Source organism: Oncorhynchus nerka, linkage group LG14, assembly GCF_034236695.1.
Source record: "Oncorhynchus nerka isolate Pitt River linkage group LG14, Oner_Uvic_2.0, whole genome shotgun sequence".
Classification (NCBI taxonomy): Eukaryota; Metazoa; Chordata; class Actinopteri; order Salmoniformes; family Salmonidae; genus Oncorhynchus; species Oncorhynchus nerka.
The window spans coordinates 59,584,843-59,656,931 of NC_088409.1; the positions used below are offsets into that span (position 1 = coordinate 59,584,843).

Sequence of the window (72,089 nt, forward strand, 5' to 3'; positions counted from 1 at the left end):
TGGTGCTTGGAATCATTGTTCTTCCTCTGGCACCACCAGTACAGAGCTTGCTCAGGAATGGCAGCAGGCAGGTGTGAGTGCATCTGCACGCACAGTGAGGCGAAGACTTTTGGAGGATGGCCTGGTGTCAAGAAGGGCAGCAAAGAAGCCACTTCTCTCCAGGAAAAACATCAGGGACATACTGATATTCTACAAAAGGTACAGGGATTGGACTGCTGAAAGACTGGAGTAAAGTCATTTTCTCTGATGAATCCCCTTTCCGATTGTTTGGGGCATCCGGAAAAAAGCTTGTCCGGAGAAGACAAGGTGAGCACGACCATCAGTCCTGTGTCATGCCAACAGTAAAGCAGCCTGAGACTATTCATGTGTGGGGTTGCTTCTCAGCCAAGGGAGTGGGCTCACTCACAATTTTGCCTAAGAACACAGCAATGAATAAAGAATGGTACCAACACATCCACCGAGAGCAACTTCTCCCAACCATCCAGGACCAGTGTGGTGACGAACAATGCCTTTTCCAGCATGATGGAGCACCTTGCCATAAGGCAAAAAGTGATAACTAAGTGGCTCAGGGAACAAAACATTGATATTTTGGGTCCATGGCCAGGAACCTCCCCAGACCTTAATCAGGATGTGGCCCAGAGGTTAATTGACAGCATGCCAGGGCGGATTGCAGAGGTCTTGAAAAAGAAGGGTCAACACTGCAAATATTGACTCTTTGCATCAACTTCATGTAATTGTCAATGAAAGCCTTTGACACTTATGAAATGCTTGTCATTTTACTTCAGTATTCCATAGTAACATTGACAAAAATATCTAAAGACACTGAAGCAGCAAACTTTGTGGAAATTAATATTTGTGTCATTCTCAAAACTTTTGGCCACAACTGTAAAATAAAGGGTTCACCCATCAACAAATATCCCATATTTTGTATATTTTTGTCTTTCCACTCTTGCTTGGATTGTACAGCAGTAATTAAATTATATACTGTATTTGACAGATATTAAACAAATGGAGCCACATAAAAGCCTCATCATCTCCGAACATTTCTCTGTCTTCTTCTGAGAGACATTCTGAATGATATGGATCAGATTGGAAATGGAATCGTTTGTTTATGTTATCCAATGAAGAGTACATAGCATTAGCACCTGGCTGAGATGAGGCATTCATACAGATGATTTAAAAAATGTCGCTTTGTTGTGAGCCTAAAGAGGTCATACTCCTTCTCATGTAGCCAATCACGATTCATCATAGCACAGCAATGCACTTGAGACTGCAGAGACAGAGCTGTTTAGCATGCTTGTTGAATGGTTTGCTTCTTGGAATAAGTTATTTTTTAATGTTTTCATATTGTATTACTTAGTAATGGAATTGTTGTCAATCTAGAATTGTTATCGTACTAGAATTGTTGCCCAACAAACCATAGTAGATGTATTTGCCTAAGCTGTCACTTATCAAGAACACATGATTTAAGATATCATTCACCAACTACTTTTAACGGGACATTTCTTAGTCTTCACAAACCACTAGTTGACAAAGATTTCACATCCATCCATACGAAGTCTATAGAAATTGGACTATGCTACATACTGTGCCTGGGAGAATTAGCTTGTCAAAACTGGTAGATGTTGATTCGAACATAACACATGCAGTATATTTATCCAGCCATGTCTATCACAGGTCTGCATGCATCTTGTCACAGCTCTGTGTAGCGCTATTGCTCTGTATTTGCACTCTCTTCAGTCAGAATCCTCTTGTGGCCATCTCTTTGGGTTTATATTGGCACAGTGTGTACAAATGTCAATAGTGTGAGTGAGAGTCTATGGTGAACTGTGCCAAGCACCTGTCTCTGAACTCAGTGTCCCTCAATGTTGTGAAATGGTTATCCTCGTGGAAGGTTTCAGACCAAGTGAAACCTTGAAAACTATAGGCTGCCATAAGTCTGCAGGATAACCTCTCCTCTCACAGCCCTAAGTCTAGATTTAAAGCTATGAAACTGGTCTCTGGATTCTCTATGCCTACATTATGCTATTTTGATAGCCCGTGGACACTGTTTTTTCTGCAATCTGAGAATGTGGTACAGGTGTGCTGTATTGACTATGGCCATGTCCGAAATCTGGCTTGCGTACAATTTACTTAAACTGCATACTGTTTACAAATTTTACTACATACTACTTAGAACGTCCTGTTGAATACAAATGTCTGCAGTAAGCAACAAATATCAACATATACTCATCCCCTATTCTGATGATCAGCTGTTGTTGAACACATGTCCCACTGGGCACTGTCATGATGTTGGCCTGGGGGTAGGTTTATGACAGTCATAAATACCTCTTCCCCCCTTTTTCCTCTCTCTACCCTACTGATGTTACATTTGCAAAACCCTTGGTTAACATAGAGATTCTGGAAACATCAGAAGGTGGGGGGAAATTAACTATATTCTGGTAATCCGACCAACTGAACATATACGGTGGTACTTAATGAATATGATGTCAGTTCGGTTGTAATCTGAGACATTCTCATCAATGATAAGATGATATAAACTTTAGAGTGGAAAGTCTACCCATCAGAGTTATCAGATTCACATGGAATTGTTGTTCAATTTAAATGTTTGAATATGAAATTATTTGTGATGGGATGAAATGTGATTTTAGCCTCTAAAATGTGAGATTTGGGTTTTCATAAGATAGGGCTCTTCTCAATCAGTGGCCCGCCCCTGTGAAGGGACATGGGTTATAAACTTTTCAAACACGCCCTCCTCTCCCTTCCTATATAAAGCCTTGACGACAATATAACCTCCTGTTCCGAGGACGTGAGGACGACGGTCCAATGTCAGAATGGTTCAATTAATAACTACAGAACGAAGCCAACATCAGCGTGAGCTTTGGTTGCGAATGGTATGAACTTTGAACTCTTATTCACTACAGAAGTGATAACTCCTAGCCGTTGAGTTAGCAACAGCTGCTGCTAACGAGGGTTAGGAAGGAACAGACAGAGTATTCCGTCTACCACACAACAACGTTACTACAACGTATTCAATTTACCAGCAGAGACATTCTTCAAAGGACTTGGTTGGACAACACGGCCTTCCATCTACCACCAACCTACTGAAGCGCAGCTCAGAGTAAATATTTATTGCATTTTCCTTTTACAAATGGGCAGTAATTTAGACTGCATAAAATACTGTATTTACGATAGCACAGCTTCGCCCTTTGTTCTTCAGTCTTCCCGCTCTTTCACTCAAACCCAGCCCCTTTTCTTTTGTGTAACCAACTGTCATATCTGTTCCGCCCTCTAGGGACATTTTCCTTTATGACGTAAATTGTAATCAAGTTATGATTTAATTATGTGTATGTGTAATTCTGTGTGATTAGTTAGGTATTTAGTAAATAAATAATTAAACCCAATTTTGTATTGCTGATTCAAATTGTTAACCAGGGTTCGTGCAGATAACCAAGAATTTACAACTTTCAGATGAGACTGATTTAAGATGACGATTAATATTGACTGCTATGGATGTAAAATATTACTAGGTCTTTAAGAGTTTATTCGGAAGATAACAGCTCTATAAATATTATTTTGTGGTGCCCGACTCTCTAGATAATTACATTGACATGATTAGCTCAATCAGGTAATATTAATTATGGAGAAATGATTTTACAGAATAGCATGTCATATTACTTAATCCGGCATAGCCAAAGACACGACAGCACAGACGTCAGTTCAACATCTACGTTTGATTTACATTTACTTGAGTTGTCAACTAACGTCAATTCAATTTGAAATCAACAAATACATTTACCATGTCATTTGACTTAGGTTAAAAAGTTAGGGGATGACCTTTTCAAATCCAATCAGTTTTCGACATTGATTCAACATCATCACATTACATTTTTTTGTTAAAATGGCATGGAAAAAACATTGATTCAACCAGTTTTATTCCTGGTGAGGTGGTGTGGAAAGATGATTCTCTTCCTCAATAGTCAAATCAAATGAGAAAAATTGTATTTGTGTCATGCGCTGAATACAACAGGTGTAGACTTTACTGTGAAATGCTTACTTACGAGGCCTTTCCCAACAATGAACAGTTTTTTATTTGTTTTGCTAAATAATGGTAACTCAATAAAATAACAACAGCGAGGCTATATACAAGGAGTACCGGGACCAAGTCAATGTGCAGGGGTATGAGATAGTTGAGGTAATTGAGGTAATATGTACATGTAGGTTGAGGTAAAAGTGACTTGGCAATCAGATTATATAATAAACAGAGTAGCAGCAATGTATGTGAAGAGTGGGAAAGTGTGTCTAGGTGTGAGTGTGTGTGCGTGTGGTGTCAATATGCGTGTGTGTGTGTTTACTTTTTGTGTGAAAATATGCAGTGTGTGTGTGCGTCCGTGTGTTGGAGTGTCAGTGTAGTATGTGTGAGTGTGTGGGTGGAGTTCAGTTAGTGTGCATAATAGAGTCCGTGCAAGAATGTCAGTGAAAAGAAAATGTGTGCAGTGAATTCTACTAGATAAAAAGCCAAAATGAATATGATATTTCAACAGGAGAACAGCAAGATGACAGAAATCTGTCAGTCATTGTGAGAGGACATAATTTCTGTATGTGAATCCATGACAACAATGACGGAAAAATCGGATTATCTCGAGGGACAATGAAGGCGGAACAACATTGTTGTGGACGGAAAGCCCACCACCGGCCCAGGTGACAGGCCCAAGCCAAATGTGGTCAAGTTTCTGAGGTTCAAGGACAAGGTAGCTGTTCTGGAAAGAGCCAAGAACTTGAGAGGAATGTACATAATCCTCAAAGAGGACTATCCTGAAGCTGTGCGCCAGAAGAGGAAATAAACCAACCATGAAAGCTGCCAGAGCGCTTGGGGACATTGCTTACATCAGCTATGACAAGCTCATTGTCCACCCTCCCTCCCAAAAGCCTGGAAGAGATGAGAGAGCCAAGCCTATGGTTTCATAGCTTCAACCCAGCACACACACACAACCACACACTTACACACACCAACTGATTACTGGACTGCAGAAAGTCTGTTTTTTTCTCTTGCTTTGTTTTGTTTTGTCTTTTCATATTATGTCTATCTCTGATAAACTAACCAGGAAAGGGCTAAAAATAGCCCATATGACAATAAGAAGATTGTGGGAGCTGTATAGTTACATTTCAGTGCAGCCTTTGATATTATTGACCATAACCTGTTTTTGAGAAAACGTATGTGTTATGGCTTTTCAACCTCTGCCATATTGTGGATTCAGAGCTATATATCTAATAGAACCCCTTTTCTTTAATTAAAGCTTCTCTAATCTCAAACATGTAAAGTGTGGTGTACCGCAGGGCAGCTCTCTAGGCCCTCTACTCTTTTCTATTTTTACCAATGACCTGCCACTGGCATTAAACATTATTCAATCATACTGTATATACCCATCAGCAACCACAGCTAATGAAGGCACTGAAACCCTTAACAAAGAGTTGCAGTCAGTTTTTGAATGGGGTGGCAAGTTATAACCTGGTCCTTAATAGCTTTAAAAGTAAGATAATTGCATTTTGTACAAATCATTCCATAAGTTCTAGACCTCAGCTGAATCTGGTAATGAGTGGTTTGGCTGTTGAACAAGTTGAAGGGACTAAATTACTTGGTTTTACCTTAGATTGTAAACTGTCATGGTCAACACTTAAGGATTCAATGGTTGTAAAGATGTGGAGAGGTCTGTCCGTCATAAAGAGATGCTCTGCTTTATTGAAACCATACTCCACAAAGCAAGTTCTGCAGGCTCAAGATGTATCTTATCTTGATTATTATCCAGTCATATGGTCAAGTGCTGCAAAGAAAGACCTACAGTAGTTAAGCTGCTGGCCCAGAACAGAGCGGCAAGTATTGCTCTTCATTGTAATCAGAGGGCTAATATTAATACTATGCATGCCAGTCTCTCTTGGCTAGGAGATGAGGAAAGACTTACAGCATCACTTCTTGTTTTTTTTTTTGAAACGTTAATGTGTTGGAAATTCCAAATTGTTTGCATGATCAACTTATACACAGCACTGACACACACACTTACTCAATCAGACATGCCACCAGGGGTCTTTTCACAGTCCTCAGGGCCAGAACAAATTCAAGGATATATACAGTACTATACAGAGCCATGATTGCATGGAAATACCTTATAGCTCATATTGCACAAGTGAACAGCAAACCTGGTTTCAAAAAACAAATAAAGCAACACCTCACGGCACACCGCCTCTCCCCCACGTGACCTACTTGTTGTGTGTATGTACTGACATGTATCTGAAACTGATAGATGGACACACACACACACTACATGTAGCACTGTTTTTAAATGCATTTTTTGTTATTTGTCGGACCTCAGTAAAACTAGCAGTCGCCATTGGTGTCGGCTAATGAGGATCCTAATAAATCAATCAAATCTAAAGTATACTCGATTTTCTAAATTTCATGTACTATAAAACTTTGTTTTTTCACATACTCAAATGGCCTACTATTTAGGATGCAAGTATGCGTATTTGGACACGGGCAATTCCATGAGGGTTTTCATCAGTGCAGTACACTTTAGACTAAATGGATGAATTTCCCATATTTAGTCCTTATGTTTGTTCTTTTTCCATCTGTGTTGGAATGTCACATTGAAATCCCACAGGGAAAAGTATGTTTTATTGTTGACTTAAACACTGCTGTTGGAAAACTCCAAGTTGAAGGACCAATCGATGTGGCCTGTCACTTGAAATTATATCAACAAATTTGACATCCAAATGACATAACACCTTGGGACCACAACTTGTCACATAGTTCATAGAACTGCAGAGTCTAATGTGGTGCATTCCTAATCGACATAGCTACAGCTTCTAACATAAATTCATGGTCATTCGTGTTCCAGGCTGTATCACAACCGGCTGTGATTGGGAGTCCCATAGGGTGGCGCACAATTGGCCCAGCGTCGTCAGGGTTTGGCCAGTATAGGCCATCATTGTAAATGAGAATTTGTTCTTAAACTGACTTGCCTAGTTAAATAAAGGTTACATTTAAAAATGTAAAAATGAAAACTCCATCGACAAAAGAACAACCAACATTTGCATTGTTTTTCAGTCAGAGGTTATTTAACAGTACAATTGCATTTTGACTTGGTAAAACCTGACAATAAATTAATTTAGAATCTTTGTTTCCATTCGCAGGTATTTTATACTGGTGTTTGTTTGCTTTATCCATGGTTTCTTCCAGGGGACGACATGAGAAATGTAAACCGTTCTTTACTGTACAAACACAGCTTAATCACCATGACACTTGAGATTCATGGTCTAGGAAGGTGCTACAGTTCAATTTCTTTGAATATGAGGCATGAAGGGTAGACATGGCTGGGGAGACACACAGCACTGCACTTCATTTGTTTCATGCATTGTTCCCCCCTTACGATTTATCACTGTTTTACTCTGCTCACTGGCTGGTTCCTATAATGGAAACCTCAAGCTCCTCAGTGAGAGGGAAAAGAGAAAGGAAAGGGGATACCTAGTCAGTTGTACAACTGAATGCATTCAAATGAAATGTGTCCGCCGCATTTAACCCAAGAGGGAGATGCTTTAGTAGTTTTATCTCCGTTGTTAAATGCAGTCAATCGTCTGGATTCTGAGGATCCAAACTAGAGAAGTACCGTATGTCTAATTGGAGAAGAAGTGGTTTGTCTTTTTATTTGTCTGAGTTTGACACATGGTTAAGACTTCGAACAAACAGCAGAGAGCAACAGTATGTTCTGATGGGTAATTCATAGGTTGTGCTTCGTCTTACATTAGGTGTCATGTATGCCATCGCAATGGATAAGGGATGCAGTACACTGGATTGCCATTGATGTTGCAATGAGACTCATTGGAAAAATGCCTCCCCTGCTGTGTTCTTACGGTGGGGGGGAGGGGGGGGTGAGACCGACTGTATGCTAATGAGATCATTGTCACCATCTGTTGTGTGTCAGGTAGGATGGGCAGCACTTGAACAAGAGACCCTGAGAGGAGCTTTTCCTGTCCAATTTCCTTGAATGGATCTGAATCTAGAACATCTAGAGTCCATTTGAATGTATGGCACTAAATCTCATTTCAAATGGGGCAGAAACGGGAGCGGCTGCTGCTATGTGCCTTTAAACTTGCCTCGGAGCCCAAACGCTGTGCAGCCAACAGTGTGTTTAATAACCTGCAGCCGACATGCCGTTTTATGGGCGAACAGTGGTCGATTGCCCTATCTTTCCCTTGACTATTAAGCATGAGCACTCCTGTACTTCGTTTTGGGACATTTATGAGACAATATCATTGTAGAACCTTGAATAGAGTCCGTGAGGATAACATACACTTAGTCATGTAGCCATGTCACATAGACAGGATGTCATTTATTCATTAGCTATGATAAATAGATGTTCCCTGGATTTCTCATGGGCCAGTGGAATAATCAAGTGGAACATTTCTCAGAGAAAACACCAGAAGAACCATAACCACACACATAAAAGTTGTGTCAACCCCATGACATGTATGATTATGGAGCTGAATATCCCTCTTTGTGTGGTGCATCTAAAAATAACAGTGACTTAACCCTGGCACTTTAACCTCTTGCTTCTACCTGAGACGCTTGCGTCCCAACTAGAGCTCTGGAAATGCAAATGCGCTACGCTAAATGCTAATAGTATCAGTTAAAACTCAAACGTTCATTAAAATGCACATGCAGGGTATCGAATTAAAGCTACACTCGTTGTGAATCCAGGCAACAAGTCAGATTTTTAAAATGCTTTTCGGCGAAAGCATGAGAAGCTATTATCTGATAGCATGCACCAATACACTACAACACAAATGTAAACACAAAAGCCACGCAGGGGACGTAAACAAAATAATTAGCATTTCGGCGTTACACAAACCTCACAATAAAATAGAAAACAGTCATTACCTTTCACCATCTTCTTTGTTGGCACTCCTAGATGTCCCATAAACACTATTGGGTCTTTATTTCGATTAAATCGGTCCATATAAAGCCAAGATATCGTTATATGTAGACTGTGTGATAAACGAAAAAAACAGCGTTTTCAAAACGTAACGTCATTTTTTAAAATTCAAAAAGTCGACGATAAACTTTCACAAAACACTTTGAAATACGTTTGTAATGCAACTTTAGGTATTAGTAAACGTTAATAAGCGATAAAATTCATCAGGAGGCGATGTAAAGATCATTAGCTGTCCGTCTGGAAAAATGTCCGGCTAGAAACTCAACGAAAATATCCGGTCCTAGACCTGAAGAAATAAGGTGCCTTGCATGTGTTTGACCAAGAAAAAACTTGAAGGGAAATGACAAGACTTTAGACACCGTGTGGAAGCTGTAGGTACTGCAACCTTTATTTCACCTTTAGTCAATTAATTGTGGTTCACCTTTATCAATGGGTTCAAGTAGCGCATGGATATATTTTCCCATTTTCAGTGATCAGTTTTTCCTGTGCTTTTCGATGTAAATGCCGTTCTGGTAAAGCCACAGCAGTGATTTAACCAGTTTTATAAACGTCTGAGTGTTTTCTATCCACACAGACTAAGCAAATGCATATACTATATTCCTGGCACGAGTAGCAGGGCGCTGAAAGGTTGCGCGATTTTTAACAGAATGTTCAAAAAAGTAGAGGGTAGAAGGAAGAGGTTAAATAGTGGTGACCTCAGTTAATCTCATCATAACTCAGTTTAAATACACTTGAATAACAGCTGTATTTATTTTCCCAAGAGGCACTGTTGACGGCATAATCTTAAGCAGTGCAGTTTCCTCATTAAGAAAATACTGAAAAGAAAGCGTGAACAATGTCCATGTTAAAGGTTGTTTTTAAAACCTCTGATCAAAACACAACTATCCTACTGTTTTTTCCTAGAGCAGGGCTGTCCAACCCTGTTCCTGGGGAGCTACCCTCCTGCAGGTTTTCACTCTAACCCCAGTTGTAACTGGCCTGATTCAGCTTTTCAACCAGCTAATTATTAGAATCAGGTGCGCTAGATGAGGGATGAAATGAAAACCTACAGGACGATAGCTCTTCAGGAACAGGGTTGGACAGCCACGTCCTAGAGCATTTATCTCCAGCGGCAGAGGTCAAATGCAGAAAAAGTCTGAGGCATTTTTATTTAAGATTACAATCAATGAGAAATGTCACATTTCCCTGTGACAGTACAGTCCTGGATTTGTGCGAAACATAAACATTTTGGTCTTCACACAGAGGCATGGTTTTTTGTTTAAGTTTTGACCTCCCTACCTGTTCCTCCCTGAAACACTCTCCAAATTATGCTAACTTGGTGATTTCTCCCTCAAATATCAACCAGGCAGTAAATGATGGACCACTCTTTAATGTCAGAGCCCTATTTACGAGATATCTGAAGTATATACTGTGTACATGTACCACGTTGACCTGTGAGTACTGCATTTTCTCACACAGCAATCAATGGTACAAATTTCCATCTCCTGTAGGTTTAAAACCTTCCGGAAAACTGTTTATTATACAAGTACTTTACACTTAAATATTCCAGCCATCCACGGTTCAATATGGTTGGGTTGATTACCATTTCTGATAATACCCGACTGCTTTCCCTGATAAAAGTCGATATAATTTCCCCAACACTGACGTCAGTACATTAGTGGAGTCAATGTATTGACGTAAGGTTATGATTCAAGCTGGTTTAATGCCAGAAAGAGCTTGACAAAAAGGATGGCTATCAGCCAACACATTCATAATCCACCCAACAATCCCCCTGTGGTCAACTCAAGGACAGCCTTCCAATGGTTCCTGGTCTGCTGGACTTTACTGTGCTTCAGTGCCTTATTGATTAAGTTGATAATTTACTGAATGAATGTGGTAAAAAGTCACCCTTTAGGGCGGGGATCATCAACTCGATTCAGCCGCGGGACGATTTTATTCTTGAGGGGATGGTCAGGGAGCCAGAACATAATTACAAATAATTAGTAGACTGCAAATTGAAGTCCAAACAGATATGTTTGACTAAAACATAATCATTTCAAAACATTCCTACATTTTTATAAGATCACGTGTCTCTATATTATGGTTGGGAATACTTGGGAACGGATTTCTTGAAATTAAAATCACGAGCTGATTTCTTGGTGTTTTTACAGTCTTTCATGTCCAACAATTAAAACTTACTCAGAAAACTTGGGGGCCAGAAAACCTGGCACGAGGGCCGCCACTGGATAACCCTGCTTTAGTTATCCAGGAATGGAACAAGTTCATCTCAGTCAGGAGGGTGTGAGTTCCTGGAGACAAGAGAAAAACACATGCCGCAAGCCTCAATTCTTTCATTCCAATCACTCATTTAATCGTTTGTCTCAGGATGGTTGGAGTGGGCCAGATCAGCCTTCTCTCTTGTACTGAGATGGGCAGCAGAGCTCAAACAAAATCTGCTGCTATGAAGCTCATGCATGCAGCAGCTGCCAGACTGCCACTTGACAGTTGGAGGACTTTGGCCTGCAGCCACACATTAACATTCAGCCTGCATCCCTAATGATCCCTGACAAATGATCCCGCCCAGCAATGGGACGTTTCCACTTCTGATGTCTGACATGGTTCTATGTTTCTCATGTGTTTCCCTGCAAATCCTGATCTTGTCATCTTTCCAGCCAGAGGATATGATATCCTTCTATTACTATGTCTCCCAGTTGGTAATACTGGATCACTCTCAAGGCAACATTTATCGAAGCTTAGTGAGTTATTCAGCTGTCTCCTGTGCTAATTTATAACGTGCTCTCTGGACAAACACTATGACTGGTGTCATGTCAGCTGCCAGCAGCACCAGCCTCAGCTGCAGGAGTAACAAGACACATCTTGTGAAATGCTTGAACCTGAGAATTGTGCCAAGAGGGCTTCTGTGGGCTGCCATTGTTACAGTGTGTTCAGGCAGAGACTTAGCCACCAAAGTCTCTCCGACCGCTGTCGCAGGTCTTGTTTCTTAAACATGCATACTCCACTCGATGTCACAGTATCCAACTCTATGTGTACATAATACTGTAATCCTCTCATTATTTCTCTCTTGCTTATTTCTCTCCAGCTACCTGCCGCTATTCCCTTCCTTGCACCCCGCCTTCTCTCCCCCTTCCCTTTCTCCTTAAATCTGCAAAGTAAGAACTTGGCAGCTCTCTTCTGACCTGGGTGAACCCACTAATTTATGATGCACTGGTTCCCTTTGATTGTTGTCCAGACATTTGTGAGGCTCTGTAAATCAGGTCTGACTCCTTTTCCCTTGTACTGCTGCAGGACGTGGTACTGTAGGTTCCTTTTGCCTTGTGATGGTCATGGTGCTGGGAATTGCTAGAATGGTTTGTTTCTGTTCATCCTGCAAAAACAACAGCAGAGACAGCTTATCAGAGAATCACCCAGAGGTGTGCTGAGACAAATAACGAGTGTCAGAGATAATGGTGGTCACACACAAAGCATGTTTCCTGGTAGAGGGCTATAGACAGAATACAGGGCAATAGGTTGAATGGATAGATAATGATCTCATTGATAAAGAGAGGGAGTTACTCATATTACTCAGAATACCTGTTGGTAGCTTTTGCTAGTTGGGAGTGTTATGACAACAATTGTGTGCTGGCAAAACAAGCAAGGTTCATGGATTAATTAGACACTTCTTTACCATGAGGGGTGGAGGGCCAACTTCACAATAAATATCATTCCTTAGCAATACACTGAGGTATCCCTGTATGCCCAAGAATGTGAGGCTGGAAAGTCACCCAACTGGTTGACATTGAACCCTGCCCTTTGTCCATTGTAACCGGGAATGAGTTTGTTGCTGGTATGTTGGCTCTAGTGTGGGCGGTCATGTGGGATTGGAGAGATAGTTTTTGATGTGTAAACAGTCACATTACCTTTGTGTGGTCAAGTGTGCATGAGAACATGGACAAACATCGAAACAAAAGGTTGTGAAACAAACAGTGGGATTCTGGCACAGTTAATATTCACTGAATTATGGTTTGTTTGGTAAGACAGTAATTCAAGTATTCTTGTCTTTTGACCTCTGAATATCCTTAATCCAGGGTCATTCTCTGATCAATTTAGAATATAAACTACTTTACATAAATATTTGGTCTTTAAAGGGACAATCTGCAGTTACTACATCCATTTTTGGAATGTTTAATTCATGATAAAGCTTAAACCCATTGATTCTTGAAGAGTATAATTTAAAAATGCCCCTTGGGTTTAGTTCAACTGTCGTATCCCATCAGAAGCTAACCTAAATGCATGTTTTTCCAATGTTTGTAAAGAAAATATATGTAAACTAACACTGTATCGCCTCAAAACATGGTTAGAACTATCATTTTGATACCATGGCTGGTCAGTCCTTGCATCCATAACTCGGTCTAACTCGGAATTTGAGTGTGGTTACATTTCTCCAGCCAAATCCCTTAACCTTTTGCCAAAACAGTGAATTGTGAAAATGCTTTGTTATGGTTTCAATTGCGTGAGCGACATCATTTTCCAATTGTATAGTGTTTTTCGTGCATTTCTGAGCGCCCAGCGCAGTCGACAGAGAGTGGGCGAGCCGTGTGCTAATTTGTTTCAATTCCTTGCAGAGTGGTTTCACAAGCTTCACAAGTATTTCAGCGCTACGGGTGGAGGCGCCTCTGTCTCACAAACCTTATTGATTCCTCTACATACCTGTAATCTTGAAATAGGCTCTGTATTTGCCGTTTAAAGGCCATTTCACATGCGCACGGGATCTAGAAAAGAAACCTCCACTGAAAAAAAATGATTCCCAGAACGGTAAGATAATGCTTTCATTATGAATTTCAGTGATAGTGTTTATTAATGGTCTAAATTACATTGGCTGGCAACTTTGTAGTCTGCATTGATAGATGCACTTTTGCGCATAAAGGATATAATATATATATATATATTTTTTAAGTGGTTTAGCTCAGTGTGAGTCACATGAGCCACTTGCTGATAATTGTACATCATTTGCCCAATTATGTGTAACATGATTGTCGTTCAGCGACTTCAGGCGTCCAGGATTATGTAATGCTATTTAACATGATCAGAAAGCTGACTTTCGCCTGAAGAAATGTATATTCGGCCTAAATAAAACAATGAATTGATCATTATCACAGTAACAATTGATTAGAAATAGTAGGCTATATTATTAGTTTTATTATTTGTTGTAGTAGTAGCTGTAGTGGTAGTAGTAAGCCGACTGATATTTATATGGTTATTTTCCTATTATGTGGAGTAGACTTTATATTTATATGTTATACTTTATATTTTATGCTGCTGCATGTTATTGGTTTTCCTATTAGGCCCTTTCGTTTCCCTTTCCATTAGGCCTATATTTATCTGATATAGTATGGTTACATGTTTGTTTAATTTTCAAACTGACAAGTTTGCAAACGCCAGTAGGCCTGTTGTCACATCAATATTATGATAAGTGCTAGAAAGTTACTACGTTGGAAATAACAAGTCATGGTTGTGCGTGCAGACTGCGGGTATGCTTCACGTCTGTGCCTTGCGCACAACTAGCGCTCTCTACCCATGACTTTGCTCTTGACAGCTGTAGTGCAGCATGAGGGCGCGCTTCCAGAAACAAATGGAAAGGAAAGGGGGATACCTAGCCAATGGAAGGCGCTAATCTAATGTATTGATAGTTGGGCAAACAGCTGAAATCTTGTTGGTTTGAGGATTAACCTATTTGCTAGGATTAACCTATTTCTGTTTTAGACTGTACAACTATTTGTGTAGCGTGGTAAACACTATTTTAATATGGGGGTCTTTCATCTAATAAAGAACGGAAACCTCCTTTTACGAGAAAGCATATAAAACAATATTGCTCCTTTTTTGAGGTTTGAGGTGAGTTCATGGGTTACTGAACACAGGACCTCATAAAAAAAATAAAAAAGAGTTCATTACAGATGTATTTATGTGATGTGTTCGAAACTGGTTGGTCAAGTTCTCATAGCAAGTAGCTGCAAATAGTCCTATCTACAGGTGAATTATTCTTCAAGGGGCAATGGTGAATTCCTGACAAAAGACAACTGGACACTGACTTGCATCATTTTGATTAGATTAGTTGTTATAAGGCAGCTCCAAAATGCAGGTGTTTCAGCCTAGCTCAGTGCTTTCTGTGGTGGTGCGGCAGCCATCTGAAAATACGGAGCGTAGGGGTTGGTAATGTTTTCTAGTTGTGCTGTGTTTGGCTCAGTGTTCTGTCACTCATAGGGACACTATCACCGCAAAATCTACAAGGAGAGAAAAAAAATCAAGCCCCTTGGGAACTGCCATAGAGTTAAATTAGAAGTGCCCATCCAAGAAGGCTCAAGGTCATTGGCCACAGATAAAATATCAACTCACGTTATATCTACAGTCATTTTGATTGGACTGACTTTCAAAATCTTAGCTAGCAAGCTAGCAGTCATCATCATGAATCAAGTCGACAATCTACTGGCAAATTCTTTTCAACCCGTGAAATTATTGCTAAAACGTATCGGTGCTCATCGGCCTTTGGACATAAACATTGCACAACTAGTTGGAAATCACAAATTTCACAATGGAAGGAGGGAATCAGGAATCAGTGGCTAACTGCAAGCATTGCAAAAGCAATCACTAGCTTGCTATTCAGTGGAGTGGATGTGTGGTCCAAGTCTGGGTCTTTTTTACAAGCTTGGAAGGATAAACATTCAACATTGGCCATGCTGTCAATCCAGCATGAATTCTGTCGTTTTCAAAACAACTGGAAACTCAGAACTGGGAAATCTCAGACCTCAGTGAGTTCAAGACAACTGGGAACTCTGGGGAAAAAAAGTGCTCCGACTGGAAAAATACATTTTGAAAGGTCATCCAACTCAGAATTCCAAGTCGAGAACCCTAGAGCTCCGACCTGAAGGTCACTAACATCATGATTTGACCTTGGTTTTTTTTTCAAGTTCCCAGTTGTCTTGAAAGCACCATAAATCCAGAGAATGCCAGACTTTGACAAAGTTTGATGGCAAAATGTGCCCACAAAGGAATGCAGCGCCAGCTTCCTGTTCAAGTGAGCACAGCACAACAAGGTGAGTCCAAACATGTCTTGTATGCTGCTGCATAAATTATGTAATATGCCAGGGATGTGTGTATACCATAGCTAAGAAAGTAATACTAAGTGTAGCGTGTGTAGTAAGCTGTTAGTAGCCATTTCACCCTCATACTTTAGCCTACTGTTCTGACTTGGTGGTGCACATGTAGCCTATAGCCTGTTCTAGAGAAATGTCATCATTGAATATTGTACGCTTGCTTATATGCCCCCTTTATTTATCCTACGGTTCTGTCTTGGTGTACAAGGAGAATACTGTAAGAATGGCCCATGTTCTACATTTTGTCGCTGTAAATTTCAAAAGTGCTGAACAAATAGTTATATTGACTACGTCCGTCCTAGCTCGCTCATTAATGTCTTTATCGAAATTCCCTCTAATCTGCTCTAATCTGTTTATGCCATAGTTTGTGACCGACCACCTTGATCCGGTCTTACGTAGCAACATTTGAAATTGTTTTTTTATTTTTACAATGGATGAAAGCAGAGACACAGAGCTACAAAATGGTATATCATACACTGCATTTGAGGAACAATAATTCTGCTTTGAAAGTTGATAGACTTTTAACCTCACTTTTGAGAAAATGGCCTCTGAATGTTTTGGTGCCTACTTGAGAGCTCTTCTTTGTCTACACCCATTCAGCATCATTCACACCCTCTTAACCTTTAGTCCCATCCAACTCTTTAAGGGTTGATCCGAGCATTCTGTCCTAACAACAAAAGTCAAACACCCAAGCTAACTGGCTAACATTGGCTAGCTTGCTAGCTATTTCCAGACACAAATGAGAAAACGGCTCACTGACCATTTTACTCCCCCTAGCAGCTGGTTAGGCTGTGTTTATGTTATCCAGAGCGTTGGTGACTGCAACTGTGCTGCTGGCAACAATTAAAACATTTTTGCCAATGTTTACTGACATGACACCGGCCATATTCAACGGATGTCAGGCGTTCATAGATTCATCAGTTATTCTGCGCTCTGGCACACTCAGACGAGATTTCTCTGAAATCGGAGTAGATAGCCAGAGTAAATTTACCAGCTACTGTCTATCAACAGTTGTCGCAGTGACATTCTATTGAAATGGTTACTTGCATAGTGGAGTCTTTTGTTAAGAAGTGTAGCTAGCTAGCTAGGTAAACAATGAACCATAATCCCAACTCATGACGTTACTACCCTGCATGAATCTGCAGTTGGCTAACCAACCAGGTTCAATGTTAGCAAGCTAACATTAGGCTATATCTAGCAAAGCAAATGGCTCTGAGATACAAATAATAAGATCATACACGTAACGTTAGCTAGCGAGCCAGACAGCCAGCTAACCTAGCTAGCTAACAGTACACTTTAACTTGAAATGAAAACGACTTTCTGTCAAAATTAGAAATGAGTAATATCTGAAAATGTAGCTCTGCTGTGAAGTAGTCACCCGCGACATACGCCTAGTTTCCTGAGACAAGTCACATTTGTATAAGCAAGTCAGCCATATCAGCTATGGTTTTTAAAAGGCAGTAAATGTTGCTGAATGAACTGTCATGCTGCCAGACAAGGCTCCGCTGATAGCCAGTTGTAACAGTGGTAAGGTTTTGGAACTGCTGTTGAGACAGCATTATGTAGGCCCTAACAGTTTGTGGGCATCGTTTGTCACTGTTATAGTCCAATGAATGTATTATTCAGTGTTGTGTAGTGGTTTTCCCCACGAAGATTTACATGCTAAAATCACAACTGATGATCACTATGATTTATGTTTAGAGATGTTAGTTCGGAGTAAAGTGTCCGTACAGTACTGAGTGCTGATAGGCACTCAGAGATTTGGCTGAATGATAATACTGATGGACTGTCACATGTGTTTCCCTTCGCCCTCTGCTCTCCACCCTCCTGTTAGTGGTAGGGGCTTATGCAAACAAAAACCTTGGCTCCCATTGTCACGCTGTACAAAATGACAAACAGTACTGTTCATCTTTTCTTTTTTTTTTAGACCAGCGCTGTTTCCTAAACATCATCCCCAAACACAACCACCTCACTACCGTTTTGCCTTCTACTGGTAAAGCATGCAAGCAAGATGAAAGTTCTTTTTGAACATGTGAGAAGAAAGCACTGGGTAACAGTTCAGCGTGGCTTATTGCTTCTTCTTTCGTAGCAGGTGCTGTCAGAAAGTTACATGCAGTGCATATACACATATTTGTACGTCCAGATGTATTCATATTCACAGAGATGCACTACAGGCTACACAGACACACATCAGCTTAGCAACTCACGCACTCACTGACTCTCTCTCTCTCTCTCTCTGTCTCTCTGTCTCCCTGAGAGACGTGATCACGGAGGCCAGCTGTAGTAACGGTCCCATTACGTAAAACGAGAGCTCTTTCTGCCGGGGCGTGTCAGCGTTAATTGGGCTGGCACCTAATGCCTCTGTGTGCTCCTCTGTTAGAGACACAGACAGTTGTGCCGTGTGTCTGTCAATGCACTGGCCCACGCACCTGACATCACTCAGAATGACAGGGTTGTGACATCAGGCACTCCAGGGATATGGTGCTAATGGGTTCAGTAATCACTGTTTAGAGCAAAGGAATTTTATACCAGCAGGGGCGTCTGGTTGCTGGGATATGCCACAGCTCCTACACTTTACAAGGAGTCCAGGAGTGCATTGCTGTAATGCGTTGGTTGGCTTGGTAAACATCCGTGGCTTGCAATTTGTTTAAAGAGAATCCGCCGCAATTACGTGCAGACGGACACAGAATGGATGTCGTGAGCAAGTAAAACGTGTGTGGGCATTGTCCTATGGCACCTGAATGAAATGGATTACTGCCGTATTGACCTATTTGTGCTGACAGTGAGCCGAAGGCCCAATATGTCTTGTTTGATTTTGATGGATTGTATGTATATGTGCACGTACAATCTTGGAAGATTGGTCGATGCTTGATCAAGGTGTTCTACTTTTGACGATTATAAAATGTATCCGTCCTTGAATATTATCAATGATCTTCCAAACATGTTTTTTTTTTGGATTTGTTTGGGATTTTCCGTAATGGATAGTGTTTATGTACCGATATCAAGACGGGGAATTTCCTTTGTACCTGTTTGCCGTCTTGAAAATATAAGTAAACAACACAAACATCTTGTAGGTTGTTAATTGATTACTTTCCTAATTTCAATTACACATGCAGTATAACTTTCCATTCAGTCATACCCATGATCTGATCAAGCACTCAGATTTTAAAAAATCTAATTTGGTCAAAGAGGTCAGCATGAATGGGCAGAAGTCTATGGAGTCCCTAAGTTGTACAGAAAGTTGATCATGGCAGGATAAAGGCCAGTAACACCAATTTTCAGTCAGACAAGCATACATAAAGCATCTATGACCTTCTTATGAGACACCACACTGCATAGACAACAAAAAAACAACCCGACAGCAGACAGCAGACAACAACAAAAAAACAACCCGACAGCAGACGACAACAAAAAAACAACCCGACAGCAGACAGCAGACAACAACAAAAAAACAACCCGACAGCAGACAGCAGACAACAACAAAAAAACAACCCGACAGCAGACAACAACAAAAAACAAAAAAGTTGCTTTAAACATCCCATCCTGTCATTCACTATGGGACGTTCGCGTCTCGATTTGAAGGGAATACCTTAACTGGTATGCTATTGTTGCAGGTTTTTCTGTTGGCACTTCTACAGTACATGGGAACCCCAGTTCTCCCCTCATTTCCTTCACCCTCTAACTTAGGTAGACTTCTAAATTGCCTGAGGGGTTTCATTTGTTTCTAATCCTCCTCTATGGGGATGTGCCAAGGCATAGCTCCGCTGCAGCTGGACTGAAGATAGACAGCGCATAGAGCTTTTCTTATCTGCTTCGTGTAGAGAGGGAATCTATGAGGTATCAGTGCAAATATGATATCCGAATTGGTTGACCATTTTAAGGATGATATTGAGATGTGAATCAACTCGCATAGGTCCAGAAGTCCAACCTTGGGTTGATTCTTATAAGCTACAGAGTTCTCATGAATTTACTGGGTCTTTTACAACAGTTAATTTTCTTGTCGCACCAATTGTTCATGTTAGATTCTTCTTTGATATGAGTCTTTGGTCTTGACAGAGTAGGTGAAGTCCTATTTGTTCTGTTTACAGTAAGTAGGCTATTGCATTTAGAAGGAAACATTTCTTCTCATGTTTACTCAGTCCTCCATATTTCACCTTTGAACTTACTGACCTATGATTTTGACAGGCGAAGTTACTTCCAGGGAATGTCTGCTTAATGATTGATTAACTGTCTTGCCAAGTCAAGGCTGTCATGTCATGTGTTTAATTACTAATTAAAAGGACTAAGGCGCCACTTATGAGGAAATAGGAAAAATGTGCCTATCATCAAGCATTCAAGACAGAGAAAAATAAACTGGGGAATTTAATGACGCCTGCTCTTTTATTTGGCAATTTTGTTGCCTCATGATTTATCAGGGAAAGACCGTAACGTAACCTATCTGTTATGAGATGTCAGACATGGCTATTGTTTGTTTTAGCATTATTGTGTGTGTGCGTGTGTGGGTGCGTGCATAACATTAATAAATTTAATTTGTATAGCGCTTTTAATTACAGTTATCTTAAGTTCTACTGAGGATTTTTTTTTTTTTACAATTATATAATAAAACAACATTTAGAATCAAGGCAAGTTAAATAGCGATAGTGGGCTAGGTGCTAAATACATTTTGGATTGGGACAAGGACTATCAAAAATACATAGGCACGGGAGCAGAAGGATCGGTCCCCCATAGTTCGAAGATGTGTCTTGGGGACTTGAAGCCTTAGGGAGTGGCTGGAGTGGAGAGTGCGAGGTGGCTCACTGATTGAGATGAGGTCGTTGATTTAGGTGGGGCTCAACCCATCAAGGCTTTAAATACAAGCATGAGGATTTTATAGTTGATCCTGTAGTTGACCGGTAGCCAGTGGAGTTGGGCCAGGATTGGGGTGATGTGGTCTGACTAGGGCTGTTTCGGTGACCATATTACCACCACACCGGTGGTCACGAGTCATGAATACAGTCAAATTCCACGTGACCGTTTAGTCACTGTAATTAGGCTTCTCCAAGCTCTGATGGTCCTGGCGGTCATTAGTAGCCGACCAAACGTTTTAATGACCTGGTACTCAGTACTCTATTGTCCCTCTAATCACTCTGACATCAATGCAAATTGAAAATCTAATCAAACACTTCATGAGAGCCCATGAGTTCATGTTGCGCAACATTTCTATAGGCCATGTAATTGCGGGAGAAAACAGAGTGATGGGCTCTATTAAAAAGAGGAGGATCCCATCATCTTTCTATAGGCTAGGCCTACTATATTTATTTCTCAACTTTCCTAATATTGAGCATATTGCTTCTCTTTAAAACAGGAGTATAGCCTACCTAGCTGGTATGAAAATTAACCGAGCCTTGTCACACATATATTATTTAGTATATGTAAAGACAAGATTAAATCAAGAATAGTTTGATGGGGAAAAATATTAGCCTATCACTTGTGAATGATATATTATCACTTGATGCTCAGCATAAGGCAAGAAACAATGTCTTTTTTTTTGCGACTTTTTCTTATCATAGTCACACACCTCATGTAGCCTAGCCCAGCCCATAGGCCTATAGGCTTTGATAAGGTTTGAACCACAGCTAAAGTGGTCAAATAACTTCTTAAAATTAAGCACATTAATCTGCTTTACAAGGGATGTAGAGCCTAACTGGCATACATAAGCCGCGCGTGTGTTTCAAGTTTGGGAAAGATCATTTTCACCATGAAAATGCACCTTTAGCCTCCCGAGTGGCGCAGCAGTCTAAGGCACTGCATCGCAGTGCTTGAGGCATCACTACAGACCCGTGTTTGATCCCAGGCTGTGTTACAGCCGGCCGAAACCGGGAGACTCATGAGGCGGTGCACAATTGGCCCAGTGTCGTCCAGGTTAGGGAAGGGGTTTTCCTTGTCCCATGGCACTCTAGTGACTTCTTGTGGCGGGCCGGGTGCCTGTAAGCTGACCTCGATCACCAGCTGGACGGTGTAGCCTCCACACATTGGTGCGGCTGGCTTCCGGGTTAAGCGAGCAGTGCGGCCGTGTTTTTTTTTCGGGGGATGCATGGCTCTCGACCTTCGCCTCTCCTGAGTCCTTAGGGGAGCTTCAGCGATGGGCCAAGGCTGTAACTACCAATTGGATATCACGAAAAAGGGGTACAAGTTTTTTTTTAAATAATGCAACTTGTGGCAAATTCCTGCATGGAGCCTTCACCGTGCGCTGCCACTTTAAGAGCGCATCAGCAGTCAGAAAGGAGGAAATAAAGATGGCTCTTCCGGCTCTCTGGGAGGTAGCTCTCGGTTGGCGCGGCAGTTTGATTGGGGTGTGCAATGCTGCAGAAGTCTTCTCTATTTTCAGCGTGCTGAGTTTGTGAAGTGTTTTAACTCGATCATCGGTATTGCCTCTCTAGATCGGGGTTGTTATCTTTTGGGAACGCACCAGTTATTGATGGGATGGATTAGTAGCAACATTGTTACGAAACTTTGACATACAAACAAACAAACCATCAGACGGACAGACAGTGCAACTACAAGCCTGAAGTCAACAGCTAAGACCACTCTCTCTCTCTCTCTCTCTCTCTCTCTCTCTCTCTCTCTCTCTCTCTCTCTCTCTCTCTCTCTCTCTCGAGCTTCCCTCTATCGTTCCAGTGCTTTACACTGCAGCAGACCTTCTATTTTTTTCAATGTGCTTCGCTTTGATGTTCAGTGGACTATTATTACCAGAAGTATTTGGGTTTACATTGTAGTTACAAGGGAGGTTGCTTGCAAGTTTATGGTTTATTGCTATTTGAACTGTATTGATGTGGGGTGATACTATTGACATGTGGCCAAGAAGATTTTGGACATTTTAAGGCCTTTGTTTTGTCTATGAACACCCCCATTCATACACTCCCATTCATACCCTCTGCACTCCTCCACTGGGAGGTAAATACAGATTATTGCAAATCCTCTAATGTTGATGACTGGGTTCTTTCTTGTAAAATTGTTTCTATGAAGTTGCCGTTAAATTGCTCTGCCATTCTTATTGTATGAGGTATTATTGGTTGGGTTACCCCTGTGCTGTGATGTGGCTATCTGGTAAAAAGGCTACACTCTAGGCAGTCTCTTCTGCTGATGTGTGTGGGTCTGGTAGTGGTACTCTCTCTATCCTACTCTTTTCCTTTCGGCAGGGTTAATACCTACCCCTCTCTAACAATACCGCTACATCCTTTATAATAAAAGCATTACATGCATAATCGCATGTGCGGTCACTTTTGATAATGGTGTTTTCCCGCTAATGGAAGATTCGCGCTTATAGCCTACTGCCATGTGCACATTGCTGCCCTTATAATGTGAAGAAATAGCCTAATACTTTATCAACATTGAAAGCTAAATGTGTTGATCTGTTGTGTCTGCCACATTGCGTAAAACCTTTTTTTTATGGTAGTGCTTGTATTAATTTGGGATCTATCACATCCCACAACTCTCCCAGACTATGTTTGGAATATTTATTTTTCACACAGAATAGAATAGGTCAACTTTTATACGTCTGGGGATAGTAGATTGACATAGGCTAGTGCTTTTCCTGTTCGTTAGGCCTATTCATCTTGTTGGCTGACGAAGAGTAAATGTGGACAGTTCTTCCAATATCTTCAATACGCACCTTGGAATTGGTTGAAGAAATGCGTAGTTGCGTCCCCAATGTATCTGTCTTTACTTGTAGCCTGGGAGAAAGAACTGATCACGTGATGGAGAGCCATTTGAGTGACAGGTGCTTCGTACCGTGCAGCACTCAGGGAGAACGGCACAACGCAGCTTTCCGGGCCAAGGGCACAACAGCCACACAAAGGGGATGCCGCTGTGAAATTCGAGGGATTATCAAGTGATTGTCAAATTGCGAATGAGAGACTGATGAAGTGTGTACAGCCTGCTCAAGAACCAAAGCAGAGATCATGCCTTTCAAGAGCCTATTTTCAAGTCATCGTTAGAGTCGCATCATGCAGCGTTACAAAGTATTACAAATCAAAACATATAATCCAACGTTTGTAGAACAACTGAAGTTACATTAATAACTCTAAATTAAGCATATAGGAGTACCCATTTCTTTGTTAACCACTCAACAAAGAATAGCCGCATGTGCGCACTTCCCTCAAATCGTTTGGAGAAAATATCCTTTCTATTTTATTCAGCTTTGTTCAATTGTATTCTTCAAACTTTAAAATAAATAATGCTAAGGAATTCTAAGCAAATCTTGCCAGCTAAATTAACTAGTGTAGCCCGCAGTCATATGGCATAGCCAGATCAGGGTATGCTATTTTGTTCTTCGGAAATGGACTATTTAAACCTGTCTAAAATAAATCATGGTTTATTGTGAAGGTGTAGGTTATAATATATGGATTTATTAGACTTTTTTAAATGTAGATGTTTCAAAGGTCTGCATCAGTGGCTTGTAGGCCAGGAGATGCTAAATGTGTTTGTCAATTAACGCAGAGAAGGATAGAGAAGGATCAAACTTGACTCCTAAGCTGGAAGATGACAGAGGACAAGTGGATGGCCTGGCCGCTGATTGTAGGGCAGATGTTTCCAGCACTGGTGACCTGCTTGGGTTTCCCAATAAGCATAGCCTCAGTCTTGCTACTGTTCAACTGGAGGAAGTTCTGACTTATCCCCAGTCGAGGCTGCTGAGGGCTGGACGGCTCATAATAATGTCTGGAACGGGGCAAATGAAATGGCATCAAACACACGGTAACCATGGCAACCACCTGTTTAATGTATTTGATTCCACTCATTCATTTCCAGCCGTTACCACAAGCCCGTCCTCCCCTATTAAGGGGCCACTAACATCCTGTGACCCATACCCATGTGTGCGTGTGCTTTTGTATGTGTGCCCACATCGCCGCCTATGCGCGTGTGCGTCTACACTATGTGCGTGGGTGCTTAGAAGCCTACTGTTTGGGTGTGCACAGGACATACGTGAGATGTAAGGAGAGTTGCATCTTTAGCCATCTTTGTATACATTCTCTTGGAATGTTATCAGCCCTGGTGAACTTTGTGTGGAGACAAGTTTTATGAAAGCAGACAGAGAGGAATCTGTATGTCACAGTCCAGTTCTTTTTTTAGCCTACAAGCTCTGATGTCTTGCCATCCTGTGTAGTCGAAATTGTAATTTAACCACACAGTGCTCTTTGGCATTGGGTCGTTATGATTTATCAGGAGAATCATGTAAAGTAGCCTCAATCTATTATGTATGCACAGACACAATAATGATCACATAATTAGGACCAGGAGTTTTGAGGCACAATGCTTTTACCGGTAATTCCAGCATTGTCCACTAGTGTTGCTGGTTGTGCGTGTACAGCATGTTCGGTAGGGGGGGATTGTCTAAACCAGGGGAGGCATGGCTCTACAAACCTTAATCCCACACAACCGATTATTTGTCAGAGAATACTATTTGTAGATCAGTGATTCTACTTCTCTATTTGCTCAAGCTGATCCTATCCAACAGACTCAGAAGTTGTATCTAAAAAATAGATCAGTTTAAAAATATATATATTATTGTTCTTTATTTAACTACACAAGTCAGTTAAGAACAAGTTCTTATTTTCAATGACAGCCTAGGAACAGTGGGTTAATTACCTTGTTCAGGGGCAGAAGAACAGATTTTTACATTGTCAGCTCAGGGATTCGATCTTGCAAACGTTCAGTTATTAGTCCAATGCTCCAACCACTAGGCTACCTGCCGCCCACAGTTAAAGAGGAGAGTCAATGAAACCAACCATGGAAGTACCATGGAAGTGCGAATTCAGGGGGTTAGCACCGACCGAGACTCGAACCGATGTCCAGTAACTGTCAAGCCAACACCTTAACCATTACAGAACATTTCCTAGGATTTCCTACTAGCAGCAACACCAGTGGACAATGCTGGAAATACCAGTAATAGCACAATGCCTCAAAAGTGCCCCCAAACTTTTTTTATGGATGTCAGACACTGTGTTTTATCATTATTGTGTGCATGTGTGGGTGTGTGCTTACGTGGGTATGCTGGCTTGCGTGCCTGTGCATGTCTTTGCCCATTTCTGTGTACTTTGCCATATAGTATACCGGTATGTGTGCGTAAACATGTGGAAATTACAGCTCTCTCTCTGGAGTAAAAATCACAGTGGTACTATGCGGATCCCCCCATTCCTCCCTCGACCTCCTCCACACAACAACATGATTGAAGATGGATGTCACACAAGGAAAAGGGCCAACGGGTCCACAGCTTCCTGTAACTTTCCTCTGCTCATCAGAGCTCTGATCTGCCTCAGAGACACAACAACAGCAGGAATTCAGCAACAATTCCTCTCCCCTTCCCTTGTTAGCTATAGTGCTGAATCTGACCCCAGCTTCTGAGTTTGAATGTCGGAATTTGAAAAGGCATTCATTATTCTCATCTCTGTAGCTTACGCCATCCATGCACCACACATTTCATTTTCGAAATATGCTGCCTGTGTGCTAAAGTGCTAATGCATGGAGAACGTTTATTTTCTCCCCGCTGACAGTGTCTACAGCAGTGGCGACCCCGTCATTCGGGGCAGGTTTTTGAGCCCCCATCTGTTCAGCTAAAAAGATATATACAGTACCAGTCAAAAGGTTTGGATACACCTACTCATTCCAGGGTTTTTCTTTATTTTGAATATTTTCTACATTGTAGAATAATAGTGAAGACATCACAACTATGAAATAACACATATGGAATCATGTAGTAACCAAAAAAGTGTTAAACAAATCCAAATATATTTTTGATTTTCGATTCTTCAAAGTAGCCACCCTTTGCCTTGATGATAGCGTTGCAAACTCTTGGTTATTCTCTCAACCAGCTTCTCGAGGAATGCTTTTCCAAACGTCTTGAAGGAGCTCCCACGTATGTTAAGCACTTGTTTGCTGCTTTTCCTTCACTCTGCTCACTCTGCGGTTCAACTCATCCCAAACCATCTCATTTCGGATGTGGTCGTGTGATTGTGGAGGCCAGGTCATCTGATCACTCCATCACTCTCCTTCACTCTCCTTCTTGGTCAAATAGCCCATACACAGCCTGGAGGTATGTTTTGGGTCATTGTCCTGTTGAGTAACAAGGGATAGTCCCACTAAGAGCAAACCAGATGGGATGGCGTATTGCTGCAGAATGGTGTGGTAGCCAATCTGGTTAAGTGTGTCTTGAATTCTAAATAAATCACAGACAGCGTCACCAGTAAAGCACCCCCACACCATGCTTCATGGTGGGAACCACACATGCGGAGATCATCCGTTCACCTACTCTGCATCTCAAATTTGGACTCATCAGACCAAAGGACAGATTTCCACCAGTCTAATGTCCATTGCTTGTGTTTCTTGGCCCTAGCAAGTCTCTTCTTATTATTGGTGTCCTTTAATAGTGGTTTCTTTTCAGCAATTCAACCATGAAGGCCTGATTCACGTAGTCTTCTCTGAACAGTTGATGTTGAGATGTGTCTGTTATTTGAACTCTTGAAAGCATTTATTTGGACTGCAATTTCTGAAGCTGGTAACTCTAATGAACTTATCTTCTGCAGCAGAGGTAACTTGAAGAAAGTTCTTGAAATGTTCCGCATTGACTGACCTAGGGGCTATCTTCTATATACCACCTCTATCTTGTCACAACACAACTGATTGGCTCAAACACATTAAGAAGGAAAGAAATTCCACCAATTAACTTTTAACAAGGCACACATGTTAATTTAAATTCATTCCAGGTGAACACCTCATGAAGCTGTATGCGAGAATACCAAGAGTGTGCAAAGCTGTCATCAAGGCAAAGGGTGGCTACTTTGAATAATCTCAAATATAAAATATATTTTGATTTCTCTAACACTTTTTTTGGTTACTATTATGATTCCATATGTGTTATTTCAAAGTTGTGATGTCTTCAATATTATTCGACAATGTAAAAAATGAAGAAGAACCCTTGAATGGTGTCCAAACTTTTGACTGGTACTGTATCTGTCATGCCTGCTCCCGCTCCCCCTCTCTGGCGCTCATTATGCACACCTGTCACCATCGTTTCGCGCATCAACGCTTCATTGGACTCACCTGGACTCCTTCACGTTTTTGATTGCCTCCCCTATATCTGTCTATTCCTCCGTTTCATACCTGTGTCAGCATTAATGTCGTTTTGTTTCCCCTGTTCTGTTTCATGTACGTTGTTTATTAAATGTTCACTCCCGGTACATGCTTCTCGTCTCCCAGTGTCTGTCCTCACAGTATATATATATATTTGTTTTTTTGTGGCTGTTTTGCATGTTATTTTGGCATTAATACGTCACATATAAGTTTGCAAACAATGTAAAAAAATATATATTAAAAAAATCATAGAGTTAATAAAGCCGCATACAAACATGTTCTCTTTTATGCTTTCTTGAGTGAGGCAGCTCCATAATGCAGGTGTTTCAGCCCAGCTCAGTGCTTTCTGTGGTGGTGGGGCAGCCAGCGGTAAATGCAGAGCATAGGGGTTGGTAATGTTCTCTAGTTGGACTGCCTCTTATCCACTCATTGTTCCCTTATGCCATAGCTTGAACAGCTCAACAGTCAGTAGAAACCACATTTGTTATGCAAGTCAGCCATATCAGCTATGTTTTCTAAAAAGGCAGTAAATGAGACTAAATGAACTCTTTTGTTGCCAGACAAGGCTCAGCTGATAGCCAGATGGTGGTTAGGATTCACTCCATGGTGCTGAAAAGAAAGCTCTGCTGTTAGGGCAGCATTATGTAGGCCCTAACAGTTTGTCAGCACCGTTTGTCACAGTTATAATGCAACGAATGTATTGTTTAGTGTTGTGTAGTGGCTTTGCTGGCATGCATCTAAAAAAAAAAGAAAGAGTTTGCCCCACCAAGATTTACATACTAACTTTGCCACTAGTCTACAGCACTATAAAGTGAGCAGTGGGAAGCTGACTTGCCCCAGCTTGCCGTATAGACGGCGTCTATCTGTCTAAAACTGGTCGGGTCAGGTCGCACCCCGTCCATTGCCCTAATTATGCACACAAACTCAAATCCCCAGTTCTAATCTTTCCCCTGTTTGAAGCTGCCGCACTTCCAGGCCTTAGTGTTATTACCTTAGTCACAGATGATGAGTTGGAGGGGTCACCGAGGGCCACTGGACTGACCTGAAATAGCCCGGGTGTTAAGGAGATCCAGTAGCCTAGCTCTGATCCTCTTACACTCTCTGCCGAAACAGTTTCCCGCTTGACCAGGGTGGAGAGGGTCACACATCATCCACCCTGTTTTAAAAGCATGTCTGCCCTTGATGACAGAAAAACTGTGACAGCACTGGTCCGAGACAGTCCCTCTACTGCAAGTTACATGCAACCAGAACCCCTGGCTCATGTGCTTCCTATTACTGTTTGTGATCGGTGAGAGATGCCAGCTTCCACACAAGATTAACTGTGTTGTAGAAGCTTGGGAAATAGGAAAAACACAACCTGAAAAACTGGGGGCGCAGTTTAGATAACACAACTGACGAGATATCCTTAAACCTTGTGTTTGGTTGGTGAATTACTTGCAGTTCTCTCTTGTTTTCATTCTCAAAAGACTGTGACTCTACTCTATATCACCAGGTTGGCATTGACACATGAAGTCATTGACATGGTAAGTAGACCTGAAATACAATAAATAAATAACCGTCTAGATCTGTGCACTATAGACACTATATCAGCCAACTCCAGGCTGTCATTGGTGAACATTACCCCACTTCTTGACAGTCCCATTTTTACGTCTTCTTCATCTGCTTATATTTTTGTCTATTTGATTCCAGATGAAGTGCCATTCTGTCCCGAAGCGATAATCTGTTTTTCATAGTCATTTGGGCTTAAAATGTGGTGTCGTCGAAGCCTTTTATCATTACAGGGTGACAGAGGTTTGCCAAAGACACACGAATAGAATCCAATTTCTCCTTCAAAGCGTATCGTCAGTTAAAACCTGAGCCAAAGTTTTGAAGGAAGTCTAGACGGAGGACATTTCTCACATCATTTCATCTGGTGGATTGAAGCGTGCATGTGTTCCTTCACTGGGCCAAGCTTGTCACTGCCGACACAGTACAGGGATGGATTAAACCTACTTAACCTACACACAAATGTCAAAACATTGCTACCTTTATCACCCCTCATGAAAGGAGGCATGATGAACATACCATTAATAATATACAATACTCTAGATTATATCACTTTTTGGAAAATCACGTGGTACCTTGATGAAGAGTGTCTGTACTGTAGCTTGGTTTTGAAAAGTAATTTCTTTCTTGACATAAGTCATCCGTGCTATGTTGCCTTTCTCCCTATTCCTCACGTCTCACAAACTTTGGCCAAACCTGTTATGGCAGCCCAGGTTGTCTCATGATGCTGCCTCTTACCCGTCTACATTCTGGCGTCAGATTAGGTTCCAGTTTGAGTGGTTTCCTGCCAGGTATGACTGGCAATGAGGCAGGTTATCATCATCATCACTCCCATCTCATGCCAAGAGCGCTCTTTGTATAGATACAGTCTATGTGCATACTGTAGCTGTACATTCCACTGAGACCCTACAGAGAATACCTCTTTTTCAGATAAGTCTGTAATTGTTTGCCTGAAACCCCAGCAGCTTTAACGGTAGGATCCCCTGGATGTTTTGTGAGACGAACTCCAATAATGAGAATTCAACCCTGAATATTCTGGCAGAACGTAAACTCTCGTGAAAAAAAAGGATTGTTTTGTTCACAGTGGTGCACTGGAATTGCCCGAGGCCCAGGGCCACGCTAACGAGGCTGATTTTCATTAGGATTCATTACTGTGCAAATATGACCCACCACATATAATGAGCAGGTTCTCACCCAGACGATGTGCAAATCATTTCCTCATATTGTCTGTTGGATAACATGGAACTTCCTTTTCTGTTTTGCACGGCCATAGTACGTGTAATGGGTGTATTAGGGTTCAGTAGCTTGACTGACATGTTGACTTAAACGAAGATGTGTTTATCAGGATGAGATGACATGGTAATAATGGCCTGTCGGTTCTTGGTTTTAGTCCAAACCCTTCACGGGTCAAGAAAACCCTCACAGTTCGTCTGCTTGTTCAAGAGTTACTGAATAAATTAAACCAGAACCAGAGGCATCTCCAGCTTTGAACCTTAATAGTTCTTTTCAGAGCGTTCTTCTGAAGTGAAGTTGACGCTTTTCGGGGTGTTTCGAAATGGCTGCTCATAGTTTGCGAAGGAATAAAGTACCGACGGTGTACTTTGGATCACAATCTGTGTTTTGAGTAGCTACTCTTGATCTTGTGTGTATGCTACAGTGTTTGTCTGCAGACTTACTGGATTTTCTTTTGTACAGAGGAAAAAAATAGAGACACCTGCTGGGAATTGGCCCCTGAAAAGAAAAACAAGCTAGACGAAGGCAGGATACTGTTCAACTCCCCCTCAACTCTTTTATGCCCTAAAACTCAAACATGTCATGTTCGATGAATGTACACAGTTGGGGTTATTTTTGTAGATGTAGAACGTTTCTCAAATCACAAGAGATGTAATACAGCACAAGAAAAATAGAATTCAGAGGGAAAAAAAGTATTGTCAATGTGATGCGTACAATTTCCAAATTCCTTGTGCAGGAAGAATTCTCGGTCTGAAAAAGGATCCTCTGTGTGCATGAACTCTTTGTAAACAAAAGCACAAACTCTTTGTATAAAATGTTTGATCCCCAACAATGAGGTTAGCACAGTACAGTATGTACATTGAGGGAGTTGCTGTGTAGACCAATGTGTTCCAGCTCTTTAAGTAACATAGCAGGCACAATGGGAACAATATTTTATGTTCAGTGTTTGTATTCTTTTATTTAAAAAAAAATGTTTCCCCACTTTCGTGGTTTCCAATTGGTAGTTACAGTCACATTCAGTTACATTGCATTATACCATGGCATTGTTGGACACTCATTTCTGATTGGCTTGAAGGGCATTCTAAATTGTGCATTATTTCCCCATAACAGTGTATTTGCACGGTAGAATTCAAAGGCTATAGTTCATTCTTACCAGTTTGAGCTGCTTTTGAAAGCAGAAGAAGAATTGAAAACGTTATTGACATTGTTGAATTCAATGTTCTTAATAGCAAGCTAGGACTGATGGTTTGGTTAGCTAAACTAGCAAGTGTGTTTGTTTGGTTACCAAGGCAGTAGCCCCTCGTTGATGATCTGTTTCTTGTTTCAATTTCCCCCATGTAATATTAATGGGGAGCTAACATGGCTGCCATAATTATGTTGTTATGACATGTAAATGCATCATAATGCAGAAACCTCAATGACCTAACTCTCTAAATAGAGTATATGGCTCTGAGCTTCTTTATGTGGATGTTTCCAAGATTACAACGACTGCCCCCCCCCATCAGATTGTTAGATAGCACTCTGGTTAGATTTCATTGAGATGTCTTTGGGAGACTTGGGTGTGGACATGCTCAAATTAGCCTACACTACAGTAGCAACAAAATGGGTGTCTTGTTGTCACAGTGTCCTGAAACCGCACATGCTCTAATCAGCTACATGGCCTCATTGGGATTCACGGATTCATGAATGATTACATGTTGATTGGGCTCATTAACATTTGAACTAAGTGGCTACATCACTTGACGAAATGATAAATTCTCATCTGCCACAATTATTGGGCCGGCATCATTGATCCCGTGCCATTACGTTTTGACTTCCTTTCCACAAATCAAATGCCAAATCCTATTCCCATTGTGGACCCACAAGCTTGTTTTAGCGTACTACATGATAAGAATTGTAACCCAAACCCATATTGTGTGATTGCTCTGTACTTGTACACAGTAGGTCAAACTGATTGTGTGTGTTGTTTTGCAGGGTGCGGGCTATGGGGTGGAGGTCTGAGGCAATGCCTGGTTCTGGCCCCCCTGGGTCAAAAACACCCAGCAGCCCTGAGATGATGAGTGGCCCTCCGCCCTGGCACTCCTCTAAGTGATGAAGACCCCTGCCATCCTCCTCCTCATCCTGTCTGTCCTGTGCAGAACTCTGGTAGGCACATTTAACTTTGTTTCTGCTCATTACGGCAGTAGTGATTGTACTTATAACATTACTTTGCACCTTCAATCCCATCCGTAGAAGTGTGTCGTGTCATTAGACGCTTCCGTCGTTAGTTTGTTTGATTGTCCTCAGGAGCCGTTATGAAATGTAAGTCATGTGAAGATGATTCACCGTTCTGAATCACTGCAGATAATAATGGTCTGTGTGCTTTATAGAACACAATCAGAGTGCTGGGAAGCTGAGCTTAACAGTAGTGTCCGTTTGATGTGCTTTGCATCCTCAATCAATGCAGCTGGTTTAGTGAATGTATATGTCAGCTTTTATGGAGAACTTAAGTTACAACACTACACTAAGCCAAGGCATTAGTGCTTTATATCCAGTCAGGTTTTTAAACCCAGTGAGGTATTGTAGGGCTTACCCAGAAGAACCCACTGGGGTTGACCCCTGACCCTCAATCTTGTGATTTATGACCGGCAGCTTGTGTCAACGAAGACGGTGAAGCACACGGTGGAGGAATGGAACAGATACAGGAACGAGTGCCTGCTGAAAATGAGCACTGACCCCACACCCCCAGGTAAGACTCAAAAACAGACGCCTGTCCTAATCAGACAAACCCCATTACGGGTTTATAAATCGGATGGAATAACATCTAAAACGTTATCGTCTAGAGTAGACAGTATAAATATGCAGTTGGCTTCACAATTAAAAATGGCTTCATCACCCCTTAACTAATCAGTCTCTATCCTGTTTAGCTTCAGACAAAAAATGAAGGATTCAGGGTCTGCTGTCTGTCTGCTTACTTACTTACTTACGGCTTACTTATATCTTCTCTTCTCCCCCCAGGCTTGTTCTGCGGCCGTATGTTTGACATGTACGCCTGCTGGCCGGAGGGTGTCCCCAACACCACGGTTAAAGTGCCCTGCCCGTGGTACCTCCCCTGGTACAACCAAGGTACTGGTGTGGCATTGGTTAGTGCTTTATGGTTCGGTAGGATAAATGAGATTTTGTTTCATCCGACTTCCAGCTAAGAGGTTAATGCTAACACTGTTTCTGTCTAAAGCCGTACAGAATCAGGCCCCCAGTGTCTGGTCTGGAGTGTGAAATCATAAGCTCTGCTGGTCGGCTGCTGCGTAGCAACCTAGCGGCGCCAAAAAGCCCTGGGGCCGTATTTATAACCCTGCCCATTTCTGAAATAATATTGATTTTGATCAACTTGGCGCCTGACATACTGTACACAGTATTACAAGCATACGCATGTTTCCCATTATAAATCAGCCTTGTCTTAAAACTGTGGACGCTTGACTGAGCATTAAAACTTTGCCTGGAAAACGCTTCATTCCCTTTTATGATGACAATAATGCCATTTATTTGCAGGGTTATTTGGAACTATTGTCAATAGACCACGTAGTGCAAAAGACTAATTGTTGTTCAAAAGTTCATCAATAGATGATTGGGTTTTTGGATTTCCTGCCTTGGTATAGACTCTAAGGTGAAATAGGCAATGATGTCGCACTCCTATCGACACAGCAATACTCATACTGTCAAATATTTGACATAAGCTACCGGTCTATTTACTGTGTTGGCAGAATGTTTGAATCTTTAGCAGTAATTGATGCTGTGTCTGGAACAGGACTGTGCCCGTTTCTGAACGAGAAGAAAATGGCAAATTATCGGGGACCTGTCAGCGGAACATTTGAATTCAACAATGTTTTATGACGGACTGCCCACGCACTCTGAAACAATTGTAGGGCTACAACAACAACAAATGACAGTGCTCACGGGTTCTATTTCTTGTGTGTTTTTGTTCTATTTGGCTTTTTATTTAGTTATTAGAGCACTACTGATTTTCATTACTGCATTGTTTTGAAAGAGCAAGCAAGAAAGGCATTTAGCTGTACGAGTCGTGGCCAAATGTTTTGAGAATGACACAAATATTCTTTTCCACAAAGTTTTCCGCTTCAGTGTCTTTAGATATTTTGTTGTCAGATGTTACTATGGAATGATGAAGTATAATTACAAGCATTTACATAAGTGTCAAAGGCTTTTATTGACAATTACATGAAGTTGATGCAAAGAGTCAATATTTGCAGTGTTGACACTTCTTTTTCAAGACCTCTGCAATCCGCCCTGGCATGCTGTCAATTAACTTCTGGGCCACATCCTGACTGATGGCAGCCCATTCTTGCATATTCAATGCTTTGAGTTTGTCAGAATTTGTGGGTTTTTGTTTGTCCACCCGCCTCTTGAGGATTGACCACAAGTTCTCAATGGGATTAAGGTCGGGGGAGTTTCCTGGCCATGGACCCAAAATATCAATGTTTTGTTCCCTGAGCCACTTAGTTATCACTTTTGCCTTATGGCAAGGTGCTCCATCATGCAGGAAAAGGCATTGTTCATCACCAAACTGTTCCTGGATGTTTGGGAGAAGTTGCTCTCGGAGGATGTATTGGTACCATTCTTTATTCATGGCTGTGTTCTTAGGCAAAATTGTGAGTGAGCCCACTCCCTTGGCTGAGAAGCAACCCCACACATGAATGGTCTCAGGATGCTTTACTGTTGGCATGACACAGGACTGATGGTAGCGCTCACCTTGTCTTCTCCGGACAAGCTTTTTTCCAGATGCCCCAAACAATCGGAAAGGGGATTCATCAAAGAAAATGACTTTACCCCAGTCCTCAGCAGTCCAATCCCCATACCTTTTGCAGAATATCAGTCTGTCCCTGATGTTTTTCCTGGAGAGAAATGGCTTCTTTGCTGCCCTTCTTGACACCAGGCCATTCTCAAAGTCTTCGCCTCACTGTGCGTGCAGATGCACTCACACCTGCCTGCTGCCATTCCTGAGCAAGCTCTGTACTGGTGGTGCCCCGATCCCGCAGCTGAATCAACTTTAGGAGACGGTCCTGGCGCTTGCTGGACTGTCTTGGGCGCCCTGAAGATTTCTTCACAACAATTGAACCGCTCTCCTTGAAGTTCTTGATGATCCGATAAATGGTTGATTTAGGTGCAATCTTACTGGCAGCAATATCCTTGCCTGTGAAGCCCTTTTTGTGCAAAGCAATGATGACGGTACGTGTTTCCTTGCAGGTAACCATGGTTGACCCAAGAAGAACAATGATTCCAAGCACCACCCTCCTTTTTGAAGCTTCCAGTCTGTTATTTGAACTCAATCAGCATGACAGAGTGGTCTCCAGCCTTGTCCTCGTCAACACTCACACCTAAATTACGATCGTCCACCCCCAAAAAAACGGTGGCCATTTTGTGCTCTAAAATGTGTTTATTATGATCAAGTTTTATCCCCACTGTCAATTATTTTAAATTCCGCTACAAATCGCGATATTTCATTCAATCGTGATCCATTCTGACTGCTACATACATTTTGTCATCACACAGGACCACGTGCGGACACAGACCAATAATGGGGGGACACAGACCAATAATGGTCATGCAGGATGAAAACCACTACATCGACCATGATCGTTTGCTAGTTATGCTAGTTACAGATACTTTCACCATGATGCTTAGCAAATTTGGGGTGCCATTCAGTCCCATTCAGCAATATGGCGCGCTTCGGGAGTTTTCCATAGGAATGCGTGGATGACTTCAGCGCTATCATCATCTACTGGTTTTAATGTCAATGTACAGAATTGAATTTGTCTCATCTGTTTGACTTCTTCCTTCATCTGTCCCTCCCCATGTCTGTGCAGTTCGTAATGGGTATGTGTTGCGGGAGTGTGGGCCTGATGGCCAGTGGGCCGTTAACAACACCAGCAGCACATGGAGGGACCACTCCCAGTGCAACGCAGACAACAACCAGCAGGTGGCACAGGTAATACCCATCATGCACCATTCCTGAAATAGACCCTCTTCTCAGAGCACATAAAACACATGGCTAAGAGGAGAACAAGATACTTTCAAAGGGTTAATGCTTTTAATTACTGCATGTCATTTTTTAGAAAACTTCACCAATAGTCTTAGGAGACCCTCCAAGTACTGACAGATGCCACAGATGCCACTAATTCATGGCCAAATAGCCATTCAAAAAGCAATGAGTAATAGAGTAGGTATTCCAATGGCATACCACCTGTAGGGGACATAGAAATGCAATTACCAGAATGGCCATTCTTTTACGATAATGCCCGAATGCTCTGATTGCTTATGGATGTTGAGGTGGGCTAGCAGCAGCAGTTGCTGTCCCCTCATGTTGACTTCCAATCATCCCTATCAGCATGCTCAACTCAAGTCATCCTTACCCTCTCTCAATTTCACATCTAGTGCTGCACTCCATTACGAGCTCAGTAATGAATGGTCCATTTACTACATCAGTAGAAAATATGTCATTACTTTCGTCAGTGTAATGAATACTCAGGAGGAAAAAGGTGTAGATTCACGCGCAGAGCGCGGCAGGTGTGTCTTTCGCCTTCGCAGAAGGCAGGAATCATGGTCATACACAGGTAGGCAAACAGGCAGGTGAATCAAAACTAGGACTGAAGGCTATAACTGGTTCTCACAAACGAGCTAGGAAAAGACTTAGTAGAGTCAAAACGAACAATACCTCACAAAGGCACAAACAGAATGAACTGAACTAAATAAGGAGCTGATGAGACCAGGTGAGTAACTAACACAGGTGAAATCAATGAACGAAAATGAAAGACAGGGTTACGTTCAAGAACACAACGAAACAGAACACAAGGTTGACTAAGGAAATTCAATACAGAACCTTACAGTCAGTACTACATACTGGATTATAGATCTGCCAGGGCTTCAGAGTGTGAGGGTGAGCTCTGAGAGACACACAGTCCTCTCTTTATGAAGAGGGAGACAGCCGTCACCTAGGGGTTATGTTTTTGCTGGCAACCAATGATGCAGCGCTGCTTTGCCTCATTGGCCCCACAGCTGAAATGTACTCCAGTCTGCAGCCAGACTCCCTGTTGATAAGAAAAATAGGTTGGTAAACGCTGATCGCTGTTCACAGTGAATTAAATAACGCTCCCTATATTTCCAATGCATTTTTCCCCCCACGATTGGTGTGTCAATGTGCATTTTTAATAGGAGTTTATTATAGTGTACTGAGCATCATTAAAGTGTTTTTGAACATTTTCCAAGGCATAATAGGCAACAAGACAAGAGGACTTTTTGCGGTCAGTGCATCTGCTTCGTCTGTATCTGTGTCCCTGTTTGCACTCTTCCAAAAGGACAGGACATTAGTACAGCACAGCACATCAACAATAGAGTCAGAGAGTTATAGGTGAAAACAGGGTCATGTTGTTCCCTCGTCTACTTGGGATTTGAGTGCAGGTCTTTGTTTGTCCACAGGAGAACCAGATGGTGATCTTGGCCTACTTCCGGGTGATGTACACTGTGGGCTACTCTCTGTCCCTGGCCAGCCTTTCCCTGGCCCTCATCATACTGCTCATCTTCAGGTAAATGCTGGCTCTGATCACAGTCATAAACAGTATACAGTCCATATTTATGTCAGGATTTGACTCTGACTTTGGGACTGTTTGTTTGGACTAAAGGCAATGGCTTCACTTCTAGTCATCTGATGTGAATTAGGTAAATGTAAATCATACAGATCTTCATTTGAGCCAGTTTGCTACAGCAGGAAAATAATCCTGCAGCAAGAGGAAATGTGAATTATGTGGATTATAATTAATGGATATTTCTTGTTATGGCAAGTTCTGAAATATTAAAGTGGAAATTACAAACTTTAGAAGCCTTTTTAAACGTTGAATACACCCCTACTGTGCATGAAAATTCTCATCAACAAAAGAGTGATCAAATTAAAATCCTACACTTGACATATACTGTACATGATGCTGGAAAGAATTTTGCGATACAGTAATCTCATTGTCAAGTGTTGTACCCTAGGAAACTAAGGTGCACCAGGAACTATATCCATACCAATCTGTTTGCGTCCTTCATCCTGCGAGCCATATCCATCCTCACCAGAGATGCTGTCCTCACCAGGGACACCCCCGAGTTCAGAGACAACAGAGACGTGTCCAATGTCCTCAGTGATAAGGTCGGAACCAAAGGCTGTACACACTAACGCACGTTACAGAAACACACACTCGAGCGTACCGTTTAAAGACACAATTCGTCTCTCATACATTAGACAGCCATCCTTGACCTCCGCCCCTGACATTTGACCCCTGACCTTTGCCCCCAGGCCCTGTCTGGCTGCCGTGTGGCCCAGGTGCTGATGCAGTACTGTGTGGGGGCTAACTACTACTGGCTGCTGGTGGAGGGCCTGTACCTTCACAACCTGCTGGTGCTCATGGTCTTCTCAGAGAACAGCTACTTCTGTGGATACCTCTTCATCGGCTGGGGTAGATACACACACACACACTCATGATAAATAATGTAAATGCTGTTTCCTGGCAGTAATGTATGGGTTTATGACACTGTGTGTAGGATCCCCAGTGTTATTTGTGGTCCCCTGGATTATAGTGCGGTACCTGTATGAGAATACACGGTGAGCCACTCTCATTTCCATTCAATCTTATTTCCTCATCATCTGTTACTAAAAACAGAATTCCGACTGAGAGATTGTGACATATCTCCTCCCAGGTGCTGGGAGATCAACGAGAACATGGCGTACTGGTGGATCATCCGCACACCCATCCTCCTGGCCATTCTGGTGAGTGTGTGTAACGTGTGTGTGTGTGTGTGTGTGTGTGTGTGTGTGTGTGTGTCGACTGTGCTGTGTGCCCTAAAGCTATGGTGGTCCAGGGGTTACTCATTCGTCAACCCACCGCTCCTCCTGTCTTCCCCCTGCAGTCTTGTCTCTTTGAAGTTAGCAGACCGTGACAAGCCTGGGGAAATTGTGCGAATGTGAAAGCTGAGTGGGCATGTTTTGGTTCCGGAATGCACTGTACATTAAAATGAATGGATGACTCATCAACCCAGAAGACGAAATGAATGTCACTTGGTTTCTTTTCTTTTCTTAGTAACACTTAACATGTTCATTGAAGATTGATCTAAAGAGTGTTTAATTAGCGTCTCTCAGTGAAACTCTGAGAGGAGGAAAATATCAGATTTTTTTCTACGGTATTTTGCATCAGAAGCAACATGCCAGAAGAGATGAGGATTCTCCTGTCACAGATGATTTGTAATTTGTCCCACAACTCTCACATTTCCCCTAAGGTCTAAATGCCTAACATCTTTTGACATAGTTAGTAATGTTAGACATAGACTGTGTTTTCTATCTCTGTTTTACTTTTTTCATTGTATTGATGTGTATATTTTTATAATTGCAAGGCTCATCTGTAAAATAGCATGACAGCCTGTCAAAATAAAGGTTAAGTAAATAGGAGTCATTCGCACGTAATACGACGTGCAGTTGCACTCTGTCACCTGGACTTTGCAGTTAATACCCCTAACATGTTGCAGTCTGACTTTGGAACTCAAACTTATTGTGGAATTCTCACATATTCACCCTGCTTCAACAGTCATATAATACTGAAATGCCAGAGAACAGAACAGACCTATTTGGATACAAATCCTTTTTTTCTCTCTGACATTAATAAAGCTAATACTCGGTGGTTTAATGTTGATTGTGTTTTATTTTTTTATTTATTTTTATTCCAGGTCAACTTTTTCATATTTATTCGCATCATACAGATCCTTGTCTCCAAATTGAAGGCAAACCAAATGAGGTACACCGATTATAAATTCAGGTAAGAAAGATACAGCACCTTTTAATCCATGAATGACATAAAAGCAGATCAAAATAAAAAGACAAAACAAACACTGTATTGTATCTTATAAAAACTGATGAAGTCAACTCATTGCTTACACGTGTTTTATGTGTTTCTTTGTCACGTAACTTTGTCTATGTCATACCTTGTTAAACACTGTCGCATTCACGGAACATTACCGTACCTCGGGCAGCGCCGTTGTCACCTATCCTCCAGCCTAAACACACGAGGACTCTAGTCTTGTGCGAGTCAGCAGACATTAGGATGACATGACACTATCCACACAATTCTTTTTGTTGATCCAAACTCCGTTGACATCCATTACCTCAATAATCCATCACTAAGTTAACTTGCCCTTTATAGTATGCAGCGTAAAGGGAGCTGTGGAATCATTTGATGTTTCTGTGGTGTTCAACGGGGGCCTTCCCGTCCTTTGATTGTGAGCCGTGGTCCTTGGAGACGGTGTATATACTTTTTTCTTTTAGGAAACCAGCCACATCCAAGAGACCAGTTGCATGCATAATCCTCTGAACTAAGCCTGGCTTCGAGGTACGCCGGACAACATGAGTCTGATTGGAATCTAAGGTGCAGCTGATGCACTGATTCTGAGCCACCAAAAGAGTCATGGGAAGAGAATTGCCTTTCTGATTTCCCAAGATGCTTTGAAGCCGTTACTTAACATTCCTGCTCTTGAGTCCAGGTGTGGAAGTTGTGGCTTTCTTTGTTTGGAGTTTTATGTGTTTGTGTGAAAAGTGAACCATCCATTGATGTCATTGATGAAAGCGATTCACCATATAGGACCAAACAGACCTCTCTAATAGTTGCCCTGGCTTGGCTCTGTAAAGGATGCTCTGTGTGTGCAGGTTGGCAAAGTCCACCCTGACCCTCATCCCTCTCCTCGGCATCCATGAGGTTGTCTTTGCCGTGATGTCAGAGGAACAGACCGAGGGCGTCCTCCGAAATATCAACCTCTTCTTTGAACTTTTCTTCAACTCTTTCCAGGTAATATGATGAGATACAAAAGTTATTCGTCTATATGGGGGTGTGTTTGGGTATGCATGCTGTGTGAGTGAGTGTGCATGTGTCCCGTGCCCGCATGCACTCTTGCTTGTTACTCCATGAACTTTCTCTCTGCGGTGCTTCTGTTAGGTACTGTATGTGTTAGATGGGGGAAGATTGGGAAGACTGATGCCTCTCACTCTCTCATCCCACAGGGTCTACTGGTTGCCATCCTGTACTGCTTCGTCAATAAAGAGGTGAGTAAGGAAGTGAAGTGTGCTCTCAACAAAGCCCAGGGCTAAATGAGTGCACTTGAACAGCCGTAGCACCTGAGTTTACGACACGTTCGTCTCTGTTTGTTCCTATGAGAAGCCAGCGCTTTCTGTGACCTGCTGGTTATGTCACCCTGTCACTGTGGGTTAGCTGTCACACAGAGAAGCTCACAACCTAAGTCCACAGGGCAACGGTGATGTCACTGAGGGGTCCAGCCATGTCTAGAGTCAAGAAGTGGTTAGGCCCCTGTGTGACATGAAATGTCTGATGTATTTCCTGTTGAGATATGGCCTAGTTTGGTTGAGGTAGCATACATACTGTAGTACTTAGAGAGAATAAAGAACAAATGTAGATACAATTTGTATCCTGGACAGATCATAAGGTCAGGAAAAACTCATTACCTTCCCTCGTTCATCTCTCTCCATCTCTCCCAGGTGCAGTCAGAGATAAAGAAGAAGTGGCAGCGATGGAAGCTGGGCATGAACGTCCTGGACGACCTTCGCAACACGGGCAGCAACACGCCACAGGGGGGCACTGGCGGCGGGCAGTGCCACCACGACCCGCCCTGCCAGCCTGACTGTCCACAGGAGGATACCCACAACCTCTTCTCGGACGCCTCCGCCTCGGGGCCGCATGCCCACCCGCGCCCACACCACCACCCAGGGGCCAAGAAGGGCAAGGCCTACTGCTACATTTCCGCCCGCAAGCAGGTGCTGAACGGCCTTGATGGAGCTCCGCTGGAAAAAGGGGGCGGAGAGGGAGCCATCAAATACTCTGAGAGCTACTGCTGAGTGGCTCGGCGAGGGGGATAACGACTAGCTGGCTACCTTTGTCATTTCTAGTGGGTGGACTCCAAAGCAGACAACCTGCCTGCTTCAGTTGTGTACTTCCAGATCTATGTGGCCGACTGTAGTTGGTGTTTCATCGAACCCATGTCTTAATAGTTGTGTGAACATGATCCGGGACTCATTGGATGATTGCCAGAATGTTTTTTCTGCACTGGCCAATCAGGCTGTGTGTTGTGACTCCTATAGGTTTTCAGTGGCAGATAAGATGACCCATCCCAAGTGCAATATCGCCTCAATCGACCTAGATTGACTTTTACATTTTTTATTTAACCTTTATTTAACTTATTTACAATGACAGCCTACCCCGGCCAAACCCGGACGACGCTGGGCCAATTGTACGCCGCCCTATGGGACTCCCAGATGTTGAGGAAAGCTACTTCAATTAGGAAATTAACACCGTCCAACCTTGATCTGCTCTGATTCGACTGTTTTTGGGGGTTTGCTTCTTTTGTTTTCTACCTCTTGCTCTGCTAGTGGACAAAATGGAAACGTTATGTGCCAACCGTGGACCGTCTTTTCATGTGCAATGGATAATTCTAACAATAGTGTGTCTATATGTTGGTATTGGACAAACTCAGTGAGGGACTTAGAGAAGGTAAGAGGTGAGTAAAACCAATATTGTCTTCCCCAGTGAGCTAGCCGCACAAACACTATGGTTTCCCTTGGCAACACTGTGTTTTGAATTCTTCTCACCCAATCGTTTAACATCTCTAAAGCCCCTTGCTCACTCGTCATACATTTACTGCAACCTTATAGGCTTAACTGAATACAGTGAGCAAAGAAACAGCGTTCTTAAGCAATATCGTAGACCTTAAGGCAGGCACATTACTATCATGGTGGTGGCTGTGTGTGAGGCATACACGCACTGTCAAAATGGGTTGAATGATTTGTAAGGTCCTATTGACATAGTGAAAACTATCACAGAATGGAAGGTGAACGTAATCCAGAGGTCTTTTAAGCGCTGTATCTACATGCAAATGAAAAGACGATAACTGGAATGGCGTAGGTTGTGGCACCTTCTTCTTTCATCTTCTGGATTTATCACAGGCTTATGCAATCTGAAATGCAAATGATCTCTATCCTGGTGAGTTCTGGTAGCCTGTTACCCTCCACAAATAGTTTTTTTTCTTGTAGGTTTTCCAGACTAACCATAACCACTTACCACCCAGCTGACAGTTTTATATTCCCCTGAACACAGGTCGTAACATGCCTAGAGGGAATCTCTCTTCTGCTTCTGGGAATTAAGGTCCCAGTCCCCAGTACCCCTGCTGTCATGTGGCCTAGACACTATGGTGCAATAGGAAATGGCTCTCTACATGATGAACCACAGCTACAAAATGCTCAAGTATTCTACTGTATGTGTGTTGATGGTATGTAGGTCTATGTGTCTGACAGCATGTTTGCAAAGCTAGGATCCATTCTGTTCATCCTATGTCAAGACGTCTGTTACATTACATATCTGTGCAAGGATGCAACAAACTCGGTTCTCCAGGCTGGAATCTGTGACAAACAAAATGTTTTGCCCTGATTACACACTCACCCTTAGTGAAGATTTGAAATACCAATCAACCAATATGAGTTTTGCTAAAAGGCCACTTCTTTTTGTGTGTGAACCCAGCTAAGAATCTCCTACTCCTATTTAAAGAAGGGTCTCAATCTAAAACGAACACAGCATAACCCTAACCTCTCCAGATATTAGCTTGACTACTCGGTGTGTATGGATCTGTCTGAGCATCCAGAGCCCTCAACTAATTTTATGGTTTGTCATTTGAGGGTCACATTGCACCTAGTCGCTATCCCCCGGTTGAACAGTGGTTCTATAGGCAATTAAACCAGGCAGCTGTCAACGTCCCTGTATTTCTGTCTTCTCATTCACTCCAAATGGGACCAACCCATTACCCAAGCATGTCCACCATCCATCTCTCAATGTCATCAAAATGTATTATGTCATACAAATGAACTGATCATTTTTTTCACTAGCAGTATTCCTACTAAGGTCATTACTGGTGCTTGCCTCGATGCCTCTGGTGGCAAAAATCATTACTCGAATGGTTGTGTGTGTGTGTGTGTGTGTGTGTGATATTATCTTAATTTCCAAAGTGGCTTGGCTGAACCTCACAAATTCTGTAATAGCATTCACAAATTGAGCATTGTACTTCACATATCCTCTTGTATAATGTACCTTTGGCAACAGCACATGTAACCTTTTGGAATTTTGTTTGTAAAACTGCTTATGTCAGACATTGACTCTTCAATAATAATAAAAAACTATCGGATGTAGCATAGAGTTAGTTAGCATTGCTAGTATGTGTTACAGTGGTGCCGTGACCTGGATCTAGGAGAGTGGACAGTAAACTGTGGTCAAAGGGTGGTGGATTCCATGGATGCCTACGTTAGAACCATGCAGTGAGTTAGTACTGGACTGTCACCCTGGACCCATAATGCATTGGGTCCATTGTGGCATGGGTGGAACGTATTACGTAAACGGACATGACCTTCTGACTTAACTCGGCATGTTCTATATACCTGTCAACGGGTCAACTGGGTGCACTGACACTCAAGTGATATTTCACTGTGTGTGAATATGTTATCACGGGGCAATTACAGTACAAAGAACAGCACCAAATCTGACATGCTGTATATGTGACATGAATGGACACTATTTTTATTCACTTTTTATGTACATGTTTGTTATTTTCACCAGTAATTTAAATTAAATTATTCTTAATCTGCCAGTTTAAGTATTTGTCTATTTTTTTGTTTGTTTCTGTCTCTAACAAAAAAAATAGACATTAATAATGAAAGATATGACCACTTTGCTGTTGAGCCTCCTTGTTCAGAAAATAAATCGCATTGAATTTCATCAAGATTAAAAGTTGTTTTATCAATTAAATATTTGCTGTCCTGAGTTTGACATAGCATGTGTAGGGGCGCGCCAGGCGGCCAATAAAGTAGGATACTACAGTATCGTCAATTTCCTCTGGAGGTTTTGTGCCCCTGAAGGTGAAGTGCTGAAGAAGGGAAGTAAAGAATAGGAAGAGCACCATCCTGGGAATCCCCATTCCATCTCCCAGGCAGGAACGCTTCCCTGAGGGACAATGAGAGAGGTTACCTTCAGTACTCAACCTACAATCCTGGGACTGAAACCTACACATATATTTCACTGGTCATCCCCAAAGCCAACACCTGCTTTGGCCGCCTTTCCTTCCAGTTCTCTGCTGCCAATGACTGGAACGAATTGCAAAAATAACTGAAGTTGAAGACTTACAGTGGGGCAAAAAAGTATTTAGTCAGCCACCAATTGTGCAAGTTCTCCCACTAAAAAGGATGAGAGAGAGTCCTGTAATTTTCATCATAGGTACACTTCAACTATGACAGACAAAAAAAGAAAAAAAATCCAGAAAATCACATTGTAGGATTTTTTATGAATTTATTTTCAAATTATGGTGGAAAATAAGTATTTGGTCAATAACAAAAGTTTATCTCAATACTTTGTTATATACCCTTTCTTGGCAATGACAGAGGTCAAACGTTTTCTGTAAGTCTTCACAAGGTTTTCACACACTGTTGCTGGTATTTTGGCCCATTCCTCCATGGAGATCCCCTCTAGAGCAATGAAGTTTTGGGGCTGTTGCTGGGCAACACGGACTTTCAACTCCCTCCAAAGATTTTCTATGGGGTTGAGATCTGGAGACTGGCTAGGCCACTCCAGGATCTTGAAATGCTTCTTACGAAGCCACTCCTTCGTTGCCCGGGCGGTGTGTTTGGGATCATTGTCATGCTGAAAGACCCAGCCACGTTTCATCTTCAATGCCCTTGCTGATGGAAGGAGGTTTTCACTCAAAATCTCACGATACATGGCCCCATTCATTCTTTCCTTTACACGGATCAGTCGTCCTGGTCCCTTTGCAGAAAAACAGCCCCAAAGCATGATGTTTCCACCCCCATGCCTCACAGTAGGTATGGTGTTCTTTGGATGCAACTCAGCATTCTTTGTCCTCCAAACACGACGAGTTGAGTTTTAACCAAAAAGTTATATTTTGGTTTCATCTGACCATATGACATTCTCCCAACCTTCTTCTGCATCATCCAAATGCTCTCTAGCAAACTTCAGACGGGCCTGGAAATGTACTGGCTTAAGCAGGGGGACACGTCTGGCACTGCAGGATTTGAGTCCCTGGCGGCGTAGTGTGTTACTGATGGTAGGCTTTGTTACTTTGGTCCCAGCTCTCTGCAGGTCATTCACTAGGTCCCCCCGTGTGGTTCTGGGATTTTTGCTCACCGTTCTTGTGATCATTTTGACCCCACGGGGTGAGATCTTGCGTGGAGCCCCAGATCGAGGGAAATTATCAGTGGTCTTGTATGTCTTCCATTTCCTAATAATTGCTCCCACAGTTGATTTCGTCAAACCAAGCTGCTTACCTATTGCAGATTCACTCTTCCCAGCCTGGTGCAGGTCTACAATTTTGTTTCTGGTGTCCTTTGACAGCTCTTTGGTCTTGGCCATAGTGGAGTTTGGAGTGTGACTGTTTGAGGTTGTGGACAGGTGTCTTTTATACTGATAACAAGTTCAAACAGGTGCCATTAATACAGGTAACGAGTGGAGGACAGAGGAACCTCTTAAAGAAGAAGTTACAGGTCTGTGAGAGCCAGACATCTTGCTTGTTTGTAGGTGACCAAATGCTTATTTTCCACCATAATTTGCAAATAAATTCATTACAAATCCTACAATGTGATTTTCTGGATTTTTTTCTCATTTTACAGGCCTCTCTCATCTTTTTAAGTGGGAGAACTTGCACAATTGGTGGCTGACTAAATACTTTTTTGCCCCACTGTATATCTCCCTCACTAACTTTAAGTGTCAGCTGTCAGAGCAGCTTACCGATCGCTGCAGCTGTACACAGGCCATCTGTAAATAGCCCATCCAACCAACTACCTACCACATCCCCATATTTGTTTTGTTTTTCTGCTCTTTTGCACACCAGTATTTCTACCTGCACATCCTCATCTGCGCATATAACTTTAGTGTTAATTGCTAAATTGTAATTACTTCGCCACTATTGGCCTATTTATTGCCCTACTTCCTTACTTCATTTGCACACACTGTATACAGATTTTTCTATTGTTTATCCCATGTGTAACTCGGTGTTGTTTTTGTCACACTGCTTTGCTTTATCTTGGCCAGGTCGCAGTTATAAATGCGAACTTGTTCTCAACAGGCCTACCTGGTAAAATAAAGGTGAAATAAATAAATAAATAAAAAAACAAACACATTGGCCTTGTTTGATATGCAAAACATATCAAACAAGATTTTAGCAATGTGTATGTATATTGTGTGATGATGATGATGAGGCTTTTCCTCTGAGAGCTACTATGGAGTGGTTCTTGTTTTCACAGTCTCGTATTATTTTATTAGCCACTTGTAACATGATCTTACCGAGTCCAAAAGCAAGAAATCCATTGTTTTCCTTAAAGCGTCCATTTTCATCCAGGAAGTTCTCTGGGTCAAACTCATCTGGCTTCTTGAACAGTTTGGGGTCAAACAGCACAGAGGACAACAGTGGAAACACCGTGGTACCCTGGAAGAATTACAAAAGAGCACTTACATAAAACAATTGGCAGTTTAGCAGGTCAAAATAATAGACGTTTGGGATAGGTTTTCAGAAATGGTGGTCACCTTTGGGATGTGGTAGTTGTGGAACGTTGTGTCTTGGGTCATTTGGTGAGGGACAGCAGTGGGAGCAAGACACATACTTCTCTGAATTTCGTGGATGACAGCGTCCGTGTAGGGCATCTTATGTCTGTCGTCAGCCGCGGGGACTCTGTTCGAGCCAATCACCTCGTCTATCTCCTTCTGAACTTTCTCTGAGGAAGAGAGACAGTCATAGATGTTCATAGCATTTGGGTTCTGTCATGTATGTTTATATACCGTGTTTATAGTGTATTGAGAATGAAGAAATGCCAGCATGTATGTGCTGCTTACATTGTATGTAATGTAAACTCTCTGTTGCAGCTCTTCTTTGGCTGGTTTTCCAGACCCATATTGTTCCTCTGACTAAAAACATGTTCAATAGGGAATCTCCATTCATTATAGTGCTTTTTAGTCCAGGAAAAGGTTTAATCTGCATCCTGGAAACTGGCCCATTAAGTTGGGTTGCAGTATTATTTGCTATATTTGCAATAAATGAGTATAACTTCAATAACAGTGATACAGAAGAGAGGATACCTTGTATGTCAGGGTACTTGATCATCATCAGACAGGCGTGTGATAGGGTGGAGGACAGAGTCTCTGTGCTGGCAGCAAACAGATCCCACACACACGGAAACAAGTTGTCATAGTTGAACTCGGTCCCTGGCTGATCTTTCTCCTACGGAAAGTTGGAAGATACCTCTAAATCATACACTGATAGGACATTTATGAGAAAGTTTGTGAGAAAGTTAGACTTTGCAAAAAGATTCAGACACAAGTAATCATTGATCATATATTTAGGAAAACAGTGCTTTCTTGTGGCTAGTTGGTGCTATTACATATTTTTGATAATGTAAGGGGTTTAACATTAAATTCCAGAAATCAATCACTGTTTTACCTCCAGCATTTTAACCAGGAATACATCAAAGTAGTCCTGGGGGTTAGAGGTGTCCAGGCTTTTAAGGCGACGATCTGCTTCCAGTCGTATGTAAGCTTTGGCCTTGTCTATGGCCTTAAACAGCTCTTGGTGTTTTCCTGGAAAGCACTCAACGATTCTGGGGGAAATGTTGTACAGCTGGAAGAGGATCAACATAGGAAACATGGGAAGGAAAGGGTGGTTGTTATACTTTTGTTATCATTATCCATTTTGGCAGGAAGAACAGGTGTAGATAAATAACAGGCATATCATAAGAATTCACCCCCCGTGGATTTTTTCACATTTTGTTGCATTACAAAGTGGGATTGAAATGGATACACTTGTGATTTCTTTGTCACTGATCTACACAAAATACCTTATAATGTCAAAGTGAAAAGAACATTCTATAAATGTTTTCATATTAATACAAAATAAAGAACTAAAATGTCTTAAGTTATAAAAGTATTCAGCCTTTGTTATGGCAAGCCTTATTAGGTTCAGGAGTCCAAATTTGCCTAACAAATCATATAATAAGTTGCATGGACAATAATAGTGTTTAACATGATTTTTGAATGACTCAACCATCTTTGTACCCCACACACACAATTATCTGTAAGGTCCCTCGGTTGAGAAGTGTTTTTCGAGCACAGATTCAACCACCAATGCCTTGCAAAAAAGGGCATTGATTGGTAGATAATTACTATTTATTTAAACAGACACTGAATATCTCCTTGACTGTGGTAGTTATTAATTAGGCTTTAGATTGTGTATCAATACAACCAATCATGTTTTTTTTAAAGGGAAATCGCTGAGCAGTTTCCTTCCTCTCCGGCAACTGAGTTAGGAAGGACACCTGTATCTTTGTAGTGACTGGGTGTATTGACACACCATACAAAGTGTAATTAATAACTTCACTATGCTCAAAGGGATATTCAGTGTCTGCTTTTACATTTTTTTTACACACCTACCAATAGGTGCCCTTCTTTGCGAGGCATTGGAAAACCTACCTGGTCTTTGTGGTTGAATCTGTGTTTAAAATTCATTGCTCGACTGAGGGACCTTACAGATAATTGTATGCATGGGGTACAGAGATGAGGTAGTCATTCAAAAATCACGTTAAACACTATTATTGCACACAAGTGAGTACGTGCAACTTATTATGTGACTTGTTGAGCACATTTTTATTCTTGAACTTATTTAGGTTTTTGAATAGTTATTGACTCAAGACATTTCAGCTTTTAATGTTTAACCTCAAATGTAAAATGTAGGTTTCCGCCTAAATAGACATACCCAAAAGTAACTGCTATTCATGTCTAATTACATGATTCGGACATGCCAAAACGTGGTATATTTGGAAAGAAGACATTGGGAGATTATGAGGAAATTATCAGAAGATGCATAGGAGTTGTAGTTCAGAATACACAAGATCAAGCACACATAAAATAACAGTTTTTTTTTGTTTTATATTTTGAAAGTCATCTTTCATTGACAAGCTATAAGTGAATTATTGATGTTCAGAGCTGGAAACACATCAGACGGCTTTCCACAACATGTGAACAATATCAGAAAAAAATGGGATTGATAGACCTAACAACTAGAAATGGGCAGATGTTTAAGTAAGTGGTGTCAGGTGTGGTCACGGGCCGTTTCCAAGTGTCCCTAAACCTCTCCAAATGGCATATGTCTGTAAATTAGATAATACCAATGCTATTACATATTTGCAATCCCGAAATGCTATTTGTTCAGTATAAAAACCATTTCTACCATGTCAACCTAATTGTGGTGTTATGTTATCCAGGGTACATTCAAGTGTCCTTTCAACCACTCCAAAGTGTCCGAATGTGGTAATTGCACTGTTTTTGCACACTGGATGTGCCTAAAAATTATTGTTCACTATAAAAACTACATTTCTACAACATCAACCTCTCTCAAACATTGTGGTGGTGTCCGGGGACATATAGAGGATATCCAAGAGTTTTTTCAACCTCTCCAAAGTGCCTGAACGTTTAGCCTAGACATATCCAATGTATTGGTCCCACACACTAATTAATTGTTTACAAAAACAATATAAAGTTAACAGATATATTCAAAAAAATATATAAAATATCTTATTAAACACAAACTTGGTTACACACGTGTCCTTCACTAAAAAAGGTGCAAAAATATAAATAATCTGAACTATTTACAAATGGCATTTGTGTTTGTTTTACAACCCAGGTGTAGATGATTATATTTCACATTCACCGTAGCTTGTCCATGTCGTGATAGACTTTGAAGCAGTCCATCTCTGCCAGGAAACAAAAGGCTGGCATTTAAGACAAAAGATCAGCCATTTCACCTTCCCATCATGTTTTGTTCAATGCTTGCAGTTCTTCCTTTAGTCTTTTGGCATGTGTGTTGGATAGTGGCGCTCACCTTGAGTGTGGGGTCTTGTGATGGTTGTGAGGTTTCTTTGGACCCCCAATTCAGCCATCTCTAAAAACCAGCTGCTCTCGGAAGGAGGGGTTTGACCTTTTGCTTTGGCCATCTGCTTGTGGAGAATGAAAGCATTTACTGTAGCAATGTCCACAAAGTGGTAAAAAAAAAAGTATTATACCACTTCCTGGTCTTGTGGAGGACCTGGTAGTAGACTATGAAAGCATCAGATAGGTCGACACACCACATGCTGGCATTGTAGACCTTCACAGAAACGGGGACATTCTTCCTTTTTCACCCTTCTTGAGACATGGTTGTTATTGAATACCTTATGCTGTGTGGTGAGCATGGTTACTTCCCTAGTGTCCTTCCATTTCACAAAAAGCAGCTTGTTAGTCCTGTTCCAACGTATTGGTCCCCCTCTCCGCTGTCTTTGTCATGTTGTTTACCTTGGTCTTGGGGAAACTGTTAGGACAAATGGTGACACAAGCCCTATTTTCTTTTTCAAGAGGGTGACTGACATAGCAGTGGGGGGTGAAGACCTTGACCGGCAGGGGTGCTTGCTGGGGAAGGGTGGCTCCCAAATGTCATGCATCCTCCACTCTGTGGTGAATAAAATACAGGGATATATTGTTGTAAGACACACATAATTACTGTTGACTAAATTCACAAAACAACATTACTGTAAAGTAAAAACACCAAGCCTAAACTTTATCTGTACGGTGACTCACATAGGTGTGAAGCACACACAGTGCAATCAGTGACAGTTTGGAGGTGAAAAAGACAAATAAACAACGGCCATGAGAGTTTAGTGGCCTTTCCAAAGGATGAAACTAATATGAAACATAGACAATAAATAATTTAGAATTATGTAACATTGAAATGACTTGTTACATAGGCCTATGTAAACTAAATCCAAAGCACAAAAAGCATACAATTTAAAAATGAAATACATATACTAATTTAGCTATATAAAGGAATGGAAATAATTTACTTACAGATCTAAAAGTGGATCCAATCCTTCTAGAAAGCAGTCTTCGTCGGCCGAGTCGAAATACTCATTGTCCAAATCGCTCCCCTGATCCGAGTCCAGTATTTTATTTAAAGTTTCTGTCGGTATACTTATTCATAGCTGCCTTTTTTTTAGCTGTTTGACATTCTTAGTTTGGCCAACAAAAAAATCCCCCTTGAGAAGCGATCTTTTATGCTAAAGAGATTAAATTAAAGCGATGAAATCTGTTGACAATGTAATGCAGTGTGCTTGGTGCTTCTCATCTCTCTTAAAATAAAAAATTTGACTCTCGGGGCTGGTGATCAATAACGTTAGGTCACAGGCAGACAAAGAAGATATCCTCATGATCTGTGGAATCCCGGCTTTCGGTGTGAATCGACGTATTCCGTGTTTATGTTGTTTATGCTCCACAACGCTAACCAGAATGTAGGTGGCAGCCATCTTGAAATGAGGTCATTGGCTCGGCCTGCCCTTGTACATTCGCATACCCATTTATGATAGTAAGTAACACCAAATATTTTAAGGCACAGATCAATAGCCAATATATTCAGCTTTCCGCAGACACCCTGCTTTTGCAGATAGGGGCAACCGTTCTCATATCAGACTGAATTGAATAAAAAATCTAATAGGGTCCCCAAATATGGGGACTTTACATTTAAGAGGTTAATTAATTTGTAGAAATGTATAAAACACAATTCCACTTTGACATTATAGGGTATGGTGTGTAGGCCAGTGACATGTTGTTGTTTTTTAAAATTCAGGCTGTAACACAATTTTTTTGGGAAGAAGTCAAGAAGTGTGAATACTTTCTGAAGGCACTGCATGTGCTACCATACCATTGACACTTTGCTTTTTAGCATGTCGAAGTATGTATACACAGGCTTGTAGAAGATCTGAAACTCTGGGTCGTTGTATTCAAACCTGCGCCCAAGGACTATGGACCAGAATAGGTTGATGATAGTATGGAACAGGAGCTCTTTGGGGTTCACAGTGGAATCTGGAAGAGACAGCAGACAAGCATAAATACGCATGCATGCACACCACAGGAGGTTGGTGGAACCTTAATTGGGGAGGACAGGCTCGTGGTAATGGCTGGAGCGGAATTAGTGGAACGGTATCAAATACATCAAACACATGGTTTCCATGTCTTTGATGCCATTCCATTCATTCTGTTCCAGCCATTATTATGAGCCGTCCTCCCCTCCACAGCCTATTTTGATGCACACACACACAAACAGATGTCACAGACTTAAACAACATACCTCCATATTCACTGAAGGCTTTCACTAGACTCTTAGCTTCCTCTTGGACCCTCTCCTCGAGGCTCCTGCATCCTATTCCGAGGTTTTTCAGGGACGTCAAGGAGAAGTTGCGAAGAGTTTTCCATCTCTGCCCATTACTTGATCCCACCCCTAGATTGATGAATACGACAGGCACAGACAGATAGGATGAATATAGCACAGTAGTTCCCTCTTCTAAGAAAAGTCCATTTTCACAGAGATTGACTATGACACGTGTGTCACACCATCCCTCTTCCATTAATTTCACTCACCGTGCTCGTTAAAGAGTTTCAGGGTAATGGCAGGGTTGGCTCTTCCATTGAACTCTTCTCCTTGGTCTACCAGAGCTTCCTTGATGGCCTGATAGCCAGAGACCACCACTACAGGTTTGGGGCCCAACCACACAGTAAACACTGAGCCGTATTTCTTACTGAGCTGATGAGAGGAGGTGAGAGAAGAAGAAGAAGAATATAACTTATAACTGCTTCATGATCTTAGTACAACTGTCTTATCCCCACACAACCCCAAATTAGGCTGTTTAATCCCATTGTCTCTAAACAAACGATCAGGGTTGGGTAGATTACTTTCTGATTGTTGCTAGGTACCTGCCCCAAATTATAATCAGTAATGTAACTTTTGGAATATACAAACTCAGTAACATAATCTGATTACTTTCAGTTACATTTTGGATTACTTGCCCCTTTAAGAGGCAATAGAAACATATAACAATTATCCAACAAATGGATTTGGTGTGTCATCATATTGGTCTCTGATTGTTCCACTTGCTCCGGTGGAACAAACTTAAACTTTTGCCTTTTGTAAACGCTGAATTGAATGTCATTTATGGGGGAACAAATGTTGTTGTCTTTCTCGCATTCATCCTTTCTGAATTTAAAAGTAAACCGATAATCAATCATCTCGTTTTTCAAAAGTTGCTCTAATCTGATTACAATCATTCGGGTGGTAGCGTAACTGACTACAGTTAGTTTTTGTTGTAATCAGACGACATGTATCTGATGACAGCACATGTAATCAGTTACTCCCCAACCCTGCAAACAATGTATACTGCAGCTTCAAATGATTAGAACTATGATATTGATCTATGACTGCAGCGCTTGCCTCCATAGCTCCATCTATGACTGAGAAAATCAGACAGCTTGTGGCTTTTAACTGACCTCCATGTAGGACTTGTCCGGTCGTTTCAGATCCATTTGTAACAAGTTACCAATAAGAGGAATTAGTGAGGGACCCGGTGGCAAATGTCCATAACTTCTCTGTTTCCCCATGTACTTCCAAAGTAAAATAATAACCGCTATGGCCATTATTATGGACAAAATGTCAGTCTGCAGTACATGTTGTAAGTCCATGTTCAAGTCACTTGAGGATTGAGATGTGTCAGAGCAACGTGGCAGTTACTCTTAGCTATGTAGGCAGAGAGAGAGAAAGACCACATGAAACCTAAAAAAATAAAAAAAAGCTGCTACAGGTTAGCTGTGGTTGGAAGGTAAACAGGGAACTATACTTGAACAAGAAAGACGTGTTCCCACAATACCTTTAGGGTATGTACACCCTCCTGCACTGTATATAGCCTATTTTAACAGACGACTTGCATAACTGTTTTGTAAACATTTTATGCAGGCAAAATCATTGAAGGAAATACCCGCACAATAGACAGCTTCAAATCTAATTGTATTGGTTGCGTACACATATTCTGCAGATGTTATTACAGATGCAGCGAAATGCTTATGTTTTGTAGCTCCAAAAGTGCAGAACCTAACAACAAAAACAATACAAACAAATACAAAAGATAAAAAGAAAGTAATTAAAAAATATCGTAACGAGCAATATCAGACTCCAGAATATGAATGTATATGTATATGCTTGTGTGTATCGAGATTATGGACAGTATGTGAATAGAACACGTGTGTAGTTGTAGTTATATAGGAAATAGGAGCCTTGACTAGAATGCAGTAAATACATATGAGGTGGGTAAAACAGTATGCAAACATAATTCAAAAACCTGTGTTATATTACTATGTATAAAAGGCAGCAGTTTATAAGGTGCAGAGTAAAGTACTGGGTGGTAGCTGGCTAGTAACAGTGACTAAGTTCAGGGCAGGGTACTGGGCGGAGGCTGGCTAGTAACAGTGACTAAGTTCAGGGCATGGTACTGGGCGGAGGCCATCTAGTGGTATCTATTTAGGAGGCCAGCTAGTGGTATCTGTGTGAAAAAGTAATTGCCTCCTTACAATCAATAACTGGTTGTGCCACCTTTAGCTGGAATGACTGCAACCAAATGCTTCCTGTAGTTGTTGACCAGTCTCTCAAATCGCTGTGGAGGATGTTGGCCCACTCTTGCATGCAGAACTGCTTTAACTCAGCAACATTTGTGGGTTTTCAAGCATGACCTGATCGCTTCAAGTCCTGACATATTTCAATTGGGATTGGGTCTGTATTTTGACTAGGCCATTCCACAACTTAAAATGTGTTGCTTTTTAACCATTTTCATGTAGACTTGATTATGTGTTTTGGATCATTGCCATGTGTAACGTTCGTCTTCCTCCTCTTCTGAGGAGTAGCAAGGATCGGAGGACCAATGCGCAGCGTGGTACGTGTTCATGATGAATTTATTAAACACAGAACACTAAAACAAAAATAACAAAGAGAATGACACGAAACGAAACAGTCCTGTCTGGTGACATACACAAAGACAGAAAACAATCACCCACGAAACACAGGTGGGAAAAGGCTACCTAAGTATGATTCTCAATCAGAGACAACTAATGACACCTGCCTCTGATTGAGAACCATACCAGGCCAAACGCAAAACACAACATAGAAAAACTAACAGACAACCCACCCCAACTCACGCCCTGACCAACCTAAAACAAAGACATAACAAAAGAACTAAGGTCAGAACGTGACAGTACCCCCCCCCCCCCCCCCCAAAGGTGGCCGCAAAACCTGAACCTATAGCGGAGGGTCTGGGTGGGTGTCTGTCCGCGGTGGCGGCTCTGGCGCGGGACGTGGACCCCACTCCACCATAGTCTTTCTCCGCCTCTTAACCTGCCTCCGTGGCGCCTTTCGAGCGGCGACCCTCGCCGCCGACCTCAGACTGGGGACCCTAGCAACGGGTCCCAAATGGACGGGAGATTCCAGCAGCACCGGACAGGCTGGAGACTCCGTAAGCTCCGGAGTGAAGGGCGATTCCGGCAGCACCGGAGTAACGGACGGTTCTGGCAGCTCCTGACTGGCGGGCGGCTCTGGCAGCTCAGGACAGGCGGGAGACTCTGGCAGTGCTGGTCAGGCGGAAGCACCTGTAGGGAGGAGACAGAGAGACAGCCTGGTGCGGGGGGCTGCCACCGGAGGCCTGGTGCGTGGAGGAGGCACCGGATAGACCAGGCCGTGGAGGCGCACTGGAGGTCTCGAGCACCGAGCCTGTACAACCCTACCTGGCTGGATTCTCCCCGTAGCCAGGCCAGTGCGGCGAGGTGGAATAGACCGCACTGGGCTGTGCTGGCGCTGAGCCGGCTTCATGTCACCTGGCTCGATGCCCACTCTAGCCCGGCCGATACGAGGCACTGCGATGTAACGCACCGGGCTATGCCTGCGCACCAGGGACAACGTGAGCCTCACGGCATAACACGGTGCCTGCCCGGTCCACCTCTCTCCACGGTAAGCATGGGGAGTTGGCTCAGGTCTCCTACCGGACTTAGCCACACTCCCCTTGTGCCCCCCTCAATACATTTTTGGGGCTGCCTCTCATCCCAGCCGCTCTGCCGTGCTGCCTCCTCATACCACCGCCGCTCAGCTTTCGCTGCCCCCAGCTCTGCTTTGGGGCGGCGATATTCCCCAGCCTGTGCCCAGGGTCCCTTGCCGTGCAGAATCTCCTCCCATGTCCATGACTCCCGAGATTTCTGCTGCTGCCCGATACCACGCTGCTTGGTCCTTTGGCGGTGAGTGATTCTGTAACATTCGTTTTCCTCCTCTTCTGAGGAGGAGTAGCAAGGATCGGAGGACCAATGCGCAGCGTGGTACGTGTTCATGATGAATTTATTAAACACAGAACCCTAAAACAAAAATAACAAAGAGAATGACACAAAACGAAACAGTCCTGTCTGGTGATATACACAAAGACAGAAAACAATCACCCACGAAACACAGGTGGGAAAAGGCTACCTAAGTATGATTCTCAATCAGAGACAACTAACAACACCTGCCTCTGATTGAGAACCATACGAGGCCAAACGCAAAACACAACATAGACAAACGAACAGAGACAACCCACCCCAACTCACGCCCTGTCCAACCTAAAACAAAGACATAACAAAAGAACTAAGGTCAGAACGTGACATCATGCTGCATGACCCAGCTGCACTTCAGCCAGACCCAACCACAAATATTCCAGTAACAGAGTTCTGATTCTGTGGATAAGGTTGTGGCATCATGACATTTTTTCAGCCGGTGATTGTCAAGCAAATAACTGCCAGTCTCATGGTAATTGACCGTTAATTAACATAAACACATTTAGCATCTCCTATCTTCCACGCATAGCCTACAAGCTACTGATATGGACCTTTAGAACATTGTCACGGATTTCCCCGGTACACTGCTGCTCCGGAGGTCTAAGTCACCGGCCTTATAGGAGTCACTGAGCTGGATCATTACCACCAACCCCGGACTGTCTTGTCTCATTACGCACACCTGGTTCCCCATTCCCCCTGATTTGTTCCACAGACATGTGACTAACAGAAATGGAATAATGTGTCCCTGAACAAAGTAAGTCAGTATCTGGTGTGGTCACCAGCTGCATTAAGTACTGCAGTGCATCTCCTCCGATGAACTGCACCAGATTTGCCAGTTCTTGCTGTGAGATGTTACCCCACTCTTCCACCAAGGCACCTGCAAGTTCCCGGACATTTATGGGGGCAATGGCCCTAGCCCTCACCCTCCGATCCAACAGGTCCCAGGCGTGCTCAATGGGATTGAGATCCGGGCTCTTCGCTGGCCATGGCAGAACACTGACATTCCCTGTCTTGCAGGAAATCACGCACAGAATGAGCTGTATGGCTGATGGCATCGTCATGCTGGAGGGTCATGTCAGGATGAGCCTGCAGGAAGGGTACCACGAGGGAGGAGGATGTCTTCCCTGTAACGCACAGCGTTTAGATTGCATGCAATGACAACAAGCTCAGTCCGATGATGCTGTGACACACCGCTCCAGACCATGATGGACCCTCCACCTCCAAATCGATCCTACTCCAGAGTACAGGCCTCGGTGTAACGCTCATTCCTTCGACGATAAACGCAAATCCGACCATCAACCCTTTGGGAGACAAAACGGCGACTTGGCAGTGAAGAGCACTTTTTGCTTGTCCTGTCTGGTTCCAGCGACGATGGGGTTGTGCCCATAGGTGACGCTGTTGCCAGTGATGTCTGATGAGGACCTGCCTTACAACAGGCCCTTAGTCCAGCCTCTCTCAGCCTATTACGGACAGTCTGAGCATTGATGGAGGGATTGTGCGTTCCTGGTGTAACTCGGGCAGTTGTTGTTGCCATCCTGTACCTGTCCCGCAGGTGTGATGTTCGGATGTGCCGATCCTGTGCAGGTGTTGTTACACGTGGTCTGCCACTGCGAGGACGATCAGCTGTCCGTCCTGTCTCCCTGTAGCACTTAGGCGTCTCACAGAACGGACATTGCAATTTATTGCCCTGGCCACATTTGCAGTCCTCATGCCTCCTTGCAGCATGCCTAAGGCACGTTCACGCAGATGAGCAGGGACCCTGGGCATCTTTCTTTTGGTGTTTTTCAGAGTCAGTAGAAAGGCCTCTTTAATGTCCTAAGTTTTCATAACTGTGACCTTAATTGCCTACTGTCTGTAAGCTGTTAGTGTCTTAACGACCGTTCCACAGGTGCATGTTCATTAATTGTTTATGGTTCATTGAACAAGCATGGGAAACAGTGTTTAAACATCAATGAAGATCTGTGAAGTTATTTTGATTTTTACAAATTATCTTTGAAAGACAGGGTCCTTAAAAAGGGACATTTCTTTTTTTGCTTAGTTTAGTTGCGGAGTACCTGTAATCCTAGAATCAGATCATTCAGGCGAGAAAAAACATCAACCAGATAGGTCAGTCATTTGAGAAACCTTTTTAAATCATGCTGTTAGATAAGCGAAAATGATAGTCAGTAAAGAAAACTTTAACGTCTGTCAATTAAAAAAAATATAATTTGGCCCTTGTTAACCAGCGCACTTCTGTATGTTGTAAAAGCGCCACTTGGTCGCTGCCCATATCATTGCATAGTGCAGAAAATACATGAGAGTTCAGGGGCCTTGCCATAACAAAGTTAACCATTTCCACTGTAGTGTCCAAAACATAATTCAAGCTGTCAGGCATTCCCTTGGCAGCAAGAGCCTATCGTGGATGCTGCAGTGTACCCAAGTGGCGTCGGGAGCAACTGTTTGCACGCACATTACCACTCCACTATGTCTCCCTGTCATGACTTTTCCATCAGTACAGATACCAAAACATTTTAACCACCAAAGTCCATTTGATGTCACAAAGCTGTCCAGTGCTTTGAAAATATCCTCTCCTGTTGTCCTGGTTTCCAGTGGTTTGCAGAAGAGAATGTCTTCCTTAATTGACCCCCCATAAACGTAACAGACATATACCCTCGGTAGCTTACCATATAAGAGGCTTCTAGCCCCTTCATAGTAATGGTATCTGTTGCTTTTATACATGTATTACTACTCAAAAGTCATCTTAATTCTCACTCAAAAAACTCCCATGGTTTATTTTTCAAATTGGCATGTTTTGTTTTTAAATGTCTGCGCAAGAGTGAAAGTTTAATCGAGTTGTGAGATAGTACTTTTGCACATATAACACACTGCGGCTGAGGAAAGGCACTACTCCCAATATAAGTGAACCCCAAAACAATGTAGTTCTCATATTTGCACCTCTTCGATGGTCCAACATCCGTGTCTGTTGTTCAGTGCTTTCCCGGGTAAGGGGGCAGTAGCTCTTCGGCTGCATCAGATTTACAACTGTCAGTGTCCATGCTAGCTGGGCTAACAATGTAGAATTACTGATGCTAGCATTGGATGTGCTCGTGGAAGCAGAACAACTTGTGTCGTCGACAGGTGCAGGTGTAGTACTGCTGGTAGTAGCAGTACTACCAGTAGAGCTGGCATGTGTCTCTTACTTTTTTAACCACTTATCAATTGTCGCGCAAACGGAATGAGCAGCAGCTACGTTTGGCTACATATGGACCATTAGTGGAATTCCCCGCAAGAGAGTAACGGTTAATGTGATTGGATGTTAATTATTTGACATGGTGTTATTTCGCTGAACACTAGATGGTTTCATTTTATTTTTGGCAGTGAAACGAGGCTACTCAGGCGAGAAAGAAACCTCACCCAAATGTATAGCCCCGTTAGAAAATATAAATGGACTGTTAGAAAATGTGAAGAATATATATATATATACATTTTCTAAAAGTCCATTTATATTTTCTAACGGGGCTATACATACAAGCTCTGGCCTTTATTTTCTTAAAATGCGATTTTAAATTTAACCCTAACCTTAACCACACTTATACCGAACCCTAATCTTAAATTAAGATTTTAAAAAGCCATTTTTTACCTCATGAATTTTTTTATTATAGCTAAGATTTGTGGCTGTTGTAACTAGTCGAATTCCTGTGCCAAGGAAGGACACTCACAATTGTGCTCGTAGCCTACGTTGTGTATGGTTGTGGTCCATGCGTGTTCACGCCTGTGACGCAGTCACAGAGAAAGACCTTCGCAGCATTATAGCAGCATCCTCAGCACCATTGCTGTTCTCATTTAGCTGAACCGCGAGGAAAAGCTTGAGATAATCAAAAAGGATTGTTTTGAGGTAAGATGAATATCATTCATGCATATAAGATTCTAATTATTATATTTTGTTTGATCAAATGTATTTGCTTCCTGTGTTTTTCACAGCATGTGTGTTTGTCTTGATACCGAGCCTAGAAAGATGGATGCTCTGAAAACACTGTTCCATGAAATCTCACTGGCGGATGTTTTTTTTCCGCCCATTTTATCATATAAGCGCAAACATAAGACATCGGCCCATATATTATGCGTTTTCTCATTGTTATTGGATCAAAGGAATAGTTTCACGTGTGATCTGTCAAATCCTCCTCCAGTATATTTCTCATTGTTTGTCAACGGGGCGTTATTTCTCGTTTTTTTTCTTCATTTTATCATACGCACGTTGTAGAGCAATGCAATATGCACATTTTGCGTTATTGCTCATTGCAACACTAATATATTGTTTTTATTTATTGTCAATGACTCAAACATACAAGCTCTGGCCTATTGTTTTTGTCAAATTCGGTAGGATGGCATTAGTGTGACCCAGCCAAATGGTAAAATGCTATTCATTCCATTACAATAGGTATTGAATAGAATATCAAAATCTGTAAGGTTTGTTGCACCTGTTTTTCCTCATATTTTGCTATCTAAATGTATTTGCCTCCAGGTTTTACACATCTTGTTGACTCATATGAGCACTGTTGCATAGGACATAAGTCATATACAGTACTCGATTGTATTCAAACAAATAATATCCTCTTGCTAATTATACATCGCATTTATTCCAGTGAAAATGCTGTCTGTGACTGAGACTTCATTCATAAAACACACTACTGTCAGATCAGGGCTAGGAACTAAGAGGAGCAGGGCAACTCAGAGGAGACGATGATGGCTGCCATTACTGGACTCTGTTAGTAGAATAGTCATAATTGGTGACAGGTATTGCACGGCACAGGTATAGTTATCTACCAGTCATCGGACCCTATATCTTGGATAGCCTTTGTTTCAACATAATCCTTTTGGGATGTCAGGAAACTTGTTGTATCACCCATTCTGCAGTGGCTATTGATTCAGGGCAGAACATGGGAAGCACTTAAGAATGTATATAACTAAAGGAAGAAATCAAAGTCAAATGTAGGAGCTCGTGGGTAAGGTGACTCACTGCGCAGGGACATTTGCTCCCAAATCATCCAGGCTATGATATCTCTTGACTATGTATCCATGTTATGTTTGCATATCCAAACACAACTAGGAACCCCCTCAATATGATGCAACTGAAGGAAACAGGCGACTCGTAGAGTATCAGGAGGATGGTATCTGCCTGAGTGGGGGTTGATCATTTGGCTTTGAGTCTGTATCACAGCAGAATCGGTCTCTGTTAATGCAGTTACCCTAACACGGAACCCAAACCGGCTGCGCACGTGCGCCATCGTGCAGAAATGTATTTCGTCCCCCCACACCAAAAGCAATCACGACACGCAGGTTAAAATATCAAAGCAAACTCTTTATGGCTAGTTAGCTTGCACTTGCTAGCTAATTTGTCCTATTTAGCTGGCTTGCTGTTGCTAGCTAATTTGTCCTGGGATATAAATATTGAATTGTTATTTTACCTGAAATGCACAAGGTCCTCTACTCCGCCAATTAATCCACACATAAAACGGTCAACCGAATCATTTCTAGTCATCTCTCTTCCTTCCAGGCTTTTTCTTCTCTTGACTTTATATTGCGATTGGCAACTTTCATAAATTAGGTCTATTACCGCCACTGAACTCGTTTGTCTTTCAGCCACCCACATGGGTATAACCAATGAGGAGATGGCACGTGTATATCTGCTTATATAAACCAATGAGGAGATGGGAGAGGCAGGACTTGCTGCGCGATCTGCGTCAGAAATAGAACTGATTTCTATTTTAGCCCTTGGCAACGCAGACGCTCGTTGGCGCGCACGAGCAGTGTGGGTGCAATAATTGAATAACATAGATTTCTACCTTTATTTTGCAATGTGTGTGGTCAGCCTGTAAGCGTAATGAATACAGCACAGAACACTGTATGGCCTCTGTTTTGCCTCACTGTTTGACCCGATAATGCTTGAGTTGGTAGACTGATACAATAGCACAGCTGCGCAATAGGATAAGGCTTTTACTGATTGTGTGATGAGCTCTCTGTCTCTCTTTCTTCTCTCTCTCTCTGGACTTCTTTCAAAATCCTAAAGGATTAGCAGAGGCATGGATGGACAATATAGTCTGTGTATTAAATTACTTGGCAGCATAATCATGTTCAGGCCGGATGGATCTGTTTTAGATACATGTGGCGTGCTCACAATGCAGTCAGACTTTGGAGGAAGCAGCCCTTGGACGTGGCAAAAAAGACCCAGTGAATAATTGACGCTATCATAGACTGTTCCCATTTCAATGTTGGGATAAACCGTTTCTCAGTTGTGTTAGTGCTTCTGTTCTTAAGGGGTGTTTATAATAAATAGATATAGCTTATTCTCTGACCCTAGATTGAACATTTATTTCACGGTGGAAATCCAGTCAACGTAATAGGCTAAAGGGTCCATTGTGTTGTATATAAATTGCATTAGCATTGACATCCTGATACTATAAGGCTTTTGCATAGATGTTTTACTGTTTGTTCAGCAGCCCCTCAGAAATGAGTGCTGCAATGTCCAACACATACTGTACAGTACATGCATCCCTGATTTCCCATAGTCAGAACGGATGTGCAAAATCTGCTGCTGCATATACTATTTGGAAAATATAGCTCAGCCCTTTAGCTATGTCCAGGACAATGATGGACATTAAGACTTAGTATTAGCATGCACTGACATGGTACAATCAATTAGACTGCCTGTCTGCTCTCTGAGTCTCCTCATCTCTTGTCAGTAAGTGCAGTTATCAGTGAGTCACCACTGACCGTCTCTCACAGGCCCTAGAGCCAAACATAGAGCCTGTCTGCTCTGAGGGTATAGACTTGCCAGAGTAGATAGGCTGCCATGGGAACAAGACTATTGTAAGCTACTACTTCATGTGACTCTTGGCTGAGTCATAGACGTATGAGAACTGTTCAGAGAAACCTGCGATGGAGCTGTTTGTTCTGTAGTGCCACTCAAGGAATGTTTGTCATCCATCTTGTTTTCCAGGCCCGCCGACGTCTAGCAGAATGACTAAAGAGCAGACTGCCGAGGTGGAGGAGGAGGCCCAGCCTGCCTCTGAGTACCAGAGCCCAGTTCACGAGCCCCGGAAGAGGCCCATGGTCCACCCATCTGCCCAGGCCCCCCTCCCCAAAGACTATGGTGGGTCCTAGGCCTCAGGCTCCAGGGCCCGTCTCATAGTAGGAGTGCTGATCTAGGATCAGTTTAGCTTTTTAGGTCATAATGAATAAGATTATATAGACGGGAGTGACCTGACCCCAAATCAGCACGTTGGGACGTTTCGTGAATACAGGCCAAGTCCCTTTGTTATAATGCTTCCTACTCAACACTGCTTTATATGTAACAGTGGATTTTGGGCTCTGGGCCATGTGCTGCTGTAGCCTCGGTCCACAAAGAGCCTTTCACCAAGCACAGACCACTGCCTGGTCAAAACAACCTCTGCAGATTCATAGATCATAGAATCATAATGAAAATATGTAATAAAATGTATATGATCTATAAATAAGTTAACAAGGCCTTTTATGGCATGTTATTGATCCTTTTAGTAGATGGATTTTGACTTTGGGGCTGTTATATGCAAACAGTATGGTATTGCTGGACACTTTATGCCAATGAATGTAAGTGGTTTCTGCAGGCTAAAATGATGTGAAGCTTTTTATTTCAGTTTGCCCACAAGCTTCAATGCATTTACTATGATGGTGTATTATAAAAACAAAGTAAGATCAATTGTGTTCCCACTTCGGTAGGGCTTCAATCTACCACATCCTGCTTTTAGAAACGGTGCTTTTAAACAGGACAGAAATATTGGACGTCCCACAGAGAACTCCATACGTAATTAAATAGAGTGCACTAACAGGCCTACTGTAAAATACAACCCAAAATATATGTATATTTTGTAATAATAAAAAAATACGATATTTAATATCACACATTCAGAATGAGTCTATATGCTGTCTGACAAAAAAACATAAAAATAGCAAGAGAGGCACATGTAATACTGATTTGATGAGGAGGATAATTATCTTGTTGGCATTCCCTACCCTTCCAGCCTTCACATTCTTTGACCCAAATGATCCTGCGTGTCTGGAGATCCTGCTGGATCCGCGCACCACCATCCCAGAGCTGTTTGCCATCATCCGTCAGTGGGTCCCACAGGTCCAGCACAAGATCGACCTCATCGGAAACGAGGTGAGTTACTGCCGGTCCGATTTTCAGCAGACTACAGGCCTGAATACAACTCAGACACAACACTGGAGGCCACAAAAAATCTTAACTCAGTGGCTCATGGATCTGCACCACATTCATACCCACACATGCCGTCCGAGCCGGCCCTAGCCATTTGTTGGGGGCCTAACTTGCGAGCAAAACATTTTGCTGCTCTCTTGACAGCGGAAAGGAACAATTGACGTTTTAAAGTACATTTCCTCCAATTCTACACATTTTACCATGGGGCATATACAAAATATTAGTTGTAAAGCAAGTTTGCTGCTATTCTACAGGATTTTCCATGGGGCGGAGAGAAGATTTAGCAATTGTATAACTCATTTAATGCAATTCTAAACATTGTGCCATAGGGTGGAGAGAAATGTTTGCAGTTTTTAATGTGATATTTGAATGAGAGTGACTAACAAAATCAATGGGGGCCACCCAGTTGGTAATTCGGCTATGATTAATACAAGTTTAGATAGCTGGTTAGACTAATTTACTGATCTAAAAAATGTTAGCTGACATGGGCTAGTTGAGAGACTGTCCAACTGACATAGCAGGAGAAAAATTGCTGATGCACAACTAAATTTGCACCTTGTGTATTCTAATATTGTAACTCTCAAAAATAAGTTGAGATCCCGACTGAGTTCCTTTTATGGAAATTTTTCTGCAAGCCTACAAAAGAGGCGGGACGCCAGATGACCATCCCTGGCCTACAAAGTTGAATTTGGCGTTTCACAAGGCTCTGTGCTTGGACCCATATAATTGTTTTCTTTATTTCTACTGTACATAACAGACAGAGTATATTACTGCATAGTGCAGCAAAGATTACAGGTCTCCAACCAAAATACAATACACACAGGAAACAAAATTCACCATGCAGTGAGTAGTTGAAGAGAACATGGAAACGCTCATCAACATACTGTAACACACAACAATGCACACCTTTTAGCTCAAATTCATTGAAATCTCATGAACAATATCAATGTATTAAATCCCTTACTATCTAAAGAGCAGTGACCTTTCAGCTGCATGCAACCTTTTAGAGTTGGTCACCATCACCACATGCTGCATTTGCAGTAAGGAGAGAAGTCCATTGGTCTGTGTCTCAGCTTGCTGCTCTGCTCTCGTGCTCTTCAGAGCTGCCAACAGGGCAGACGCATCAAGTTCCTTGATCCCTGGAGGAATGCAGTCGATGCAGGCCTAGTAATTGTGTTGTTCGACCGCTCTTTGTGGTGAACTCCTGCGGCTCTGAGCCGGTCAGCAGCGGTACACTGTTGTTGTTGGCCAAGGTCCTGCTAGAAGATTACAGACTCGTTATCACACTAACCTAGTAAGAGAGTGTTTTTTTGACAAAACCCACTAGTAGAGCATCAATATTGGTAAGGCTCCACAAAGAGAACCAATTAAGGCACAAGGCAAGCCTAAGATGAGTATTTCCCAGTCCCATGCCCATACACAGTATGTGTTGTTGAATAAGCACCTTTCACAAAACACCTTCTTACTAAGGATGTTGTCATGTAAGGTGTAGGTTATGTTTCAGTCGATTCCCTTTTATATTGCTGTTGCTCAGATGAAAGTGCACAGCTTTAGCTCACCATTACTGCAGTGTGAGTAGTGTTAATGTGACCATAGGAGTAGGAACTCTCATAACCCTGAGGGGGAAGAGTGATGAGGGTGGGATGTGAATCAACATAAAGTATGCATACTTCAAGTTTCAGACTCATTTCCTAATCCCGCCCTACTGTCTTGGAGAGAGGGAAGATATGCCCCATAAAAACACATGTACACAGACCAAGCAAATACACACTCTTAGTTAACTCGGTTTCCTCTTAGCCTTGCAGCTTTAGTGTTAGGATTGGTCGTAAAGTCAGCCTCAGTTCCTGGGTGTCCCCTGGGACTCCATGATGGCTGTGATTGATGGCTGAGATAATAGGGTCTTTCCATTACCCAAACAGGCTCTGCACTAAGACAGACTCTAAATCAGACCAGGCTGTCAGATATGGGCAAAGAACCACTCTGCTGCACTCTCAGTAAACAACCTCAGCCCTCTGGCAAATAGTCATTGTCTTTTTGACAGTATTTGAGAGTATTTTCATTAACAGAGATGCATTGACTTATCTGCAAAAGCCTTATGTGGATGTAGGCTTTTGCTCCAATCAAATCAGGAACGCACCTGATTCAACCTAACAAAGTCCTAAATGATGTTGAATCAGGAGTGTATGGCTTTGGCACATACAGATTGGCCACCGCTTCTTTACAAGCTACTTGGACAGTAAGAATTTCCACCAATATCAGTTACTAGCCCCGAATTCCTTTTCGACAATGTTAGCCTCGTGTTAGCATTGTAGCTACAGGGATCCATCTTATAGAATCCATGTTGAATCATGAAAGTGTGCATGGTGGTGTCCTCATTAAGCCTCAGGAGAGGACTTGTCTGATAATATCTTGTTCATTCAGTTGGACTACATGCCTCTGTATGAAAAGGCATAGTCTCAGGGCTTGAGGAGAGTGTGCTCATTTCGTCTCTCTTGATTGACACGGGTGGATATTGAACTGTCCCGAGATAGTTGCTAGTCCAGTTCAGGAATCAGGATGGGTCCTTTTTCACCTGTCACTCGACACCCGTCACTGCTGTCTGCTGGCACTAGAGGAGAGAGCTAATTAACTGGAGTTTCACTGCATCTTCAAATCTTCACCGTTGGGAATATGGCTTTACATATAGCACAACTGACACTCAGCGAGACATTGATGAAGGTTATTCGACGTTGTAAAGGGGGCCATGAATAGTTTGCTGTTATCTCCCATTGGTACTGTTTCCAATGTACCGAGTACAAGCTTAGATATTCAGTTGAAACAGCATAGTTAATGAATGTCACTTCCGGTAACGACTGCCATCATTTCAATATTTGTCTCCCTCAAATGTTTTTACCTATCCAAAATGGCTGCCGGTTCCTCATGTAGATGGATGCTACTCAGCAAGGACAGCCTCTGATGAAGTTGCAATGCAGTGGAAATGAACGTGGCGCTTAATTCATGACACAACAGGAAGCTATCCTCACCTTCCCCATCATTAGAGTTCACAAACACGTGTCGTCTGTGCTATTTGGGTGTGAATGGCTCATCCTGCTAATGTGGCTACGCTAAGCACAGGGAGCATCACTCAGAGAGATGAGAGGCTATGGCCCTGGGGTGGTGTGGTCTGTATGTGTGAGTGATGACTGGCCTTAGTGTTTCATAGTGTTTTAAAGGCATCTGATAGTACTTCTCTCTCTGCCTTTCCCCTAGCCTCTCGCTCTCTCTCTCTCTCTCTCTCTCTCTCTCTTCACTGAACAGTCCTTGTCTCCTCTCAGATCTTGAAGCGTGGTTGCCATGTCAACGACCGTGACGGACTGACAGACATGACCTTGCTCCACTACAGTTGCAAAGCCGGGGCCCATGGAGTCGGTGAGACTCTCAAACAAACCCTCAACTGATTGTTCATTTCAAATGTCTGAATCCTTAATAAAGCTTTCATAAAATAAAGTATTTTTAGTTTAAGATTCAGTGCAGTTTTACTGTAGATTCCTACAAATTTTGTCCATCTTTGTGACCCCGTCCAGGTGACCCTGCCGCTGCCCTCAGGCTGTCCAATCAGCTAATTTCCCTGGGGGCAGACGTGAGTCTCCGCAGCCGCTGGACCAACATGAACGCCCTGCACTACGCAGCCTACTTCGACGTGCCAGAGTTGATTCGCATTCTCCTCAAGGCCTCCAAACCCCGAGGTGAGTAGCATCAACACAACCCATGTAGCCTACCTAGCCGATTAACAACATAGTCAGTCCTCGGGAGCTGTTGGACACTAATAAACCTCTCCAAACACTCCCCAGACGACTTCCCTCACTCTGTCCGCACACTCACTCACTGTATACACACACACTCGCACTCCAAAGCTCCTGCTTGGACCTTGTCAGTTCTAGCATGCTCCTGGTGTATGTCCTGTATGTTCCTGTATTTCTCCTCCCTCCTCTCCCTGGACTTCCAATCAGAACTAACACTGCATCCAGCCCCTACCAGCATTGACCCAAGGCCATTTCATTAACTCCTACATTGATTTATCATCGCTCCACCACACCTGACCATTGATTGTGGCCGTTTTGTCTCAATTGTTATTCTCCTGCCTACGGACCATGGGTCTCAAGCACAACACGAGACTCCTAAGAGATTAAATTGGCAATGCTTTCAGGGACCCCTAGGAGAAGGAATTGGCTTACGCTTTTAGAATAAAACTAAGACAATAGGTGACGTTGGCTTTACAATTCAGATTGATTTGATCTGAACCTGGTTGTACTGTCTCTGTAGTGCTGAATTCCACCTGTAGTGACTTCCACCATGGCACAGCCCTGCACATCGCTGCCTCCAACCTGTGTCTGGGATCAGTCCAGTGTCTGCTAGAGCATGGAGCCAACCCCACTGTCCGGGTAAGAGCACTATTGACTAGACCTCTCTTTTGTACTTCTCTTTCTCATGGTAACTAACTACAAACAAATGATGAAATTGAATATGGCATATACACTCACTGGACAGTTTATTAGGTGCTTGATCGCTCCTACAGACAGTGAGTCTTATGGCCTGCTATATAAAGCAGGCAGACAGGCATCGAGGCATTCAGTAACTGTTGGATTGAACATTAGAATGGGCAAAACAAGTGACCTAAACGACTTCGAGTGTGGTATGATTGTCTGTGTCAGGTGCGCCGGATCCTGTATCTTAGAAACGGCTGCCCTCCTGGGCTTTTCGCGCACAACAGTGTCTAGGGTTTGCCAAGAATGGTGTGACAATCAAAAAACATCCAATCAGCAGCTGTCCTGTGGGCGAAAACAGCTTGTTGATGAGAGATGTCGAAGGAGAGCAGCAAGAATCGTGCAAGCTACACGCTTAGAAAAAAGGGTTCCAAAAGTGTTCTTCGGCTGTCCCCATAGGAGAACCCTTTTTGGTTCCAGGTAGAACCCTTTTGGGTTCCATGTTGAACCCTCTATAGAAAGGGTTCTACCTGGAACCCTTTAATTTTCTAGATACACTCTTAGAAGAAAAGGTGCTAACAGGCGGGCAGCAAACACATAAATAACACCACAGTACAACAGTGGTGTGCAGAATAGCATCCCGGAATACACAACTCGTCGATCCTTGTCATGGATTGGCTATCGCAGCATACGACCCCACCGGATTCCACTCCTATCAGCTAAAAACAAGAAGAAGCTGCTCCAGTAAGCACGGGATCACCAACACTGGACAATTGAGGAGTGGACATCGCCTGGAACATGACAGCGAGTTCAGTTAATTTTGAGTGTCCTGGTCAGTCCCCAGACCTCAACCCAATAGAACATCTTTGGGTTGAGATGGAACGGGCTGTTCGCAGCATGAATGTACCGCTGTCCAATATGCATGAAACTGCGTGACGCCATCGCGTCAGCATGAACCAACATACCTGTGGAACTTTTCCGACACCTTGTGGAATTCTCCGAAGAATTCAGGCTGTTCTGAAGGCAAAAGGGGGCCTGACCCGGTACCACAGTATATAGGTGGACCTAATAGAATGGGTGTGCAT

General features: G+C 42.4%; 3 protein-coding genes across 4 annotated transcripts in view; 2 read left to right on the plus strand and 1 right to left on the minus strand.

Moving 5' to 3' along the window:
* Window positions 1–13,578: 13,578 nt before the first annotated feature.
* On the plus strand, window positions 13,579–45,706 carry LOC115141560 (glucagon receptor-like). Its single transcript, XM_029680539.2, has 14 exons — window positions 13,579–13,778; window positions 32,972–33,142; window positions 33,629–33,725; window positions 33,995–34,102; window positions 36,856–36,977; window positions 38,465–38,571; window positions 39,020–39,173; window positions 39,321–39,480; window positions 39,566–39,626; window positions 39,722–39,791; window positions 40,742–40,830; window positions 41,715–41,853; window positions 42,066–42,107; window positions 42,558–45,706. The coding sequence occupies exons 2-14, from the start codon at window positions 33,089–33,091 to the stop codon at window positions 42,912–42,914; spliced, it is 1,560 nt and encodes a 519-aa protein (XP_029536399.1). The 5' UTR covers window positions 13,579–13,778; window positions 32,972–33,088; the 3' UTR covers window positions 42,915–45,706.
* A 77-nt stretch (window positions 45,707–45,783) lies between these two features.
* On the minus strand, window positions 45,784–55,669 carry LOC115141561 (cytochrome P450 2M1-like). Its single transcript, XM_029680541.2, has 9 exons — window positions 55,459–55,669; window positions 54,556–54,718; window positions 54,266–54,415; window positions 53,840–54,000; window positions 49,559–49,735; window positions 49,198–49,339; window positions 48,649–48,836; window positions 48,409–48,550; window positions 45,784–46,059 (listed from the first exon to the last, which is right to left on the minus strand). The coding sequence occupies exons 1-9, from the start codon at window positions 55,648–55,650 to the stop codon at window positions 45,860–45,862; spliced, it is 1,515 nt and encodes a 504-aa protein (XP_029536401.2). The 5' UTR covers window positions 55,651–55,669; the 3' UTR covers window positions 45,784–45,859.
* Window positions 55,670–62,050: 6,381 nt separating this feature from the next.
* LOC115141562 (CAP-Gly domain-containing linker protein 3-like) overlaps window positions 62,051–72,089 on the plus strand; it is a 17,911-nt gene continuing 7,872 nt past the window's right edge. For both annotated transcript variants that reach the window (XM_029680543.2, XM_029680544.2), the window contains exons 1-6: window positions 62,051–62,182; window positions 65,285–65,437; window positions 66,345–66,484; window positions 69,856–69,949; window positions 70,105–70,266; window positions 70,844–70,962. In XM_029680543.2, coding sequence (XP_029536403.2) covers window positions 65,305–65,437; window positions 66,345–66,484; window positions 69,856–69,949; window positions 70,105–70,266; window positions 70,844–70,962 — 648 coding nt within the window. In that variant the 5' untranslated portion in view covers window positions 62,051–62,182; window positions 65,285–65,304. The remainder of the gene's footprint in view (window positions 62,183–65,284; window positions 65,438–66,344; window positions 66,485–69,855; window positions 69,950–70,104; window positions 70,267–70,843; window positions 70,963–72,089) is intronic.

Coding starts and splice junctions, on each gene's coding strand:
- LOC115141560 (XM_029680539.2), top strand. CDS start 33,089: ATGAAGACCCCTGCCATCCTCCTCCTCATCCTGTCTGTCCTGTGCAGA. Junction 33,143..33,628: donor CTGTCCTGTGCAGAACTCTG/GTAGGCACATTT, acceptor TATGACCGGCAG/CTTGTGTCAACGAAGACGGT. Junction 42,108..42,557: donor ACTGCTTCGTCAATAAAGAG/GTGAGTAAGGAA, acceptor CATCTCTCCCAG/GTGCAGTCAGAGATAAAGAA.
- LOC115141561 (XM_029680541.2), bottom strand. CDS start 55,650: ATGGACTTACAACATGTACTGCAGACTGACATTTTGTCCATAATAATG. Junction 49,340..49,558: donor TCCTGGTTAAAATGCTGGAG/GTAAAACAGTGA, acceptor AACTTTCCGTAG/GAGAAAGATCAGCCAGGGAC. Junction 46,060..48,408: donor ATTTCTTGCTTTTGGACTCG/GTAAGATCATGT, acceptor ATTGTCCCTCAG/GGAAGCGTTCCTGCCTGGGA.